The sequence below is a fragment of the Apteryx rowi genome, unplaced genomic scaffold (assembly GCF_003343035.1).
Source record: "Apteryx rowi isolate R43461 unplaced genomic scaffold, aptRow1 scaffold_158, whole genome shotgun sequence".
Taxonomy (NCBI): Eukaryota; Metazoa; Chordata; class Aves; order Apterygiformes; family Apterygidae; genus Apteryx; species Apteryx rowi.
This window is the reverse complement of record NW_020447841.1, coordinates 669,548-741,636: the sequence shown is the minus strand read 5'-3', so window position 1 is coordinate 741,636 and position 72,089 is coordinate 669,548. Positions and strand designations below refer to the sequence as shown.

The following is a 72,089-nucleotide window of genomic DNA, read 5'->3' as shown; positions in this document are numbered from 1 at the left end:
TACCCAGCAGCAGCCAGGATCGTTCCTCTGACTTTTGCCTTCAGTGAACCAGCTCCTCCCTTCAGCTCCAGCAACCTAAGGCAAGGTCCCAAGTAGCTGGATACTAAAAGATCCAGCTCATTTCCCGTCTGAGTGCACCTCTTAGCAGAGAAACGTGCTAGTTTGCAGCTAAAATTGCCGAAAGGGATGGTGTCACCACACCATTGCAGAAGGGACTGTGACGGTGCAATCTTGCTCTCTCTGAGACATGGTATGCAGGCGGGCGCTCGTGACTTTGGCACTGTGTGAGTGTTTCCTACTCGACCATGCCATTCGAATATTGCTAACATAGGGTTAGTGGGATCATTTTTCTTTGTAACTTAACATATTTTTTCTTGTAAGATGTTTCCACCAGATGAATAAATTGACCCTGTGGAAGAAAAAAATGCTCTTCATACATAATTATTTCCTGCCAATTTCAGTACTTTTAATGTATTCATGCCACAGATATTTCAAGCATTATGAAACAATTATTTGTTATATTAATTGGAACCTAGTGTGCCTAGCAAGTTACCAGTTGCAAAGGGTATTTTGGCCTATACTCTTGTAGTTCATGGGAAAAAGCATGAGCGAGTATGCAAGCAGCATGCTTTCAAAGAGGAACAGAGCCAGGAAAAAGGAGTAAATGTAGCCTCAGATGTTTGGATTTATGGGGATTTAAGAAAGCATCCTACTTTTCTTGTGCTTCTTCCATTAAAAATAAACAAAGGTAGTGTGAGAAACTCTATCATCAAGTAATACGCAACTACTATGCCATCAAGTTTATGGACTCACCTTATTTTGTCCACAGTATCATTAATCATCTCTTTCTACAAACTGTTTAATTCCAAATAACCACAGGAGTAACTTTTTCATTCAAGAGCTTCCAGAGAATTCTTAGCATTTATACATGAATCTTTTGGGCAAGTTTCAATAGGGCCTTCTTAAAGAGCCAGACCCTTAGTTTCGTACTTGAATGAGACCAAGCAAAGGGTTTTTGAAGAGCATTTCTTCATAACTAACTGTTGTGGCTGGTCTGGGTTACAAGTGCATTCAGTATAACTCAAGCAGAACATGATTCCTCTGTAGCAACAGCAGAATTAAGTCCTTCAACTGATACTACAAAGTCTTAAAAGTTGGAAATCGAAGCAAACTAAAAACTAGCTAACTTCTCCCCCCCCCCCCCCAATCCCCGCTCTCTCCCACAAGACACACAGGCAATGAACAGTGGTTGCTTTGGGGGCAGAGGGAGGAGGAGGGCTCTCAAGACCCTACTGAACAGAAGCACAACTGAACCCAGACTAAACCTGGAGAATTTCATTGTTCAATCCCCTCCTAGGAGTAACTTGCAGAGAAAAGAAAATACGCTTGACAGCTCCTCTTTGCTTCCATACTAACCACAGTACATTGCTTCTTATCCTCCCTGTGTCGCACAGATGTTTAATAGTCCCTGTGTGTTTAAATGGGAAGAAATAAGCCTTTTTTCTCRTTCTTGTTGGAAGGCACTTTGGATGGCTAAGGTACTCTCAACCTTAAATCATAATCACTTCTTTCCTTGCTAGAAAACCTAGTTGTACTTTGTTAGTAATTTTGACATGATATTCTTACAAGTTAATTAGGAATATTTTTAGTAGCCTATTCAGATCACCACTTCTGTCTTTCTACTGCAGAATGGGGAAAACCAACTCAGATACCTACAATATATTCCTGTCCGGTGTGAAGCCCAGATATTTAGAAGTCCCTCAAACAACGAGGGAAGAGATGAAAAGCACTGCTGCTGCCCAGATACTCCCTTCCACACAGGTGGTCTTACAGACTCTGGCTATCAGGTTTTTCTGGAGTCACCACAGCAACAACATTGWTTTTCTCTCTCTCTCTCTCTCTCTCTCTCTCTCTCTCTCTCTAACCACATCCCTTGGGAGATGTCAAATCCCAGGCAATGATGCCTGAGACAGACTTTGGAACTAAGTAAAAAACACACATAGCCTACTAACCTTTAAAGACCAGTGTTAGAGAAAGTCAAAGTCAACATCACAAAACAAGTAAGTTTGTTTTGTTGCGAGTAGCAGTCACTATAGTATTAAACTGAGTCATGGCTGTCAAACCAGTTTCTTATGATGTATGTTGTCTCCAAAATGAAGAGCAATAGCTCACCGGCAAGAAAGTCCCTACAGGTCCACTGACTGAAGGGCAAAATCCAAAGGTTTACTCAGTGCTCCAGGTCAACAGAATAAAGTGTCAAAACACAGAGGGGGGAAAAAAACCCTGCAGGTCAGTCATCTGAATTTGCAGAACTGCCATTTTCAGATCTGATCCCATTTAAAGCTAATGCAGCAGCTGTGGCGATTTGGCTGATGAAGGTAAGCTAGACCTGCTCGACACACAGACGTGGCAGAACATATGGTTTTGTATACAGCAAAAACAGCAAGTGCTGCAAGCTGTCCTAAAGAAGCAAAAGAGCAGTCGTGAAGTTGCAAAATGGGAAAAAACATTTACCTTACTGAAAAGCTCTCAAGGAGGCAAAGCCCAGCTTTACCGGCATCGCTGACAAAAACATGCAAAAAAAACAGACKGGGAGAGTATCAGCAAGTGTAAAGCAGCCCCTCAGCAGACTCCTGGCTGCAAAAGCCTTTCTGAACCTTATACTGACACCACCCTGCACCACAGCTAGACAGCCAAATTCAGCATGACAGCACCGGGACCACACACTTTCACAGTGTATTTAAGGCAGATGCCAGTCCTGTGTCCAGCTCTCATTGACTTTCAAAGGACACCACAGTCCTTGAAGCAAAAGATCCATTACATTATGTATGACAAGTCAGACATCTTTTTTATAATGCAGTTGCTTACGATATCATAATTAGGTCTGGAAACTAGTATGTTTATAAATTAATCAGTAACAAGCATGCCTGTATTTTGTTGTCCGGTGAGAGAAGCCGGCATATGCTCTCTGCATCTGCAATAACGGGTACTGTTTCAGAAGGATGGAAGTTCAAGGATATAATGATTATCTGGTCAGTATAGGTTAGAGGTGATTTTGTGATCAGTGTAAATGGCATTGTCTGGCAGAGACAATTAGCAAATGAGCCACTGCCTCACAAGCGGATTTGCAGCCTTAGAGCCTCTTCTCCTAGGCTGACAACAAATAGGAATTTGAGATGATATCTCGGGTTTCCAAAACAGGAAGCCGCTAAATCCAGAAAGCAAGCAATGCATTTCCCAATTATAATGATGCTGCTCTTGTCTCTCCTTGGAGGATATTGAAGTGTTTTTAAAAGGGTAACAAGGAAGGCATTTCATCCCCATTTTCATTGCACAGAAAAATCAAGTCTGTCAGGAATTGAGACAAGAGAGGGCTTTTTGTGTGTGTGTGTGTGTGTGTGTGTGTGTGTGTGCGCGTAACCAGTTAAATTGCTATTACTGGATCCTCACTCTTTCCTCCAGTCCCAGGGCAATATTGCCTCTCTCCCTTGCCTACCATGCTCTAGTGGAAAAGTCCTTCAAACCCTACAAGGGGTTTGTGCCCTGCATTTTTCAGGTTTCTTCTGCAGAGGGGAGCTAAGGTAAATTCCCGCTCACTTGTTACATTAATGCAGTATATATGACTTCTTCCCCTGTAAAGCCATCCAGGTAGCCCATGTTAGACTCCTGCTGGTGGAGCTATGTGGGTACAGTTACCCAGCACAAGTAGTCCAGGTCTGGACTTTGAGCACCACTGTATCAAGGGGTTGACTTACCACAACTGAAATTTTTATTTTTTAATTTCTTCTGTTCTCAAATTTCCCATCATCCCCTCTTGTGTACTTGTAAAGAGTTTTCTGTTCAAACAGCTAACTGAAAACTAACAAAAGGAAAAAAAAATTGTTTCCAGTTGCATTCCAAAGGAAAACTTTGGAGATTCTCAATTAAATAAAGAGCTTAAAAAGAAACTTCCAATTAAATAAAATATTGTTCTGTCTGACAGAAGTCCTCAATAGTATCTTCAATAAGATTTGTGTGACCAGAAGTTTTGAGAGAACTGCCAGAAGGGAGAGCATTTTGAAAAAAAATTCAASATGTTTAATCCTGAAACAATCTACACAGAACATTTAAATTTTCCATTTTGTCTTCCTGGCAAGAACTTCTCAAAGTTACCTCAAATTTTTACATKGCTCCAGTTTTCTAGAACTTTGCTTTTCAGCAAATAGCACTACCCTACACGTGTGCACACACACACAAGGATTGTTCCCACCAAAATAAATATCAGACCAATATCAAGTACTTCTGAAAAATCCCACCCGTGTACACTTCTACAGTTGGGGCAGCGGTGATGAAGTCCTGTGACTGGTTCAAACACACACTGGGTAAAAATGAGTTCTTAAATATTTGAATGTTACAGCTGCTACACAAGCAAGCACAATTGGATATACAGCAAAGCACCAGCTAAGTCCTGTGGCAGCGGCACACGCTAYGAGTCCCCAGCACCCGCCGAGCTCTGCCGTGCCGCGGGTGGACTGGAGTGAGCTCAGAGCCAGCCTGAACACCTTGACACAAACTGCAGCTATCRCTTCACACGTAGACACTTCTGTAGACATGGTCCCGCTTTCAGCTCACTACTCCGCCTCATTACCCACTGCTTAACGGCAGCCTATTACAGAGTTTCTCAACTTTTTGTAGGAATTTTCTGGTGGATGTGTGGATCCATAAGAGGTACCTATACAGATTGCTGCATCAGATATGACCTTTCCGGAAAGGACATGTTTAGGGTCCCTTATGAGCCAGCCATAGACACCCAGGGATCTGTAGATCACACTTTGAAGACCAGCGATTTAGACATTTTCTCTTAGATTCTATTAGAGCTTCTTAATTAAAAGTCCTCTTCAGGGACCTAAATTGAATTGGAAACCATGGTGATCACGTAGGTCAATTATGCACGGAGATGACTGTGTTTGAGAGAGTGAGGTGGAAGATGAGAGTGTGCGTGTGTGTGTCGAAGAGCTTTAAGAAAAAAGAAAAAACCCAAACATCTGTAAAAGCAAAGAGCATGCACATTTTGCAAAAGAACAATTATAGGATCTGCTTTATAGGGCCCATCTTCTGCTATTGAATTAGATCCACGTTTCACTGCTGAATTAGGCAAAAACAACTGTCTTAAAGTTGAACAATTTCTTCAACTTCCACCTCACTGAACATTTGATCAATTGGGTTGATAGTTTATCCAATTTCTCAAATCCTTGCGTGCACATTTTCACTCATGTTGATAACTGTACCAAGAATATCAAAATGCTAACTAAGCAGCTATGCTTCCTATCATCCCACATGAAAGAAAGAGGTTGGTACCAACCTAATATAAAAATAGAAAGATTCAATCAACATATAGTTGGCTTCATTACTTTATTGTTCAAAAACTAAGGTCTAAAGAGATGAACAGAAACAGTTCCCCGATACTAAACAAGAACTGAATTCCACTACTATTATTAGGAAATACTCATTTGTGATCTGAGAATGCTGATGAGATATACAGAGTTATGCTTTAATCTCAACTTACAAATCATTGTACTCTAGCTATAGGACAATAAAGTTAGTTTTAAAACCAAAACTGTTTTGGTTTCACTGAAAAGAACAGCTCTAAAAGTCATATTTTTCTTATAGATTATTAAATGCCATATGATGAGGAAGTAGTAAAAGATCACTTAACTCTAATCTACTATACTATAATCATCTTCTCTTTTTTTCCCATAAAAAAAAATCTAAATAGGTACAATATATGTTCTTCCTGTAAGTCTCCACCAGAAATAAATTATCTTGCTTCATTTGTCTTTGCAAATTACAGCTGTTGGACTGGGAGTTTTACAAACTCTACACTTCAGTTGTTCAAGCCCGTGTGTGAAACACTTCATATTGTTCCTGAGAAATTTTATGATCCTGATACGCAGGGTTAACCTGCTACAACCTCCAGCAATAAATAAGAATGTTCACATAATTCATAGGAGACTGGAGTCTGTTGATCCATAACCTCCCTAAATTAGCAGTTTCTTACAAGCTGCATCCTTTTTATATGCTGAAGATGAAACACCAGAGCATGGATGTTACAGGAATTTCAATCTTCTTTCCTCCATCATCTTGATTTCCACTCCCTTCCAGATCTCCTGCTTGCCTCATTGGTAGTACTTGTAACACCTTCCATGCTCAGTCTTGCTTTCCCAAGCCAGCAAGAATGCCATACCAAATTCACAAAACATAGATATCGTAGATAAAACAGTAGATGATGCTGAAGTGCAGAAGCAGGAGAAACTGGGTTTCTCCTTCCCCCCCACCTTCTTTCTCTACAGTTAACTAATTACAAAACTGATATATGCTGATGCCTAGGACATACTAGGCTTCAAGACCAACACAACCCAGATTCCAGCCTTTTCAACCAGCTCCAGTGCTTCAGTGCTGTAAGAAGGCTAAAATTTCAGTCAGGTTAATTTTGCTTGCTGTTTCATTTCAGGATGACAAGGCTTGTGTGTTAGGCTTAATTATTCCAAATAGCCTTTTACTGAAACTTTCCTCTCAAGGGCAAAACTTCATGCCATTTCTATTAATAGCACCTGGAATATATCAGTGGTCAATAGCCTTCACTCCCTACTAACTAGTCATAAATACAGCTAGATAAGATATAAGAATGATATAGAATCAAACCTGGGTAGCAATGGCATCTACTTTTCCAATAAAAGCAGAAACAGCTCAATGCACCAGGAAAGCAGAATCAAACCCCGCAGATCCTGAATACAACAGATGGGGGGGGGGGACACCAGTCTGTTCCAGTGCTTACCAGAATCATTGCCTGCTTTTGTTTTGACTAGTGTGTCCCTGAAGTAAGTCTATGGACTTCAAACCTATTGAAGCAATTTTTTCCATTGCCTTCATTTCACAGTCCAATACCTCCATGCTAAGCAGTCAGCAGCATGATGGCAATTGAATCACAACAGTTTCCACCTGCAATAGCTTCTCCTCAGATACCAAGATCACAGCTCTTCCAACAATCAGTGTAGGCCATCATCTTGCCACAGAATGAGTCAAATCAGGTTAACAAGTTCACTTGAAAATGTTAATGATTAATCACTAGCTTTAGAACTGTTATCGCGAAGAAAAAAAAATATATGTAAGCTTCAGATGCTGTGGCAATGAAGATATCAACCAGTTTAGGTCTATACACACATGACTTCCTGTGGTAGTCCATTTATGTGTGGGCTACTCTGTACTGAGAGTGCTATTCCTGATGCGTCCTGTTTCCACTACTTGCAAAATTACTAGAGCTGCCATACTCCTGCTAGCAGTCTTCCGGACAGGAACATGTGCATACTGAGCACTGGTTTCCTAACCAAAGAAGACCTTTTGCCAGAGAAGTTACTCTTCTCATTTTCCTCATCTCAATTTACTGTTGGAGAAATAGTTTCCATGGCAAAATGTTAGTCCTGTAGGCAAATCTTGATAAAGCCTATTTGTTGAAGCTTTCCACTTGCAATCAACATTTGCCCACTGAAACCAAAGCCCTTCCTTTTCAACAAGAGTTTTGCCCTCCATCATTTGGTTCTGGTTTTGAAAGTCTTTGCACACAGGACACATCCTTACTCTTTTATAGGTAGATGTGTGAGAGCATCAAGAGAGCTCACTTTTTGCCATCTATATAATTAGTACGTTCAGTGGAAACGTAAATGTTGTACATTAATTCTCAGATCTGGAGCATGTTTTTAGATAACACAGAGATATTACTTCCAAACAAAGCAACAGCATTAATAAACACAGTACCAGGAAATCTACAAAGGTTAAGTGATTTTCTACAGAGTAATTCATTCTGCTAATGAGTTTGTTACGACAACGCTCTCTGTGTGCGGTTATTGCGTATGTATCTTTCATTTGTGTGTTCGTATAATTCATGGTGGTGCAAAATAAATTTCTGTGTGAAGTGTCCTAATAGATGAAGTGAGGCTATAATATTCTTCCAGAGCTTGTTCATTACCATATGCACTGGCACGGAGTCCAGAGGGAGAGGAAGACATTAAACATTAAGCAAAACAATTGCTGTCATCCTCCAGAGGGACTAGCTTTGTAAACTCTTGTGTTAACACTATACAAAAGACTTGAGTATTAGGGTAAAATTAGAACGATAAAGGGAGGCAAACATCTCATCCTCAACTTCATGAGATTTGGTTGGATAACTAACAATATGTGGATTTTCATCCTAAAAGGACAGAACTCGTCCTCGCACAGCTGCAGATTGTACACCCCTGAGAACTAATTGTCACTGGCAAACATAAAAGACGACAAAACAAAAAAACGTTTCCAGTGTTTTCTATCCACAAAGCTGAACCACTCCCCTGTGTGTGTTTTCAATTTAACTAAAATAGATCACTGTGTGTAAACAGCCACTCTATCTGCATCATTCATATTTGATGGACTAGTCAGTATAACAGATACTTTTATCCATCCCGTAAGCAATGAGAAACTAGACACTTCAGTGCCTTGTGCTCCTCTCAGTTAACATGAGTGGCAGCAGCTGTTATTCTAGGCTCCTTAGCATGTAATGTTTGATGGAAAGACAGGAAAATTGGAGATGTGTTTAGTGGAATCAGGTATAACAAAAGTAACTTCCATGACCAAACACTCCCAGGAGGGTACATAGGAAAGCTCTTGCCAGGTTTGTTAACAGCAGCCCAAGCATTTTTTTCTTAGGCTTTAGAGGCCATATGATAATAGTACTCCTATCAGGTTAAAAAGTAAATTACAGAAGAGATACCACATGATCTCAAGATGACTTCATTTATTTTGGCAGGGAAGCTCAAAGGTGGCCTAGAGCACTGTGACCAGAGATGATTGTAAAATATGTATTGGGTAGATGGGCTTGTGTTTCAGATTCGGTTTTACATGTATGACCTCACATGCCTATTAAAATAAGAGGTATGTGAGCAGACATTTTAACAGTTTAGAAGCCAAGAGGAGATATTGCCACTTCCTTCTGCTTGGAGGGCAAGAGTAGCTAATTGACATGAGAACAAACGTAGCATTTAAGAAATGGCAGGTGAAGGAAGGCAATCCCTCCTGATCTGTGCATGTACCAAAATAAAGGAACTCCTGGCATGACCTAGTTGAAGGGTTTGCTGGTGGTTGCAGTGCAGTATAAGAAATCCCATTAAACATAAGAAAAGTGTTTTTTTATAGTGAGGGTGGTCAAGCACTGGAACAGGTCACCCAGAGCGGCTGTGAAGTCTTCATCTTTGGAGATATCCAAAACCCAGCTGGGCAATGCCCTGAGCAACCTGTAGCTGCCCCTGCTCTGAGCAGGGGATCAGACTGGACCATCTCCTGCCGTCTCTCCCGACTTCAACTGTTCTGTGAAAGGGAAGTTGGCAAGGCAAGGCCAGAGACAGGAAAGGATATCACTCAAGCGTCACAGGTGTCTGGCAGCAGGCTAGGGAGGGATCATGTAGACAGACCAGGAGAAAAGAGCTTCCTTTCCTTCTTTTGAGTTTCCCCCCTGACCACAGGCACCTTTGGTATTAGAGTTTGGGGATGGAGGGAAAGAGAAAGAGACTCCATGGCCAAAGTTTTGAAGGTCTGAGACGTAGAAGCAGCAGGTGAGAAGGAAGCCGCCTAGCCTGTTTTAGGACATACCCCAGGGAAGCTCACTAGACCTCCCACCAACTGGAGTTTTAGCGTGGCCCACCCTGAAGACTAAGGAGTTAATTCAGTTTCTTCATTTGTGGCCTTGCTAGAGAGGGCAGTTGCAGCCCGATTTTAAGTCTCTGTTCTGAAGCAAGAGCTGACAGAAAGAAAACTGTAACTTTTATCTTCTCCTTTGGGAAGAAACTGGAAAAGGTTTGCACGAAGGTCATTTTAATATTAAGCCAAAGCTCCAAGAGCCACCAGACAAACAGTTCTGTTTTTCCAAATAAAGAATTAGTAACTACATGGATATAAAACTTTCTCCTCTCATTTTAGCTAGCTGGTCCTTCCTTATTCCCAAGGGAATACAGTCATTTCTTGGGCATGTTTTTACACATGCCACTGAGATCGGAACAGCAAACAGCCTGTGCTCGCTTAGAGGTTTTACAGCATGGGGCCTCTGTAAGGACTGAAGGAGCAGAGGATGAAAATACCCAGTGCAGAGTGGGAATGGGCCTCAATTAAATCCACACCTTGAGGTATCCTGAAGCCAGGACTACCTTCAGCTTCTGAAAGTCTCTTTGGTGGGTGTTATAACTTGCTTACAGCTAAGGTGGGAAGATCACTTCTCTCAGTTACTAAAAATACAGTCAGGGAAACATTACCCTCCAAATCACTTTAATATGCATCACGCTGCCACATATACTTCATGACTCCATTTGCATCCTATGGGTCAATTCAGTTCAAATCTACTGCCACTGCCAAGTTCACGCAGCTAGTAGCTTTTCCCTCACACACCCCAGAGAAACAGGGAGAACAGAGGACAAGAAGGTTTTCCGTGAGGCTCCTATTGAAAAGCAAAGATGCAGCTCCTCTTCTGCCCAATATCATTGCTTGCAATCACTGAAGGCAGACCGTAAAGCAGAGAAAATTGCTCGGGAGGCACAATTACAAACTAGTCGACTTAAAGCTGCATTTTTAGATGAAATCAGCCCGATCTTGAGACATGATCCATGAGATGTAAGCAACATGGCACCACGTTGAAGGGTTCCCATTTTCTTGCAAAGTGAATCAGTAACTGATGATCACAAGGCAATATGGATTACAGAAATACCACTGAGGTGACCTCCAGCTATGAAGGCCACATGGAGGACATACACAGAAGCACCATGAGAGATAAGAAACAAGGGGCTCTGGCTCCTTCCCCTTCACCTCCACGTGCAAAAGTCTGCCACAGATAGAGCCACAGGTAGAAGGAGTTGCCCTTTCTCTGTACCTTATCCCCTCCGATGGTAAGTACAGCTGGAAACTCATCCAAGCTGCACATTCTGCTGTGCACTACAGCTGGCTGGATACAGGAGGAGGAGTATACTGCAGATTCTTACAAATATGATGCTGTTCCCAGACTAACAAAGCTTAAAATTCCTTTTGGGTGCTCCAGAAAAAAGCAGGACCTTTCTATTCTATATGTCTCTCCTAAGAGTGTCTAAAGCCCTGAAAATTAAGCCTTCAAGGATTTGTATGTATTCCTTATCTTAAACTATTGCTTAGCAACAGACTTTAACCAAGGACTTGTCTGTGAAACTGCGAGGTATATCCACATATGCTAAGTGCAAAGCCATAAACACACCTTTCCAAATTATCTCTGCTAGGATCACATATGTAGCTGATGATCAAACTGAGCAGAAGGTTATCAGTGGTATATGCTCTCGGTGCTTTTGCAATGCTAATAAAGTGATCTTGACCCGAATGAATCCAAGCCTGTTCACTGCAGAAAAGGTATCTGTGCATACCMAGTAGTCTGCACACAGAACAAGTGCACAGCAGGAGTCAATATGATGCTGTTTTGTGACTACTCCTCCCACATGGAGCAAGGCGATCTACGTGTTTATATAGTAAGCATTAGGTGTTCCACTGATAACATTAGTATGTGCACGCATAGCAAGAAGAACTCGGCTTTAAAAAAAAAAAAAAAAATCTGTCTTAAACATGACTTTAGATATCATCTAGGTAGCTATCAATCCAGCTATTCTATTAATCCATTAGTAGGGCAAAGCTTAATACCATTAGCATATCAGAAACTGGATTCATCAGATAGATAGTCCTGAGTTGTACTTTTCAGCCATGTTACACAGGAACTAATTTTCTCTTCCAGCTACCAGGCCATAATCTACCACTGTAAGCCACAACATAAATATAACCCRCATCTATATGCAAGATTGGGCCTGGAAAGAAATGTGAGCACAGGGGGCCTTCTTACCTCTCTGCTAAAAGTTGTATCAAACTCAAGAGGTTGGCAATGTGCTTAAGCAAGGGTTGTACTGTGGAGAGCTCACAATCACCCCTGTAGTTAAAGGATCCTTTCCTTTGCATAGTTTTTTTTCCTATGACACAGGAAGAGGAGATGAATGTCACTTTATATTTAGGCTCAAGGGAGATGAACCACTTTCCTGCACTGAGCAGGGGTAAGAGGCATTGAATAAAGCAAGTGCAACAGCTGTGAAATAGCCAGTCCAGATATAGGGAGAGAGTCAGGTAGGGAGTCTGCAGCCCTCCTCCCACATGCACTAAGGAAATGCAGGTACAGGTGTGGCCCACCACACACTGTAGAAGCACACACTGCTGTCCTCCTCTCTCCAGTAGGTACCCACTGTCCCCAGTGCACCAGCATCACAGCTGCGTGTGCACATTTCAAAAGGGGAAAAGACATGCAAGGCAGAGTTTCAGAAGTAAAGAGGAAGTTCATCAGACTCTTGAAGTGGTTTTGTTCAGCACTGGCTCTCCCTCTAGTTTCACAGTAATTGCTAAACTACCTTTTACGTGACAATGTTATAACAGCCTACATCGTCAGAGTGCTTGGGGAGGCAGCAGGTAACCCCAGATGATCCTTATCTTTGCTGCCACATGCCTGTAACACCTTTGCCTAAGGCAAAGGCAAAAGCAAAACACACGACACTCCTGTTGGTGCGGTGCAATGTGTTGCTTGGGGTCCAGGGTATTTCTGAAGACACAGAGTAAAATCCTTAATGTCCAGTCAGAGCTACTGCAAAGGAAGAAAAGCCCTTCCAGTTGGAGGAAATGTGAAGCGCTGAACAGTAAAGAGCAGACAGCATATTACAGTAGTCCCCTGTGGGCAGCCCTGTTGTAAACAGTATCATCTCAGAGCTAACTTACAACTGAGCTGCACACTAGATTTGCGGCAGCTTTAGAAATTCCAGATTTTGAATGATTCATCTGAGACCCTTCATAGGCTCTAAGCACTGAGAGCAGAAGCTGCAGAAGTGCAACCCTTCTGCACTCAAGAACATAACAGCTTAAGACATGCCCATGTTCATGGCCATGTTTGCAAGAGTGAAACGGATACTCAGTTCTGAGATGCACTGAACACCCACATCTCATGCTGACGTCAAAATCGTAGGTGCTCCAGCTTTACTCAGTTTCTCACCAATTAAAAGGAGAACTGGGAATAAAGAGAGACAGGAGAAAGAGCAGGATACCCCTTCCATCCCCAAATCAAACCTCAGTGGTTGCAGCTTACAGCCCAGAAAATCAGATTTAGCYACATTTCCAAAACATAGATACTTTCCTGGTAGCCCACCCAATCTGGGAAGGAAGCGTATAGCCCTGCTTGGGATGGAGGGGAAGAAGAGATTGTCCTGTGCCAGCAGGATCAAGCCACTCTTGTCAGTGCTCAGTAAACACAAGAAACAGAGGGGATTAAAATCCTTTCTGAAACTCTGATGACAAAAGGAAACAGCTATCCCATTATCCTTGTGCAGGTAAATATTTGAAAGCACCTATAAAGAAAACTCAGTCATGCGTCCCCTGCTACCTTGAAGGCAGCTGCATGAGTACAGTGGCAGCCACATTTATCCAAACAGCAACACAAGGAGGTTGAATACACCAAGTTTACAGGCAGCGATATCTGTTGATTCCTACTGAGTGCTACCATTTTATATAGATACCTGTTTTTTTAAATCCATGAAAGAATGTATTTTGCACTACAAGATGGGAATGCCAATATCACAGTGTCTGTCTTTTAAAGGGAGAAGAGGGAACAGCAAAGCCACCTACTCAGAGGGCAACCCCAGGGTTACATCAGCAGAAACATAATTAGTGGCAACAAAAATTACAAATGAGATATTGCTGGTTTTTTGAGTTATTCATCAGTCTTTTCCATCCATTCAGGGAAGAAAGAGAAGACAATGTAACTGCTTCTCACAGCAACTCATTAAACCAGGCACCACAGATCCACTTACAGAAAAGGCAATTTGAGAGCAAAGGCCAGCCCTTAAGCTGACAGAAGTCAAGAATTGTCTTCAGCGGACACTAGCTGAAGCGTTAATTGTAGGGCACAAGCACGTAAGCTGCTGACTTCTCCACACTGGAGCAAATGGGGTGGGGGGCAGGAGGGCTCCAGGATCAGGGTCTTGCTTTGAACCTTTCTCAGAGAGCTAAACTAAGCCAACGGACAAATACCAGGAGTGATAGCTGCTTGCTGGGCTGCCTGTCTCCCTTACGTGAGATGACACAACAAGCAGTAGGCAGAAAATGTGCTTTGGGGGCTCCTTTCTGCTCCTACTGGCTTTGCAATGGTAACACTGCTGACCACAGTGAATATGCACCTAATAATTACCACTATGGAAAGCGAGCAAAGGAGCAGGTCTGCTACAGCATTCAGAGAATGATAGTTTTACTTAGGAGTTAATTTCCTTTCCTGAACCAGTATTTCCAAATGCCTCTCAAAACCCCTTCCAGGTCCTTTCTGTGCTGGAAGGGGGGGTGGGGAAAGGTCTTCCCAACAGACCTGTGCTACCAGCAACTCTGTTTGGCAAGTCTGACACGGTCCAGTAAAACAGGCAAGAACCCTTTACACCTTCTCAAACTAGTAAATTGCACGTAATTCATCTGCCCAAAAGGGCACCTACGTATAATCAGACTCCTCAACGTGCACTTTATCACAGTCATTTAGATGGCGTACAGAGCAATCTATTCCTTACAGAGTTCTACAAAAATGTGGTATCAGACAACCTGCACATTATGGAGAGCTCACAACACAGAAACAGATGGCCACTTAAGCTCTCCTCTACCTTAGGATGCAAGTTTCATCCAATCTCTGCAGCAGCAACGACCTTTAGATTATTCAGATCGCAAGGGAGTCCGAAGTCTGATCTGAGATTGGATTTCATCTGTGCCAGGCACTGTAAAACTGCAGGGTCCTTCCCCGCAATGTTTACAGTTTAACTAGGTAATGGCTGGGATTACTAACACAGAATGGGGATGCAGCTTGTCCTTGGATGTGCAACAGGGCACAGAGGGGGACTAAAATAGAAGTTGCACTTCCTTAATATCTCCACAGAACTGCAGGCAAGCTAGGAAGCATGCAGTCCCTAACAGCAGTCTCCTCCCTCACCCCTCAAGAGGCCTGTGCTGCAAAGATTGCAAGCAGGCCACTGGCAAAATTGGTTGATACCCACTAGATCACATTATTGCCAATATTTAAAATGATTCCCATGTGCCTAAGTGCAGTAAATCACTATTTTATCTCAGATCCTTAGCTAGTTACTGATTAGCAGAGCCTACAGCGTCACCACAAAGAGTTTACATGGATGGCGCTCACAAGATGATGCTCACCGCAGGCACAGGTAGCATGGGTACTCGAACGTTTACCAGTCCCACCTAACATGGAGGTCTCCTCCAGGTGGACGCAGCCCTTTGGTGACAGCCTAAAGTCTTCCTGTAGCAAGAAATACCGGAARATATTGCAGCTTTCTGCTCTGATGTGTCTCAATCAAAGGGAGATTTATCATGCCTGACAAGGGTGTCTCTCCCACCCCTGCATTTCCCCATTTGTCTTTACCTCCTTTGAGGCAGCTACACCCATCTGCTCCACCCTCTTTCTGCCGATATCTTTCCATTACAAAAAGAAACAACACAAAATTAGTTTTCCCCTGGGTGTGTAGCAAGGTGGAAAGCACCACATGAGCCATGAGGAACTTCACAGAGAAAAAGACGTAGTTTTCCCCCAGTTTCCTTTGTTTCTCACAGCTCTCCTATTTCTGTTACGCCATATCTTGTTTGCAGGGCTCCTTGCACAGGGTGACTGCCGCAAACCGCTCCGCTCGCAGTGGCAGCTCGTCCTCCAGAAGGCGACCCGAGGGCAAGAGCACACCACAGCCACCACGTGCGCCTGCTTCGGCTCCCCTTCTTTCAGCGTTACCCAGGTACCAGGCCTGGTGCAGGCYCTCTTCTCATCTGCCAAGAAAGCAGCACCACACAAGACAGCTGTAAAGCAACAGCTGAGTCAAGACAGGATTTTCCCTCTCTTAGCAACCAGATGCTGCACTTACGCAGTACATCAGCATAAGCACACGCTTTGGTAAGGCCAGTCAGCAGATGAGACCGTGATGTGCAGGACTCCAAAGCTACCATACATCTTCAACTCAAACTGAGAGGCAGCACATTTATTGCCTTTCAGAGCTAGTTCAGTGTTTCCCAAGCAAGTCTCAGCCACAAAACTTTGTGGAAAGCTTTTCTTGTCTGAGGAGCACCAGGAGCCATATGGATACAACACTACCAGGAAGGTCTCTGCTGATGACAAACAGCATGACATGCCCCCATTCTACCAATCCCTCTCCATTAACACAGCCCCAGATTTTCCACGACTTCTCTTTTTTCTCCTCTATGTCAGGCTGAGCAGTCAAAAAAGCATGTCACTTCCCTAATCTTGCCAAAAAGTTTCTGGTCCCTATAAATAGCCTCAGCAAGCTTTACTACCCAGTTCCTGACATATTTCTTGCAGAAGCTCAGTGCCACYGGACATGCCCAGTCATTGGCATTTGTTTCACAGCACACCTCCACCTGCGAGGTGCCCGAGTCCCACACCGTGCTGGGCAGCTGATGCCGTTTGCTCCAGCATCTCTCYCCTTCCTTCTGCCTTCCCTCTTCTGAACTGCACTACTGGCAGCAGGAAACAGCACAAACAAAACTAAAATACCCCCCACACACACACCAATGCTTCAGACCAGCAACCCAGCAACCATTTGTTAGACTTCAGATCTAATCTTGAGCTTAGTGAAAGTTAGTAACGCTTCCAGAATGGTTACACACATTCAGCAAAGAGCAACAGTGACGAATTTAATACATTGTGGATTTATATACTTCCTTTAAACTTATTCCACACTTTCCTTTGACTGTGCCCTGCTTAACTTGTAGTATTAAGGCCCTATTATTTATTTCACTCATCTAAGCAGAAACATAAAACTTCAGCCCTCTCTGGGAACATACTCCAACATATCTACAGCACACATGCAGCATTTAATGAAGAAACTATCCTGTATTTTTAGAGCTACTTTAAGAAAATCATTAAAACCAAAAAAAGTAAACTTTGCATCCCTGTGAAGTGCTCAGTCTTAGAAGCCTCAGGAAGGAGGGTCCTTGCACCTTGCAAAGCAACTGTGTTGGTTAGAAAGCATTTCTGAAACATTTAAAAACAGAACAAGGAAATAATGGCCACTCCTGATTTAAAATGGCTGAACTGGTTTTCCTTGAGTCTACATGCATGAAGCTGATTTCAAAATGAAACTGTCTGGAAGAGTTCAGCTCAATATGTTGAGTTTCAAAAAGTTGTAAGCAATTGTAAGTGCCAGAGAAGGAGCAAAGATAGAATTAAAAACACTTTAGCAACCTTAACCAGTGCAGAGAGCGCTACTCCCATCAGATCCCCAAATCTAAAAGGTGCTTAACACACACACATAGTGCTCGCTACTTTACATTATTCATTGACCTAAGTACAATACTGAATTAGTGACATATAATACATTTCCATAGCTTGTTCCTTCTTTTATTGCTGTTAAATTAGGGTTTTCCTTTAGTTTTTAGAGCCTTCTTTTCAGATGAACATTTAGCTAATCATTGTTTGTTTGTTAATCAAGTTTGTTTCTACTTGCCCTGCCACAAGGTTGTTCAGCTTTGGGGTTTTTTTTTTTTAGAGCAATTCTTCAACCTCTCCCCCTCCCCAGTTCCTAAATGCTTGCCCTTCCCCTGAGCCTCCTGGCCTGTAACTCTCACTTCACTTTCCATTTCTCCCCAACTTCCTCTCAGATTTCCCCCCTTTCTAGTCCCTCCCCAGCTCCCTTATTTCCCTTCAACCCTCAATGCCGAGCAGCACAAACACTGGCAGAGCACTGGCCCGGGCTGCCCGCACCAGGACAGCCTCTCCAGGCAAACACCTGAAGCTGGCTGCCTCCCTGCTGCAGAGACAGCTCCTCTGACACATTATCACCACACAGGCCCTCTGCTTCATCCCTTGTGCACGGCACACACTGCCCAACCTCACAGCTACTCACCTTCTAACCACACACCTTGCTCTGAGCCATGACTCTTTACAGCCTCCTCTTGCCTTCAGGAAGGAGCTACCCACCAGAGCCTCACAATAAGAGCAAGCCCTCCCCCAGCCAGCTGAGAAAAACAGGCTTTTTTTCTTCTCCACTTGCTCCAGGCAGAAGGAGTCTCCCTTCATTAGGCTGAGCAGACCCCCCCCCCCCAGGTGCCTGGCTCCTGGCGAAGGCTGGATCTGGCCTGTTATGAACAGGAGGGTCTCCTACTGTCAATGTGTTATGTGGCACCACTTCTCACAGTATCCTTGCACCAAGTGTACTGTCCATTAAAAAGTCAGTTTTTGTCAACAATGGCCCCATTTTTCTCTGGATGGAGAGCAGGAAATAAATATGCTCTTTTGGGTATTCCTTGATTTTTTGGCAAAGGTAGATGGTATACAGCAAGTCCAACGTGATCAGAAAACGTGTCTGGAGAGAGGGGACATTGCCTTCCCTCAGAATCAGTAGTTTATAAATTGGCACACTGATGTTTTATTCTAAAACCCAGCTGTAGTGCTGAAGATGATGCTGTGCTCCTTACCCAAGCTAGCAATAGTTTGTGGCTGCTTTGGAAACTTTGTGGGCTCATAGGCTCCAGGTCCTGGTGTATCCTGTACAGATGGAAAAAACAAGAAACATCAAATAAATGAGGGAGGAACAAACAGCAAACTCCCAAATTAGGACTCTTAGAAAAGGACCTCATTTTTGAGTATTGTGTTGCAGAAGTGCCTGAAACCTCCAGAGAAGAACTGAGCCTCCATGCCATGTATCTTTGAATAGCCATTTTCACCCAGAAATCTCAAAAGTAGTCTTCAAAGGATGACAGTATCATTATTTCTACATATGAGCGGGGAAAATGAATTGCAGAAAGATGAAATGACTTGCCCGTGGTCAACACACCGTTTCCATTCGAGCGCACTACTGAGCCATGCTGCCTCCAGAGCCCAGAAACGATGTCCAGGAAGATCTCCAGAGCTCGCATATTTACAAGCATTTACAATCCAACTGATTCAGTTCAGTGATTCATGCACTTAGAAGGAAGCACGGGCATAAATCTCTGAAAAATCAAAGTTACGTATAAGAGACAGGGTGAGAGTGAAGTGACCGTGGCCACTGATACACCCAGTGAGAGAAGAAAGAAGGTAGATGGGTTGAGAAGTCCAGAGAAACCAGAGAGACCCTTAACATCGTGGACCTCACTCCCCAATACTATCCCATCCAATTATCTGCTTTATCCCCTCTCGTTCCAGCCTGTTTCAGTCCCTTGCAACTGCCTTGGCCCAAATTTAGGTTTTAATAAACTTAAGGAGTGAGGAGAGAGGCCTCCAGAGAGAGGAAAAGGAAGGGAATGGCTGCAGACTGAGGAGGAGAAGGCTACTATGTCGTTTGCCCTGGGGCCTGAAAGAGCATTCGGCACGCCTGGTCACAGCACAGCTGCCTACTCATTGCCAGCATTTTATACAATGTTGCATGTATGTTATTGAAAATACAAGGCCCTGCTATTGATGGTATGTTAACCCAGAAAGAGAAATGGTGGAAAGGTGCAAAATCTGTTCCAGAAGTTAGTTAGTTAGTTAGTTAGTTAGTTTGTTTGTTTAAAAAGACCCACTATTTTCTTTCTTGTTCCTAACAGTTTCATTACATCAAGATTGCTATCCTGATATGCCTCTTCAAGCATCCAGTGCTTTTCACTGTCTCCCATAGGCTATCATGGTTTTTCTCAGCCCCTCCTGTTCCTGAAAAGCAACAAAACTGAGTTGCCTTCCTAAAAAGATAAATTTGTCTGCATGCCTCTCTCCTCCCCCTTTCTCACATATACCCAGACCAGAAAAATCTCTCAAGCTCAACTGTCACAGCCAACCTATTGCTATATACCATGCTGATAACCGTGACTAGGATGATTCGAGTGGTTGCCAGCCTCAGCTGGATTTACATAAATGGCTGAAATGCTTGCACCAATGCTCAAAAACCTCAGTGCCAAAAGCCCATTGTTTCTGCCCAGGTAACCTTCTTTAAAAGTATTTTCTTTCCACAGCCAAAGTCTCACCTTTCTCAGCCTCAGGAAATGTTTCCGAAACTGATTCTTCGTAATTGTTTCTTTTAGAGATGACCCTGAGTGATTAATTTCAGGCTGTTGAGACACACTATTTATCGGATAATATTTCAGATTACTCACTGAGTGTACTGGCAGCATCCTGGGTACTTTCAACTGGAAACATGAGCACACAGCGCGAGATGGTTCTTTCTTTATTTCATAGTGACCTGGTCCTGGGCCTTCTTTCTACAATAACAAATAAAGACAGATTTCTTAAGCGGTAAATTCCTATTATGTCCCTTTCTCAAGTAACTCACAAAAATTTCTAGGTGGTCTCAAATTAGGGTGAAACATTTTGCTTAAAAATTTACCCAGTTATAGTAATGAGTGGTGCTGCATTACAGATACATACGCATCATCTATTCCACATCCTGATCCCTGCCACTGCTCACAAGGAGCCAGCCAGCACGAGGCAGGAGCAAGCCCCGCACTCGGCCGCACACGCAGCACTGAATGGCTCCTTGGGTACTTCTGCCCCAGGTCTCATCCAAGCTGTGTCAGCCACTGACTGGCCTCTCTTTGGTCAGCCAGTGAGTCAGGGGCAGAAATGGCACAAGTCCTCATTCCCAGCCCTGCAGACCACTGCAGTTTTGAAAAGAGGTCATGAATCACTATTTTGTAATTTTACAATATAATGAGTTCTGAGACAACAAACTGCAACCCCATGATCTGCACTCTGCTCTTAGTATCACTTTCTTCTTCTTCTAGTAGCTAGCAACAGAAACAAGAGTAATACAATTGATTTTTATTTCCCACTTTTTTCAGGAATACTACTCTAAAAAAAAAGAGCAACCATCAGTCATCTCTTTTGCAGTGATGGTGACCAGAGTATGGAGCAGTGCGTGACTGAGGCCACACAGCAAGTCACTTTCTGTCCATGACTTACRCACCAGATGGGGCAGGATTTTGGTCATTCAGCAAGGCCAAATTCTCATTTCAGTTACTTATATTTTCTAACTTATTTTCTTTTACTCATTCCTCGCTCTTGGCAGTCAGCAGGGCCAGGATTTCATTCTTTGATATTGAAAGGGATTCCAAGCCAGAGCAGCAGTTTGCCCAGGCATCTATTACAATATCAGGGCCTACATGTTAATGGGTCTGTGATAAAGGCTAGGATCTATCAGCAGGCATGAGCAATTTAAACAAATTTCAAAAGAAACCCTGTCTTCCAAAAAAAAAAAAAACTTTCTCCCTACAGGATTTGCAACCACTCAACCATTGAAGAGGTATGCTAGTGCAGAGGGAGCCTGGAGTGAAATTCAATATGAAGTAATCATAAACCATTTAATTGATATTATCCAAGCTGAAAAGTAATGCAAGTAAGCAAGTACAAATAAGTGACAGTGGATTTCTTTTTAAACTGTTTAGCTTTAAATGTGCAAAGTATTACCTATAAAACTTCCGTATCTATATAGGTATATAAGCGTTTTTCATGTTATTTTGAATTTTATAGGATTGTAAAACAGAATGTTTTAGGAATAGGATATTGAAATAAGATAATGATCTCCCGCAGCTATAGAAATTAAGAAAAAAAACAGAGATGTGTATACATATTCTTCTCCAAGGAACAGATAAATGTAGTGTGGTCATTGCTGTCTTCAGAGAAAGAATCATTGTGTTGCATTCTGTGGTTTTCTAAGTAACATTCATCAAATGGAGGGGATATGGACAGAGATGGAGTCAAGCATGTGCTAATTGGCCCCAGGGCTGGCTTGAATGTCCAGACACCTGTGACAATTTAAGTAATAGCTGATAAGGAACTCTTCATAGTACTTATTCTTAGGGAAACTGAAAACAGTCTCCCTTCTCATACATATTTCCTTTTCACCACTGTCTAAATAGACTGAAGACAATGGTCAGCAAGGTTTATTTTTGCTGGATGTAGATCATTATGATTATCATGTTAATCGGGTTGCTTGCATTTAAGATATTTTATATAGAAGATAAATTACATCAGACGAGTGATAATGAGTAGAAAGCAGAGGGAATAAAAATCTTTTTTCTCCAGATCTAGGCAGATGGGAATGACAGGTTAAATGAATGACAGGTGCCAACAGAGACACATACAGCTCTGGAATAGAAATTCCATGATCTTAGTGGGGAATTCTTGGTCAACTAAAGGCAATAAATTGACACCCTTGCATTTGTCAGAAAGACCCTACTTTCCTCACAGACAGAAATTTCAAGCTACCATTTCAAGTTTTTGTGATTTTTATAACCTAAGCCTATGAGATCCTTCCCTCATGAAATGAAGGTTGACGCATGCTTTGCCTTTGCAGCCTATGATAGGGATCATTTCCCATTTTATCTCCCATAACTGCATGCTGGCTGTTTGCATCTTCTCATCTCTCCAGCCCTCTAGCTGYGTGTCTTCCACAATTTAGTTGTAGACCTGGAATATTACAATGATTTTGTTTCTACTCACTAATATATTATCAGGATAAAAACAGACCCATTTTAGAGAGCTATTATCTCCATTTAAGAGGCAACAAAACTGAAGCACCTAGATATTAAGCAATATACTCACCTTTACACATTTAGCCAAGAGGAAGAACAAAAGCCATTACTCAAATGAAGGAGCATATTTCCTACCCTCTCTATTCTGATGCCAACTGACCTTGACAACACAGAACAACATTTTCTCATATGTGGTTTTGCTCTTTACATTTCTTTTTTGTTTTGCTTACTACCATAATTGTTTACTTGAAGTGTTTGGTGTTAATTACAGTAAACATTTTTCCATTTCTGTGCAGATGGGAAATGCACTAGAATATAACTGCATGGTTCAAGTTTATCATCTGCTCATCTCTTGACAGAGATCAATATAGATTAGAGGTAAGTCTGTTTATCCATATTTATTTTCAAAAACCAAAATGATATGCAACAGATTTATAATTAAGCAGAAGTGATGATGTTTTTGTATAGCTTAGTTAAATGGATTTGCCACCATGCATTAGAGTAGAAGCTATAAAAGCAGACCAGATGTTGCACTTTTTTTTTCCCCTTCTGTGCTGCAGTTTGCGTGAGAATCCTACATCCTAAACAAAGCTTGAGGTCAAAGTTTTCAAACCTGGGGATCTAATATTAGTCTTCTAAAGTTAGGTGGCTTGATTTAGAAAAGGAATGAACAGCCCCAGCTAGCATTAAAATCTGAATTTACTCAGCGATTATGTGCCCAAACACAGTGGTATCTTTAAGTTCCCAAGCCTGTTGCACTCAAAGTTTCTCATGTAGCTTTTGACTTGTTGCTCAGACATTTACATTTAGCCATGAGTAAAATGAGCAGAGCTGTAATACTGTTAGGCCTATTTTACAGGTGAGCTGCAGCAGGACTCCTGCACAGTATGTTGCTCTACCAAACTAATGTAAGCCCTCCCAAGAATCCTCAGTATACACAGCCTCCCTTGCTACACACAGAAAAGTCAGCAAGGCACAGCTTGGCACTTGCACATACCTCAGTGCCGTGGCCTGCAAGCTGTAAGATATGCTTTCATATCCCCATACTGCCTGGTTTGAAGGAGGGACTGGAGCTCCCTAGCTACTTGCAGTGTGTACTAATGCTGCCTCCAAAATCATTTTCTCTTTCTTCTCTGTCACTCTCCCTCTCTCTGTCCTTAGAAACAAGCAAGCAACCAAGCAACCCCCAAAACCCAACAGCGCATTGGTAGCATCTTCAGGGGATCTCAACAGAATGGTCCCAGAGGTGGCTGGGAATGCTTTAAAGCTTTCCAGCTTGCTGAGATAATCTACCTCACCAGTTCCACTTGGAGATCGTGGCCTAAGCACAAAGATCAAGCAGGACACTTTTTACATCAGATGTCATAGGTCCAAACAGCTGAAGGCTGCTTTACTTCCTTGCATGGCAGCTAACGCTGACAGGATAAAAGCCCTACAGGCTCAGAAAATTCAGGAGATGATACTCAGAAAGTTTTGTAAGAAGTATCTCCTATATTCTTCCTTATTCTCTCCAGTATCAGCTCAGGGAAGGTCCCGCTGACTTTGCTGGAAATATTTTGGTGAAAGCAGGAGTCAGCCTGAGGTATAAAAAAGATAGATTGCATAAGACAATACAAAGCACCTGAGACTCAAAGACATAAACAAGTATCTTTGTGTTCAAGACTCTGGTATCAGCTGGTTTGGCAAGCATTTTACCCTGTTCACTTACTGAGGACATAAGAGTACACTGGGCCCATGATTCTCATCTTCTCACTTGCTAGAGTTGGACAGAGCTAGACTTTGCAGGTAAAATTTTGTCCTCACTGAACAGAAAGGGTGTTTTACCATTGTCTTTGGTGGAGTCAGGATTTCACAAAATTTCATATTCCATGCACAATGAAATCACTCTGGTTAGTCATGAGACAGAGACGCCAGGAGTGTAGTCCTCACATCATGGAAAAAAATAGACTTGGGCAAGGACGTATTAAAATCAAATTACACAATTGCTTCCACGCAGAGCTGTTTTCTCCAATTGCTAGCCACAGTCATTATGTGCCCTGGGTGACTCATGGACCTTACGTTGCCCATCAACAGCAAAAGCCATTTGGAGTTAGATAAAAGCCCTTAAAACGTATTCCTTAAAACGTATAGCTCACAATATTTTGAGCATCAGTAACTGTGATGTGAATCATCTGATGCATTGAAAGTTTGTTTATTGCTACTTCAGTTTTTAAACAAACAGTATGCCTAATAGCTCTTAGAAACTGCAAGATGGACCCAATCAAGCAATAAAGAATCTGCACTGATGTTGATTGAGAGTGTTTTTGCTCAGTGCATTCAGTCTATAGCAGCCTGGCTTTGCAATATGCCACACATCCAGCACTTCCTCAGTTCAGCCAATAGAATGAGCATGTAACAAAGGAAAATGTTCTGCAGTGTTCATGTCAAATTATTATTTTTAGAATTAAAAGGAGATTATTTCTCAGTTCTGGAGTTTCTTTAATTTCAATTGGCTCTTTAAAACAATGACTTACATTTTGAGCTTCCATACTACTCATACTATTTTTGCTCATGCAAGCACTTTTAGGGAAGTTAATACACAACAAAGGAACTTCTTATGAGTAATGGTTTCAGAATAAGCAGGGATTTTTAAAGAAATGTAGTTGCTTGCTCTACACTAGGATTTTTTAAATTGCCTAAGGACATCATTAGCATCTTTAGGCAGTTATATATATATATTTTAAAACTGTCCTTTAGTCTCTTGGACTGATGAATGGAACATTTCTTATGGTGAATAATTCAATGCCTTGGAACAGTATTCCAATCACAGCTGATTATAAATTAACACTCATTTTAACTGATGCAGATAATCATGCCAATGTCACAGCAAATACATTGTCAAGCATTATGTATGGATAGTATAATGTAAACAAGAAGCTGAGAACTCCATTATCTGCTGGTGCGTCACTATCAGTGATTTCTAAATATATCATCATTGTTTAGACCGCATTCAGACTGCCTAGAATAATGTGCTACTTATAAACAGCAGATGCAATTGTTTTCTTAGGTGGTGTAATTAGCAACAAAAAGTAGTAAGGTCTTCTTTACTACCAGTCTAAATGCTTGCTCAGGATATTGGAAAACAAAGTATCTTCCTTGGACTCCCATGATAGGCCATACTTCCCTTCCAACAAATAAAGAAATTTGATTAAGAGGAAAGAAACAGCACAAAACTAATAAATAAATTTGCATTTTTATACAGAATCAAAATAAAACATGAATTCTTGTAGCACTGTGGACCTTAGTTTTCCCTCCCTGCTGTTGTGAATGACCAGTAGAGATACAGGCCTTTTTGCACCACTTCCTTTCTTTTCCCCCTCCAAGGATTCACATCCATATTTTGTGAGATAACAAAGTCCCAGAGTAAGCAAATGCATGCTTGCATGTTCTTTTCCAGTCTTCAGAGCAAAATGTTGCCTGTCATCTTTTTTTACCATAGTCCCCCTGTCTTTGTTCATAAATAGAGCTGCTGTGGGGCTCTGTGAGATTCTTCTTCTCATTTCTTTATAGCTTTTTAACTAGTAGCCTTTCAGCATACAAATGAGTTTAGACTTTTCAGAGCAGAATTACAAATGGATATTTCATTCCTGAGATACTCTGATTCCTGCTCTTCATTCATAGAAACAGATGCAAGGTAGTATTTTACTTGCTATGTATAAAATAAATACAGACTCACACTGCTGAGCTAAAGTACTGTAGTATATATAACATATAGTGGCCCCATTTTTTTTGTCAATGTCACATTAAAGGCTTATTTCTGATTAGACTTGTTAGAGACTCATGTAAGGCTCTTACATTATTTCAGGATCTCTGTTATTTCCAGGTGACAGGAGAGCTAACTAGGAGCACTAATTAGGAAATTCCCTTCTGATACGAAGCTCAAGTCCTATTTATTTCACTTGTTTGCAGGACATAGACCTCGCAGTGGACTATTCCGTGACTCAAGTTTTCCTCTACATATTCACATTTCACTTTAAGCCCAAACAACCAAAACCCTCACCACAATCAAAGCAATTCAGAAAAGACATTTCTAGTTATATTTGGATGCTGATCTCAGCCATTAAGAAAATATATAGCAAYTCTGTGGAGAGGAAAAACGCTGATGTTAAAATAGCCCTAGCATATTATGTAATGCATTTTCTTTGTATTTATATGTTTGTTTCTAATAGCCATTTTATTTTTACCAGGAAATGAGCTGGAGTCTATATTTTTGGACAGATTATTCGATCCTCAATTCTGTTCCAAACCAAAAATAAATAATATTTTTAGCCACATCAAATTCGGGTAATGTTGATTAATTATGACAGCTTTGCCTGCTTCTCCAGAAGTTTCAGGTTACAGGTCACATCTAGAATGAAAATGTACATTTTCCTGTACAAACCAAATGGATCTTGGAATACCCAAGTAAAAAAAACAACTTCCACTAGTCAATTTTGAATTATAATTTTCCATAAAAGCATCTCATATGTGTCTCCAGAAGTAAAACCATCGTCTTTAAAAGCTGTGGTCCTAAGTCTGTTTATAACCATGAGGTAGGTTAATGTATATCTATTTATTACTCTCACCCTCCCCCCAACCTTATTTTTGTTTGTTCTGTTTAGTCAGGCATAGAATGACATTTCTGTGCATTCAGAACATCTCAGGCTTTTTCATGTAGTACTTCTAACAGGTCATTTCACTCAGCGATCATATTTTGACATTTGATAAGTAATTAAGTAAAGGAAAGAACAGCTGTTAAGAAAATGCTTGGTGACAGTCTGTAGATGATTTAAGGCCAATTCATGAATCACATAATCCCCATTTAAATCTAAAATGTCATGAGATGAACAGCAAAAAATTGCATGATGCTTTTGTAGTCTAACAAAGAATTAGTCTTCATCAGCTTCAATATCTGAATGTGCCATCAAATACTCATGTGATCCTCTATGAGAAGCTTAGACTCCCATATCCTACAGAACACATAATAACCTTACGACAAACAGTAAATACAATAAACAATTACAAAAGAAGGAAGTTTACTGGATTTCTTTCTTAAACTCCAGCAGCGTTCTTCCTTAGCTTTCATGCTATTTATTTTTGCATGTCAATAACTTAGAACAAGAAATCAGATAGATCAAAGCTGGTATATTTGAGATAAAAATGATTGGTAAGCTAAGAATAATACTATGGTCAAGATAGAGAAGAGGAAAAAAGAATAAGCAACATGGAAAAAGCATGACAAAAGTGGCAGAAGACAAAGGAAAGCAGGTTTATGAATGAAAAGCATTCTGAAAAGTCAGCTGACCAGAGTTTTGGCAGATCTCATGTACACAGTAACTGTTACTTGCACAGCAGCTAAACCTTGCTGATACTGACCCAGTGATGATATAATGACCACCAATAAAGTGGATTTTTGGTTTTCATAATATGGAAGGGAAATATACAATTTTACTCCTCTAAACATACCTTTTTGAAGATTTTCTTAACCGGGTCTTAGCCACAGTATTTAGAATGATATTAATAGATATCTCTTAGCTCTTCAAGAATTTTGACCTCAAATGGCTGTGGTAGTAGGTGGAATATGTGCCAACCCACATAATAGCCAGCACATGCCATACTGTCAGTACAAATACTGCCCTTCTACTGCTACAACTACTTCATTGAAGACTGATTATTCCAGGAGAAGGATTCAATTTGTGATAATTAATAATGGCTATAACATATGAGCCAAAAGAGAAATAAGAAACAAGGTACAAGCACCTAATACCATACCCAATAGACACTGACTGAAACAGAGTTGTAGCAGTCTCCCAGAGAAGTGGAAAGGCTTGCCATGTGTCTTCTGTGCTTGCAGATGCATTCCTGCCTACATTTGGCAAATTCAAATATCCTGGTCAGAGGAAGATATGAACAAGTCCATTTGGCTGGATGCTGTTACGTCACATGGGAATGCTTTTTAAATTATTGAGATGTTTTCCCCTTCCAAGCTTCCAAAAGGAAGCTTGCCATTGGGCAGGCATGGGCAAAAATTACATTATGCTTTTAGAACCAGGAAGAGTAGCATGGTTTTCCAGCACTGAGTACATGGACCATGTGGGGAAGTACCAAGAGACCTGCTAAATACAGGGTCCTGGTGCACAGGGGAAAGAAAACAAGGGAACTAGTGAGGGAAGACAGACATGGGCATAATCCCACTCAGGCAAGCACATCGCTGAAGTGGTAGAACAAATGCTACAGTGTCAGAGCACTAGAAAAAGAAGTGTCAAAACTTCACTGAAGAGGACTGGAGTGCTCAAGGCAGAAGCCGCATAATGTCCATGTCATTATGACAACCACAACTGGATTACAGGGAAGGGCAGATGGGGACTTCATGCAAGGGACCATGTCTGCAGCCTGCTCGAGTGATGGAGAGGTTTCTCTGGGGCAGTGCCAGGTCTTACCCTCATCAGCAATTCCTCAGCTTTCCTGAAACTGTAATGCCGCTTCAGAGACCAAGTTAGGCTTTCAGTGTTAGCAGCAGAGAAGGGGAAAAGCATAACCAGACTATGTTTGGAGGCCTGTGCTTCCTCCCACTGTGCTAAAACAAAAAGTGTTGATACTTCCTTAAATAAGAGTTGGACTAATAAAAGACTGGGCCCCTAAATTATAAGCCTTAGCAAATTTGACTTGGGAGTGATTAGTTAAGCAAAGATGATTAATGGGGAAAGGCATTTCCCGGCATGTTCAGGAGATCTGAGGACACCAGGTAAAACCTGGAGCCCTTAATCCTGACAGTCATGAACCATCAAGATCACTGTTAAAGACTGTTTCTTTTTTTAGTGAAATGAATGTTGGAAATATGAAATGCAGAAGGTGACATACAGCAATAGACTGTTAATAGCAGCCTTCTCCTGGCAGTTAATACCAGGATTAAAAAATTAACTGGAAAGTAGGACTTGTGTATATTGTTATGTTTATAATTCAGAATTAATGCAGAACTCAGAGACATTGCTTTTACAAAATCCTTTTCCTGACCATAACTGTATTTCAAGCCATTCACAGGATGCTGATATGCATTTATGAAATTGAAAAGCTAGCCCCCATAGATAGTTTGTGTTGTTATTATTATGATGAGATTTAGAAGGAGAGCAATCGCTTTTGAGATTACATAGGGTATCTGGTATAAATATCAGCATGGACACCATTTATAACTATGTGTTAGCTTGAGGTTAAATGAGAAGGGTTTCTGGCACAGGACAATTATACAGTAAAATAAACAGGAAGTGTAAAGCCATTCTCCAAACCAGCAGCCAAACAGATCTAATCTGTCAATAAAACATACCAGATTTGGGCTGAAATTCCAAGGCTGGAAGTGCAATTTTAAAGGATGCTACAGCTCATTTGTTGCAAAATATTGTAAAGTGGCAGTATCAATAACTCATTTAAGAAGTTGCTGTTTACACAGAATGACTCTCCTATCAAAATAGGCTTCCTGGCATTGAGCAGCTAATGAGATCCTAGAGGATTTTCAAATAAAAGGTTAGCATTTATTTAACTGAGAAAGTCTGTCCCTTGATAATTTGTACTAACACAATCCTTTGCTATACTTTCAAATAAACACTGAGGAACTGTACTGATGTTTATTTTATTTCTTAAAGGTACTGTTCTTTCTAGAACTATGAATGTGACAGATACAACACAGATAATTTCTTTCACAGGATAAAGTCCTCCTCTCATTTCCATCAGACATCTAGAAATTAATGGTATCTTCAGATTGTTGATTGGCAAATAGATTCTCAAAGGAAAAAGGGTCTATCTACTGCGACAAATACAGCCAGGACCATGGCTGAGTTGAGCATGAATTCCTGACAGGGGAAGGACAAAATGTACACAAGCATTATCGCTGATAATTCTGGTTTTTAAAAAGTGAATTAGCAGCTATAATAAATTGCCTTTTCCAGTAGGAGCTTCTGTATATATATTTGTGTATATATTTCCAGATTCATTGCCAAGTATACATCAAATGATCCCAGGAGACATGTTATTAACTACTCTGCTTATAAACTGATGAGAGGGGCTTTAGCTGGAGCTCACCCCATCTCCAGCTGCTGCAAACTTCTCCTAATCAAAGATGACAAATCCTCGGACCTCATAAAAAGCCTTGCAAGGAGCATGTTGTCCTTGAAATGCACCTGGTTATGCCAAACTTGAAGGTGGAGGGTGGGGGGGGCAAAAATGCAGAAGTGTTGAGGGAAGTACCACCCACATTTTCATATTTCAGATGACATCCAGCGGAGTACTCTCAGCAGTGTTGTTTTCACTTTTCAGTTGTGCTGGGGGAAGAGCAATCTGCCAGGGCTCAGCCTACTCACTGCCTTCTTTCTGCCAAGTGTGCTCCATGGGGAATATGTGGGCAGCAGCCCCTGAGCTCCCCAGAGCAGCAGGGCTGCACTTCAGCCCTCCTTTACATGCCCTGTACTCAATGAGTGGCTGCCTAAGGGGCAGTGCTGCTATGGTTCAGGCAATAATAAATATAAATGATCAGTTCTTATTGGGCCATACTGATGTTTGAAACACAGTATGTGTTTCCAGTTTAAGAGTGAAGACTGTTGGTTCGGGCTGCCTGATTATAAAGTTAATCATGAGTAGATGTCCAGTAAGTTTTGACATTTCATCTGACTGTGAATTATCACCTTGCTTTGTTTCAAGCAGCCTGCCGGAATTGCTTGCTCTGAGACTGAAGGTTTTCCTTTTATGGCTTACAGATTTTGTGGCTAATTGTGAAGAAAGCCGTTTTTGGAATGCCTGGGCAATACATGCGTGAATCACAGCAGTAAGCCATTGCTTCTGTCTCCTAACATGTATCATGGAACTATTTTCTTCCATTCCTTTTGTAGTACAGTACATTCCACACTGTGAATCATTTTCATGCAAAAATAGAAGCCAGTGATGACTCTATGTTCACTTCATAACAGAAAATCAAGAAATGGCATCCCATAATTAAAGTGCCAGGTTTAGTGGAGTTGAAATGAACTGCTGTGCAGACGGGTTTGAGTGTCAGCTGCAGAGAGATTAATAGAGGCCTAAGCAAATGTTTCCTAATAAAATGTGATTTAAAAAAAAATCAAGTTCTGGTCCTTGAGCAAGATCTAAAATACCACATAAATGCTTAGTGCCAGGTCCAAAAAGGGGCTTGGATATTGTAACACTTAATAATGACATACCTAAAAGTAAAATGAAGTGCTGTCATTTACAATGCAGAGTTAGGTGCTTATGTTCCCTGTGCAGTGAAAGAGGGGAGCTAAACAGCTAAGAATTGGATATACAATCTAAAACATGCTGGGGTGGGGGAAGTGAAATGCTTAGGCCAGGCAATATTTTGGCTGTCTCTTCCACAGACCCTGTCTATTTTGCAAACTGGTTCTGCTGAGCTTTGCCTCCTGAACATGAGCCACTCTGAGTGTAGTCCTCAACAGTGGAGTGCCAAGCCTGAACTAGTAATCCTCCTGGGAGTCTGAGTATATTAACTCAGGCTCATTGCCACCCTAATATGGCTAGTCAGCTTCTGGTCAGCCTGGAGCTTGCACCTGCTTGGGATGAGAGCAGAGAAAGTCTACGCCTTCCTGCAAAAGATCATGTAGACATTCCCTTAGGTACCTAACTCAGGCCATGACAGATGATCATTTTGTAAAGACTGGCACTGACTGGAGACTTTACTGTTTTCCAGCTGCTCAGTGCGGGCCATTATTTAGTTCTGCTGGAGGAAGGGACTGCATTAATGCTTCCTTTTCCAATTCAGCAATTCAGTCAGGTCAACTTAGATACCGACTGTTTAAGCTCAGTGACTTTGTCCAAAGTAGTTGCCCCTGAGGTAATACTCTAGTGGTAGAATAACTTGGGTATTCTTCAGTGAAAATTCATCCAACTGGCTTTTTTTACAGGAAGTTCTGTAACTGGAGGGTTATTAAGTGAGGCACAGGTGTGAAATATAGCTAGCTCAGAGTTACACAGGTTGTCATTGTTACCATAGGTCTAGCTGGCAATTTAATAAACAGCATACTGAATATTTTGAGTGAAATGCTAAAATGGAGCTGCAGTGGCCTTGATTCTGATCTCTTGCACTAAAACAGGAATTGTATTACAGAAGCCAGAGAAGTCATGTGATAGAGTGCTATTACTGATGATCAGCCTCAATACTGCAAAGGCTGAAGGCATTTTAAGTTTTATGGAATTGCAATTTAAGCAAGAAAGGAATTTTAGCCAATCATTTTCCTGCCACATGGATATGACATGCATCTAGTCTACTCACTCCTGTCTTAAGCTGAAGAAATATTCATACTTTGAGTCATCTTTGATCTCAATTCATCTTAACCATATCTCCAAAATATACCTCCTCCTAAATCTGGTAGATGCTTAGATGCTGCTCAGTTCTTTTAAAACCTTACAAGGGAAGAAAAAAAACATTGTTTATCTTGTCTATTTTTTATAGGATGTTTAACAATAGCAACAACATACATTGCTTTTCAGTATGCACACCACAAAGGGCCTTCAAGATTGAATAGTCACAACAAGAAAGCTGAGGAGCTTTAATAGCTTTCCTGAGAGATTTTGGCCAAAATCCTGTAAACATAAGCCCATGTGTCACTCTTCTTCCATGAGCAGTCTCATTAACACTACAAAAACAATCACACAACACAGTTCTTCACAAGCTTTGCTTAAAGGATCAATGCCCTAGTGTACTACAGAATACAAATTGTATATGCTGCAGGCATATGAACAAACTGTCATGAGGGTAACAGGATATCATGCATCAGCTGAGATGAAGTTACTATTGATTGTTATGGCATTAACAGATAAGCTTATTACATTTTTCTGTAATATTTTAAACAGTTACTAATGCCATATTTGTGGTTGTCACTCACACTGAAGTCAAAAGAAGGGAACATCATCAGTGCTTGAACAGCTTCTAAGTCCATCAGCTTAATTTAAACTCAGCTTCTCCTGCAGTTGAAATTAAGGAACTAGCTTTGGCAATGAAGCAGCTGCAGTGTGGGCACAGATTCTGTTCTGCTAGCCTTGCTGCAGGAAGGGGCAACCTCTGGGATAGGATTAGAATCAGTACCTGGGGCAGGTAGCTTCTTCAGCCACCACAGCTAGATTGACTCGTTGAGCTGATGTGGGGGCTAAGCTGATGTGAATTACTTTGCCTGTGCTCACACCATACATACAAAGTTCCTACACCTCAGCTGACACATGGCAATTTATGTACGTGACTTAAATGTAAGGTATTATTTTTGCATTTCAGATATCTGTGCATATTTTATTAGTAGGAATATTAATTTGCATAGTACTTACTGGAGTGAAGTAATTATTTGAGAACTTCTGGACAGCAGAATGAAACATAAACTGCCTAGGTTTTAAAAAAGAAGCAAGTATGGTCATTTGAGTAACCACTGTCACTGTCACTCTCAGTTCTTGCAATGGTTTCTACCATTTTTATATAACTATACAAAGTTATATGCATATGTATATATATACTATATATATAACAAAATGACTTTGTTTTTCATTCTGGATGCTGTCAGGCAATACAACAGAATTTACTGCAAACTGCCCACTCATGTACACAGACAAGCCTGAGGTTTTTTACCTTCAAAATGGATTTTAGCCAGCTCCGGTCTGAAAGYTGTGATCACTGTGATATCTACCTGAGCTATGTGCTCTGCAGAAGCAGAAGCCCTATTTTTTCATGGTGTTGATTGGAGACAGCCTCAAATGGAAACTACTATTTGAGTCCCAGTTCAGCAAAGCTCATGCTTGACTTTCAGCACAGGCTTCAACCTCTTACTTGAGTTAATCACACACTTAATTGTTTTATTGAATGAGTATGGACTTAAGCATGTGCTTAAAAATATGCTGAATCAGGACCTATCCCAGAGATGATCAAGATACTGGCTTAGGGCTTAATCCAGATACCACTGAAGTTAATGGGGGACTTCAGTGGGCTTTGGTTGAAGTGTACAAATGAGAGTCACAGGTGYGCTCTAATGTAGAAGTACACAAATCAGTTTTCCTGTCATGTAATTTGAATCTGATTTACTTACTTGGAAGCAAATGTGGAAACTGGAGGAGAGCTGATGTCATACTGTCCTGGTGCAGTGTTGATATCCTGGAAGAAAAAGTCAGTATAGAAAAGAAAATGATAGGACATGGAAGTCTGACTTTAAGCTACTGATTTCTTCCCCAAGTTCAGACTCACAAAGAAGGCCCATCATTTTGCACAGATATCTTTCAAAGTTCTGATCTTGCTTAAGCACAGTTCCCAATAAAGCTGAGATTCTAACACTTCCCTAAAATGTGTTAACACTAACTGAATAATTTTACAAAACTTTTCTGAACAGTGGAATAATGTTTATATTTATTTACCATAAGCATCCTTTATAGGACCAAGCTGGGSAAAAAGAACTTAGACAGAAAGTAGGTAACAGTCTTCTAAGGGTCACTGAGAAGAAGAAAAATAAGAACAAAACAAGGTGAATGAAGCAGCAGCAGCAGCTATGCTTTACACAGAAGGAAGTGCAGAAGTTGCACATGCATGAGTGTTTTGGGATTGCCTGTACGCACAAAGGGGAGGCTGGTGGTAAGGCCTGGTGAAATAGGGCAAGTAGACAACAAATGGGCCTTTGACTATGCCACCCAAAGCTCTACCTGGGGTGAATAAAAAATAATTTTATATAAAAAAAAAAGTTAAAACATAGAAGCAAAATGTTGTAAGGAACACATTTTAAAACTCAGGTGTAGTAGACAATACAGGCCCTGTATTGTCTACTGAATAGTGATCCCTACAGCCCTCACCCACTTACACTCTGAAACATATAAACATATACATCTATTTGTGTATATATCATATACATAAATATTTACCTTGTCTTTAAAACATAAGGTGCTGGGACATCTTCTTGGTAAGTTTTTAAATGAATATGTTGCTAGCTTTTTCCCTGCCAAATCTATAAAAGTAGGAGGAGTGTATGCAGAAACACTTGGTAGTGAGTTATCAGCTGTTCGTTCGTAGATGGGTATTCACCTTCTGCCTTCTCCTTTAAAACTGTATGTGGGCTTCATTGGGTTGAGCTGGGCTTCTCGAAGAAAATCTCGTACTGCATAAGTACCTTGTATTGGTGTTGGCTGGTTAGGACAAAAAGTAGGGGAGATTTTTGTGCAGCTTATTCTCCAAAGACATTGTAAATGTAAACTCTCATTTAAATTTTGTGTTTTAATTAAAACATTACTCAAAGACTGATGAAAACACATACTGATATTGGATCCTAATTGTTTCACTGGCGAATTTTTGAAAATGGAGGGGTGTGTCTTCTAATGAAAGTTACTGAAATAGCTAATCAGTCCAGAGCTATGGTGTGACATGTTTACAAGCTAAGAGAAGCCTCTTACCTGGAAAGACCTGAGCCTCTTCCCCAGAGCTGTATCAGGTCAACAATGAAATGTTGCCGTTCAGTGTCACTGGCCAGAGAAGGTCTGCCTCTCCGCTTTGCGGAAACAAAGTGCAATTAAAGCGGAGGACACTATCTGAACGACTCCTTTCATCCTACTTTGTTAATAGTGAATGAAACTATTGGGATTTTCAGYGAAAACTTCCTACTTTGATTAGGTACAGAAGAGAAGGCTGGGTAAGGGCTGAAGAAAATAAACAAGAGAGTTGAATATTGGATGCATTTTCCCCCTGCTTCTGATATAAAATGTAATTGTGCCAGATGTTCTCTGAAAACTACCAGTTTGCTTAAGACTACTCAGCAAATTACCTCAGCAGCTGCTTGCCTACACTCCACAGACACAGATTGCAAGGAGGCGCTGTTCTCTGAGTCAGCTGCAGCATGGGGGCTTTGGATAGACACTTCCAAGGTGTTTTGTTAGCCAACAAGTAAAAAAAAAAAAAAAAAATTTAACTGCTAATATAGGAGACAGCCTGATCTGTATGACGAGTAAGAACCACAGATATGAAACCTTCCCCTCAGACAATATACCCTAATTTCCCTGCTTTTGTAGCAAAGATTACTTTTCAACAAGGACATTTAATAATCATTTTATACCTCTCTTCAGTAGCCAAATAGAATTTATCAAAACCTTGTCAAAAAAACCCCCATCCTTAAGTGTAATTTATGTCACATAAATGTTAAGTCTACAGCATGGTAATTTGGGCCATTCTGTGGTGGACCTCCACCCTAGATCACATCGAGATTTCTTCAGAGTACATGGGTATGTTTCTCCTTACCTAAACCTTCYGTAGAGAGGGGGACGACACAGGCAAGTTCAAGGGAAAGGTGAGGGGAGGAAGCTACCAGAGGGAAAAGGAGATAGCAGTACATCAAGTCCTGCCTGTTCCCATCTTCAGAGTTTATAATACAATGCCACATTTCTGCAGCGTCTCTTCCAAAGCCCAGTCAAGAACCACAAAAGGGTTTTTAAAGGTTTTAGGGGAAGCCATTGTCTGCAGAAACCCCTCACAGCATCAGTGCAATTATGCTGAAGTTATGCTGCTATAGCATGAGTGTTCAAAGGGGATGGAAGAACTAGCACAAAGGCATAACTTTGCCTTGGCATTACATTCCATTTCAAAAATTAAGAAAATGTTTCCTGCTGCTGGAATAATGAATGATTAAAAGAACAGGGAGACTCACTTAAGGTGTTTGTTTGCCACTGCTTTCAGATGAACTTGCAAACTGGCCTGTAAATCTGGCTGGCAGGGATAGCTTCCTCATGGCAAAAGTCACCAGAAGACACCTTTAATTTTGGGTAGCTTTTTAAAATATAATGCATATATATCAACATTAATTCCAGGAAAATGCCTAGAATTCCCAGACTTGAAGAGGCAAATCAGTTATGCAGTTCATCTCAGTTCTACCACATTAAAAAAAGAAACTTCAAAAAATTCTTATGACGTAGGAATGCTTTGTGAATCAATCCCAAATATTATTGGAAATTTTCATACACCCTAACCCATTAAGAAGCTTTATTTTTAAGCATATTTGAGGACTTTTGAATCAATGGGAATACTTCACTGAATTTAGCACTTCAGGTTAGACTTTGAATGAGTGCCTAAATTATAATTTCCCTATTCTATGTGAATGATTATTGGTAACAGAAGCCTTTCCACTATGAATACAGAAAGCTTCAAAGGAATTTTTCCAAAGGAATCTTTCAAAGGCTTCAAGTTTGATTAATGCTAGAAAAACTAACAGTGCCTTTTTTTTCTTTTTTAAGAGAAATGAACTTACTTGTAGTAGTTAGAGGTTTAAATAACTTAGAAATAGGAGAAAAACAAAAAAAACCCTGCAGCCTTCCTGGGTTTGCTAATGATCTAATGCTTCACACAGGGGAAAAGAAGATCTTAACAATTCTTTTTGCCTTATTTATTTCAGTTTACTGTAGCTGAGTGTGAAGAAGGCTTATTTTTTTATTATATAGTAGGAAAATAAAGGTCTCATTCCAGAAACAGCCTTTTCTTATAGAGTCCTACCCAAGGAGAAAGCTAGCAGAAATGCCTTCCCTTGAAGGCTGGTTAGTTGCATTTTTCTGATTGCTGAAAAGCAGCATATGACTTTTAAGATGGTACTATGGGACCAGGCATGTATTGTTGTAAAGACACGGCAAATTGGTGATCTGCACTYGGAGCTTCTCAGACAGGGAAGAGGAACACTTGGCTGAATGATGACCATGAGGTTGTCTATCATGCAAGTAACCAACCAGCACCATAAGAAGATGGCCAACTTAATGACTAAAGGGAATGAGGCTGTAGGTCATGCTGGGATTGTTTACTGATCAAGACGTCTGTTACTACTGACAAAAGTAGCAGTTACTGATAGAAAAGTTAATGTAATTTCTGAGTAAGTACTTGCCTACTCCAAGTCTCCAGCTCTTAGCTGCAACATGAGGATTGCACAATTGGAGCAATCGATATAAAGAGCAGATTCTATCCCAAATGCAGGGGGTACTAGAAATGTAATAACAAGCTTAACYAGCATCCTTTCAGTTTGAGACCATTAGGACTTCCACAGCAGGCAACCTTCAGGAACCAGCCAGGGACTCAGCGAGTAAGACTTCCATTAAAGATGGAAGTCTCAGTAATATTCAGAGAATGGTGTTGGATTTTGACTTGTAATGGTTATTAGATGTTTGCATCATTTTCTTTTCCTCCCAGATTCTTCTCCGAGCTTTATTTTATATTCATTCATCCTCCCTTTTCCCTGTCCCCTTTTCTTTCATTCTTATTTCCAGCTCAGCTCCTCCTAAGAAAAGCCAAACCACCATGTGCTGTCATTACATGATACTGCATGATATCCTGTGTCTGTTTGTATTATTTTATAGCAGGAACTATCTGCTACCACTAAACTGGAGACCCATTCTTGATTAGCCTATTCAAACTATGGCTAGTGCTTATTAATAACGTAGAAATTGTCTCTTCTTTAGGCTATTAGTGTTACAGCTGTTTTTACCAAATCTTTTAGGTCTTTCAAAAATCTGATCTTAAGGTATTCCCTTTGGACTAGATCTTTGTGCAATTTCCTTAAGTGTTATCTCAGGGCTCTCTCCAGTTCAAGGCACCAATATAAGTGTTCTGTTCTGCATAATTCATATTCAGAAAGCAATAGGAGGGTTTTTTTCTGTTTTTTTTTAAAGGAACAGCCAGAAAGGAAGCCTCGATTTCAAAATAAAAACAGCAATTTATATCACCTGAAGGTGATACTGTCTGCCATTAAAATTGCACTTAACGGAAACTGGAAATTCAGGGTTCCTCGATATCTCCTTGTGAATCTTAGTTCGCAAGTTTATTACAAGTCCTTAAAAATGCATTTATTTTAGTGTAGACATACCTATTTGAGACTCAGTTCTTCAAAAATACAGGGTAAATAACCTGACAAAGTGTGACTATTGTTGTGAATAATGATTAAGAACTTTTTTCAAAATCAGGAAATGAAGTAGTTGTGCGATGGTTGTTCTCATTCCAGTCACAAGTCTGTATTCATGATAAAATGATAGGTAAAAGTAGAAAAAGATAGCTGAAGAGATACATATGAGCTAAAAATTTACATACTTTGAGGTAAACTCTCCACCATCTCTCTCTCTGCCCCAAAGTTGATTTTCTCTCCTTTTCAGTGTTCTGTTAAGAAGCACAGATTTATTATGCAGCACTTGCATTATTTCAACCACTATCCCTTTYGGCTGACAATTTCTTACTTAGACTGCACATCCCAGTGTATTTGTACCTCACTTGTCATGTCAAATATCTACTTTTCTCATTTGAAAAAGAGTATGCTTACTTTTAAAGATTCACTTTACAGAAGTTCTTTGGTAAACTGAACACTTAATTAAAAGTTTCTGTATTACTAAAATAATTTCACAGACTAACTTGGAATTAGAATTAAGCTTCCTTAAGTATCTATTAAGACATGAAGACTCTGATGAGAGAAAAAAAAATGCAGTATTTAAAGGAGAAATTTGACAGTATCCCTAGTCATTTTTTCCATCTTATACTGTCAATGCCTGGCAACGATGACTAATTCTGAGCCAAGGAAACTCTTAGTTATACAACAGATACTGTTTTAGTAACAGTTCACTATAGCTTGTCTCTTAATTGGACAGGATTACCTGAGAGACACAGTACAGCTATATCATAAAAGTATTACACATATCAGGGCAGTCACTTTGCTACTCCTTACATCCAACTTATTAACTAGCAACTCCTGAAAGGGACCACTGTGATGTAGCACAGATTTATCTACGTTACCCCTGCAGAGCCAAATCCTTAGAGATCAACAACTCTGAGACTAAACACCCAGTCAGCATTACTTCACACGGGTCCAAGCAGCTGTGCTCCTGTATTATGCTCTGCTACTTCCCAAGCTATGGTCTCCCTCAAATGGTTTGCCTTACCCTTACCTCATTGGTATGCTCTTAGCCTTCAACTTGCTTCTTCCCTGACCCATTGGCTGTCCCTAGTTTACTAGCTACATCTCAACAGGCTACCACAAGCTCATGAACTACTATTCCTCATACAGTAAAATATTTCCCACAGGAAATTCCACATAACCACAACTGATTAGGAAAGTACCTTTTCAAGAAAGCTCACAGACTCTGCTGCTGAAATAGACCTCAAGCTGAAACTTGGCTTGAGGTCCATAGTGTCCCAGCATCTCCTCTCATTGCTTCTTTACTATCTATAGTCCTGTTTGATGATTCCTATCACTACTTAGAGCAAGTTACAGGATCCTTGTTAAGACTTGTCAGGCTGAAGCAGCAGCTGCTTAGCTGCTTTTGCTGGAAAGGACAACCATATATAAGCACCCTACCACAGTCATCCTTCTATTACACTAGTAGGGGCATTGTGACTTAGCACACATCACACCATCACTTAAGGACAGTCCTTAGCCACAACATCTCACACAGCCTCACCCTCCAATTCAGAAAACAAGCTTAAACACCGCTGGGGGTTTTACCACAATGTTGTACAGGCACACCTCGTTTTATTGCGCTTCACTTTATTGCGCTTCGCAGATATGGCATTTTTTTTTTTTACAAACTGAAGGTTTGTGGCAACTCTGCATTGAGCAAGTCTATCAGTGCCATTTTTCCAACAGCAGGTGCTCACTTCATGTCTCTGTGTCATATTTTTGTAATTCTCACACTATTTTAAATTTTTTCATTATATCTGTTATGGTGATCTGTGATCAATGATCTTAGATGTTACTGTTGTAATTGTTTTGGGGTGCCATGAACCCACCCATATAAGACAGCAAACTTAATTAATAAACATTGCGTGTGTTCTGACTGTTCCACCAACTGGCCGTTCCCCTGTCTCTCTCCCTCTCCTCRGGCCTCCCTATTCCCTGAGACACAACAGTATTGAATTTAGGCCAATTAATAACCTTACAATGGCCTCTAAGTGTTCAAGTGAAAGGAAGAGTTGCATGTCTCACGTGAAATCAAAAGCTAGAAGTGATTCAGCTTAGGGAGGAAGGCATGCCAAAAGCCAAGACAGGCTGAAAGCTGGGCCTCTTGCGCCAAGCAGGTAAGTTGTGAAGGCAAAGCAAAAGATCTTRAAGGAAATTCAAAGTGCTACTCCAGTGAACACACACATGATAAGAAAGCAAAACGGCCTTACTGCTGATATGGAGAAAGTTTTAGCGGTCTGGATAGAAGATCAGACCAGCCACAACATTCCCCTAAGCCAAAGCCTCATCCAGAGCAAGGCCCTAACTCTCTTCAGTTCTGGGAAGGCTGAGAGAGGGGAGGAAGCTGCAGAAGAAAAGTGTGAAGCTAGCAGAGGTTGGTTCATGAGGTTTCAGGAAAGAAGCCGTCTCCATAACATCAAAGGGCAAGGTGAAGCAGCAAGTGCTGATGCARAAGCTGCAGCAAGTTATCCAGAAGATCTAGCTAGGAGAACTGATGAAGGTGACTATGCTAAACAACAGATTTTCAAGGTAGACAAAACAGCCTTCTGWTGGAAGAAGATGCCACCTAGGACTTTCATAGCTAGAGAGGAGAAGTCAAYGCCTGGCTTCAAAGCTTCAAAGGACAGGCTGACTCTCTTGTTTGGGGCTAATGCAGCTGGTGACTTTAAGCTGAAGTCAATGCTCATTTACCAATCTGAAAATCCTAGGGCCCTTAAGAATTGTGCTCAATCTACTCTGCCTGTGCTCTATAAATGGAACAACAAAGCCTGGATGACAACACATCTGTTTACAACATGGTTTACTGAATATTTTAAGCCCACTGTTGAGACCTACTGCTCAGAAAAAAGATTCCTTTCAAAACATTACTGCTCATTGACAAGGCACCTGGTCACCCAAGAGCTCTGATGGAGATGTATGAGATTCATGTTGTTTTCGTGCCTGCTAACACAACATCCATTCTGCAGCCCATGGATCAAGGAGTCATTTTGACTTTCAAGTCTTACTATTTAAGAAATACATTTTGTAAGGCTAGAGCTGCCATAGATAGCRATTCCTCTGATGGATCCGGGCAAAGTAAATAGAAAACCTTCTGGAAAGGATTTGCCATTCTAGATGCCATTAAGAACATTTGTGATTCATGGGAGGAGGTCAAAATATCAACATTCACAGGAGTCTGGAAGAAGTTGATTCCAGCCCTCATGGAGGACTTTGAGGGCTTCAAGACTTCAGTGGAGGAAGTAACTGCAGATGTGGTGGAAGTAGCAAGAGAACTAGAATGGGGAGTGGAGCCTGAAGATGGGACTGAATTGCTGCAATCTCCTGATAAAACCGATGAGGAGTTGCTTCTTAGGGAAGAGCAAAGAAAGTGGTTTCTTAAGATGGAATCTACTCCTGGTGAAGATGCTATGAACATTGTTGAAATGACAACAAAGAATTTAGAATATTACATACACTGAGTTGACAAAGCAGCGGCAGGGTTTGAGAGGACTGACTCCAATTTTGAAAGAAGTTTTCTTGTGGGTAAAAATGCTTTCAAACAGCATTGCATGCTACAGAGAAATCTTTCCTGAAAGGAAGAGTCAATCAATGGGGCAAACTTCATTGCTGTCTTATTTTAAGAAATTGCCACAGCCCCCCCAACCTTCAGCAACCACCACCCTGATCAGTCAGCAGCCATCAACATCAAGGCAAGACCTTCCATCAGCAAAAAGATTATGACTGGCTGAAGGCTCAGATGATTGTTATCATTTAAGCAATAAATTTTAATTAAGGTATGTACATTTTTAGACAATGCTATTGCACACTTAGACTACAGTATAAACAACTTTTATATGCACTGGGATACCAAAAAATTAGTGTGACTCACTTTGTTATACCTGCTTTATTGTGGTGGTCTGGAACTGAACCTGCAGTATCTGAGGTATGCCTATACTACACAAGTTTGTTCTTGCTGTTGTAGTAGGGAGCGTAAGAAGCTTCACCATGTTTAACAGAACTAGATCAGGGTTAGTATTTTAGCAAGCTGTCAGGAGCTGAATTTGCAATTTTAGAGCATTCCTACGCATCTAGAAGTTTGCCTAGAATGACTTAAGGACTGTAATACCTACACTGTTTCACAGTATTGAAAACATCTTCAGATGTGCCTCCAAAGTATTCAAATATGAGGTCAATGCCATTAGCTGCCACCATTTTACTAATGTATGCCTCAAGAGATATATTATTCTATTAACAGGAAGCACCAAAAAGTATTACCCCCATTCTGCAGTTAAAGTACTATGTAAAATAGGGCTAGAAGACTTCAATATTGACCCCCCCCAAAAAAATCAGCCATTGCATTATATCAGCAACACAGACATTAAACAAAGATAGCAACTTTGATTCTTGTGACCAAACACTGAATAGGGTGCAGCTAAAATGGGACAGTAAATAAAAGGTGCCYTCCTTCAAATAAGCTTCATTTATTCATCATGTGAAAGGCATCCGTCTTAGCCAAGGCAGTCTCTAACAGAACCCTCTCCCTCTCAACCCGTCAGACACTTTCAAATCATGCTGAATTGAAGGCAAGCAAATGCACCCTCTTGTCAGATCTTAGTTTGCATTACTTACCTCTAAAAAGGTAACATTCAGTACTCCCAAAATTTAGAATCTGAAGCGTTGGTTCTTGTACCCTGTCAAATCCTTCTCATCCTACGCTAGTTTAAAAGCAGATGTCATATGTCCAGCCTGCTAGGTTACAGGAGGAAGACTGGATAAGAAACAATTGGTCACTTGTTTGGTCACTCATTTTATAGGAGGCAAACCCTAACCGGTATTGTATTTAGATTACATGAACTTTCCGAATCCAACTGCCAATATGCAAGGTACTATTCTAAGAAACTGATGCTAGCAAATGAAATACTTTCAGCATGCATCCCCTGGAAGATCAGTAGATCTACTTATAGATGTTATAGAGCAGGGCTTTTCAGGCTCAGTGACCATAAATTCATTTTATCTAGTATCTCTGAAATCAGGGTTATCAGCTGCCCAATTTCACTATTAAGACCCCACAGATGTTATAAAAGCTGTAAAACATTAGCAAACTGCTCTGCTGGGACCAGTGAGGGCTACCAGAAAGCAGGGGCCAGTGCTTTGTTTAAAGGCAGCCAGAAGCCCCAATTAAAATAAYAATATCATGTAAGATTAGCCAATTCTTGCACAGAGTAAAGAGAAGTGGCACAAGTCATATCTGGCATGCTGTTGAGGTCTTTGATTTGTCCTTGGTCAAAATAGGTTTGATTAAAAAAAAAAGTTTTGAAAGCTTWGACCACAAACTAGTGCTACAGGCACTAGCAGATSAGTAAGAGAAGGTTTTTCTAACATACTTTGAGCTGATCGCATCCTGAAAGGCAAAGCACTGACATAGTTTCAGAAGAGTCTAGATGTGATACTAAGTTACCCCAATGTACCAGATGATAGGGAATAAACTCCAAATAATTAAAAGAAAGCAAACAGGTTTAGTTGTCTGAACAAGGAATTTTAATTTTAGGTCAACTATTGAACTAGGTCAACATCCAGTTCACAATGTCTACAAATAGTGGGCATAACCAGTCACTACGGTAAGTTTATTGAAGCACCAAGCTCCACACAAGACTGTAAAATACATTTTAAACTACTAGTAAGAAAGCTTCTCCAAGTCAACAATACTATTAAGGGCCAGAGTTTAAGGTCTAAGTTTTCACCTTCCAAGCTATTTTAAGACAGCCAATCCATTGCATAAGCAAACCAAACTGCTACATACTGAAATATTAGAGCAGCAACTGTATTGAACAAATTCTGTAAATAATTCAAGGATACATTGAAACAGTATGGGTAAATTGTAATTTTTTATTGGAAAACAAATATACAACTTGGAATGGATCTGAGGCAAATCGTGCCATAAGCAGATTTTTGAAAATAAGTGGCTAAACAAAGTTTAAAAAGCATAGTAACAAGAGGAGAAAATGTTCTCTGGTATAGGACCAGCAGTACAAAAAAATTGTGTACGAGTACCTGGATAACACACCCGTTTTGCATTAGTGCAACTTTTAAGTTTCATATTGTTGACTGTCAATCGTCCACAAAGTTAAGACTCCACATTTCAACAACATGTTACAGGTATGGCCACAAACAAGTTACCATGAAGCAAGTTAGGAGAGATTTTTTTACAGTGCATTAGCTGTTTCACTATGTACTGTTCACATGGTTTTATCCTGCAGATGAGTGCAAGAGTCCTCATCCTCCATCACAGAAAGCAGAATAAACTATCTTGTATGTATGGGAGAACTAGAGCCAGCACGGTGCTTTAACTAAGGAATAGCTAATGCACAGTAAACCCTAACTTACTTTATGTAACTTGTTACATTAGTCATACCTAAGTCTCCTAAAGAAAGCTTTTTTTTTTTAAACAGACAACCCAGATGTTCCCTCATTTAACCAACTCCATCTAACTTTAGATGTGCAGAAGGGCTTAAATATCCAGAGTAAGCCACATGCAACATTTGTTACTTTGATCAATTTTCCAAAAATCAGAACAATGACAGTAAGATAAAGGAGAAAAACATGGAGGAATGGCCTTCTAATTACTATACATGCATATTCTTTTGACAGTAAGGGAAAAACCTTTTACAGATAAGTTACAAACAGAGAAAAGGCAAATAAACAATTTTGTACAAGAAATTTAACACATTCTGTACATCTTCACTTCGCTGTCATCATTTGTACAAACTCTGTAAAAGGAAAGAGTTGCAAAAGAGTTATTCAAAGAAAAATCTGAATTGCAAGATTTAAGTGATCTGTCTCACCAATTTTGAGACAGTGTTTAGCACTATATTATCAGTTATATTCAAAAAAGCATCTTGAAGACATTCCCTTTTTCTACCAGCCATGCCTAAAAACCTTTAATTTTTTTTAAATGGTGAAAGGCCTCTACTTTTATCAGTAAAGTTGGTCCCCACTGAACTGGGGAATGGCCTTAGTGCCGAAACAAGTAAGACATTTGTGTCCTCTCCTGTTTCTCAATGAGCTACAAATAAACACTTCTGGTTGCCTTGCCTATAAGGGATCATGCTGACATCACCATCCATTAAATAAATGTTCAAGCAAGGCATTACCTTGGCTTGAATCTCTTCAAAGCAAAATAGTTTAATTATTACTATTTTGCTTAACTGGCTTTAAGTTTTTGAACCATCCCTATTTCACAGTACATGGGAAGTTAGTAAGTGAAGACTCATAGCTTGTGGGAACTGTGCCCAATATACTTAATCTATGGCTCAGCAAGTTAACATCCTTTCAGATTCCCAGATTCCTTTTAACTGGCTTGTTCACAAGCTCCAGAAGAGCTATTTGAAACAAGGGTTGCCTGCCCTCTTTAATGTCAGCTTCCTCACCTGTGTGTTTGTAAGTACAATTATGTAGAGGTGGTCTCATTTACAAAAATGCCTTTTTMTCCTCAAATGAGGGGTCATCCTGAGGTCATAACCAAAAAGTTCTTAAATGAAGCTAGACTTACAGCCTGGGAACAGTAAGGGGATTATCTGAAAACACCCTAGCTCATGTTTCTACTCAAGTGTTTGGAAAGCTAAAATGAAAGCCAGCTTCATGCTTGAACTGCAAACAAATGTCTAACAGAAGCCCTTCTGCTTCCATGACTTAAGTTTTCAGTATCAGAAGAACAAAGCAAGTAAAAAATAAGTTATTGCTACAACTGACTGCAGCCAAATTCTCCATTTTAAAAAGGTCTTCTGAAGTTCTTGAAATTGCTAGGTATTTTAGAGGCTTCCTCCCCCTTTTACTGGTAAGTTTCATAGTATTCAAATTAAAGACTTGCTAGAGGTCAGTTGATTTCCTTTCCTAGTTTGCTTTCTGATCAACATTTCAGTGCAGTATGTGAACAGAATACACACATCATCTTAACTTCCTTATTCTAACAATCTTTACCACAGTTAGATTTAGAGAACTATTTCTTACATTACACAGTTCAATAGCCATTTTTGCCTTATGCACAAGGTAGCAATAACTCAATCTTATGTAGATGTACACAATGTATGCACTAAAAAAGTAAAATATTAGCTTAAAGGAACACTAACTGCTGAGAAAACCTCCCATCTGAACATTGCCCTATTTAAACTTGATATAAGTACCAAATACCATTACTGTGGTGTGGAAACTGCTACACAAAGAATCAGTTCATGGCTCCTTACCTTCATAGTTTACTTGACCATCACCATCAATGTCTGCTTCCCTAATCATTTCATCAACTTCTTCATCTGTTAGCTTCTCCCCAAGATTTGTCATCACATGGCGAAGTTCTGCAGCACTAATATAACCATTACCATCCTGGGAGGGAGGGAAAAAAGGAAGTCTGGAATAGACTTGTCTAAGGCCAAATGATTTGCATAAACTTGCTCAGAAATATTCTTAAGCTGTAACATTAAGAGATTAGCATASTTTTATCCACAAACATTTGCACAAGGCAAGTGAGAGCTGTAAGGCTATCTTCAGTATTGTCAGGTTCTTAGTCTTAAGACTAGACATTAAAAACAACTTATCCAATATAGTCCACTTTTGCTGTCCTATCCCAGGATGCATTTCTATTGCTGACAAAGCAATCYGCATTTTTTACAGCTTCTCAGGTGATGGATGCCACCAACCATGTGACAATCTGCTTCAATTGTCTATTCCTTAGATCAGAAGCTGCTTTATTTCACCTGCTTCATAAGTACAGCAAACAACTGAAAGGCCTTCACAGGCCACTGTTACATATTCTATTCTAGTTGATATGCTGGATACCAAAGTACTAGTGCGTACAGACCCAAAATTGACAGCCCCCCTGCAAGCTACTTAAAGCTACATATTCCGTTTAAAAAATGCATCTAGCTTAAGAAGCTGACTAACTGTAGACTCAACTAGCATTTTACATAGTAAACACTAAGACTTAAAGGATTACCATTTTTAAATATTTAAGCAGTTCCCCTGCTAACCTTGTATCAGAGTTTTAGTACCATAGCAGCGAGGCGATGTAAGAGCTTACTATTACCGAGGAGACTTAAGTGCTCATTTGACTTTCAGTTAGTCCCACAGTAGACTGAATTTTATGCTGACTAGTTAACCTAGAAATTCTAGATGGAAGGACTGCAAATATCCCTCAGTTCAGTGAGAAAGTTTATCAGAAGTCAGTTTGAGTTTTTGTAACATGAAGATTTGTTAAGGTAAGCATTTTAGTACCTTATCAAACACACGGAAGGCTTCTCTAATTTCTTCTTCACTATCTGTATCTTTCATTTTTCTCGCCATCATTGTCAGAAACTCTGGAAAGTCAATTGTGCCATTGCCTGCAAGATACTCAATTTGTTAGAAAATAAACATGGTTTTAGGTATTCTACCAAGTAATTACCCATTAGCAAAGTCTTACCATCAGCATCTACTTCGTTGATCATATCCTGCAGCTCTGCTTCTGTGGGGTTTTGACCAAGCGATCTCATCACCGTCCCCAACTCCTTTGTAGTTATAGTACCATCACCATCCTTGTCAAATAGTGAAAAAGCTTCTTTGAATTCTGTACAACAGTAAAAAGGAGTCAGTACCTTCAGCTCTGAAACATCAAGTTTACTTAACCTTATAAAAATCCAATGTGGTTTATAGTTCTAAATTACAAAACTTTTCCTACTCTTAAGAAAACTTCAATATGGAATTCAGTTTGCTACAATTGCAATGCCAGCATGCAAGCACCGGCATTTGGACAAACACCTGCCAGCCTACCAATAACAACATTTAGACCTAAAAAAAAAACAAAACAAAAACACACACAGAAGGATCATCCACTTCAGAACTGCTTAGATGTCTGCAAGGTCTATCTAGAACCAGAATCCCTAGTAGAGAGCTGAAACGACTAGCTATCTGCAACTAGAATTACCCATATCATTGGTAGAAATCACTTCCTAAAGGCATTTCGCACTGGAAGAACATTACTGCACAGAATCAAGACCCAAATATTTCTGCGAATTTGAACATGATAGTGTTCATGCACTTAGGTTTATGCATCTTCAGTTCTCTAGTTTACTAGCAGCATATTCTGTACTCAAATTGAGTGTGCCCATTCTTGGTAACCTTCGTTTTAATACTGTTTCTGCTAAGCAAGTAGTTGAAGTGCTTGGAGGGAACACACTTTCATTTGTAAAGGAGAACCAAGTTCAGATTTTATGAGCAGCAGTCCTACAACCACAAAAATAGTGGTTCTTACTCAAGTTGCTCGTATGGATGCTTTTCTTATGAGAAAGCAGTAAGAAATTACTGTAAGAAAAAGCTGAAAAATGGTACCCAAATGCTACAGCTTAATAGCGCTTCCATTGCTAAGAGCTCCTAACWTTTGACCATACTAGCTAAAAAAGAACTTCTCCGTGTTCTTCCATCGGACTTCAGTCTAGGTATATACACAACACTTCAGTAATCATCCTTCAAGGGGGAATCATTGCCATCATACCCATTTCTGAAAAGCTGCTCAGAAAGTTGCTTCAGCCTTACTACATCCTGAAGCAGCCTTCACTAAAACTAGTCAAACACAGCTGTGGTAAGACTGCATGTTTCCATGTTACCTCTTAGTCCCCTACAATGGCTATATTGTCCCCAGCAGTATTAATACAAGCACAACATGTTTAATTGTGCAGTCCAAAAATGAAGATGATTTTAATCCATACCATCTGTTTGTCTTTGGCCACAGACACCCAAACCTAGTTGACTGACTGAAACAGTTCATGCAAAAAACACAGGTAATCATAAGTTTTTAAAACAAGAAATATATTTCATTGCATAGTTCAGATCCCTTTACAGCTTCCAGGACATCTGAGTTCACGCCTTTGGAGGATTAATTAGCTGAAGAGTACTTCTACATCAGTAACTCTTTCCACAAATTAAATCCTCAACAGTTCCAAGCAGCCAGCTTTCCAGATGGTGGGTTTCCCAGCTCAGAATTAGTCATAGTAAAAGTTTTATTATTGTCACATGAACAGCTTCAAGTCTTACTTCATCCATTTCATACTCTAACACACTTGAGGTGAGTACAAGCTATCAAGTGTTAAAAACGCAACCACAAAAATTGTTTTTTTTKTTCATGGACATAGCTATAATAGCAGATCCATAGCTATAATAGCAGATCCACAGTTGAGTCTCATCAAAACAGAGGGGAAAAACCACACTTTTGTACCTAACATGCTTAGTGTCCTGAAAGACAACTCCTGCTCTTTAGTGCCTAAGAATTAGAACAAGGCTAAAGGACGAAAGGAAACAGTTTCAAGCCAGTGCAGTTTCCACACTATGCAGAAACAGGCCTAGCCAAACAGGCAGTCAAATCTTGTACCCAACATAACTTTTAAACATTCTTCAGAGCCAGTTTCAGTTAGCTTAGAGGCAAATAGGCTTGAAGGAAAGTTATTCACCAGAAAAAAGGCTTTTGGGTCAAGGCTACTAGAGATGATCATAGCCTGTTACGGAAGGACCTCAGAACAGGCAAACACTTGACTACTTGACTCTTGACAAGCACTTATTACAACCAATTGTCTGTTAACATTCAAGCTAAGGCTGAAGCTGTTAGCTGTCAGTAACCCCACCATAAAGCAGTACTGCAGCAACTCCACTTAAACATAGCACTTCTACCTTCACACAACTCAGACTTGCTTTCTAGAAAGCAGAACCATTGAGTAGCATATTCTGGATACTTGAAATGGATCATTCGGGGACAACTCTATCTTTGAATGAAAGATATCACAGGCTAAGAACGGACTGAAGTTAAGATGGGGATCAGCAGCATGTTCACATTTGAAATGCTGAACTCAGGGATATGATTAAAACACAATCAGTTAGCTCTTCAACCACTTCTAGTAACCACCTCCAGTAATTAAGAGCATAGGAATCATAACCTAAGCAGGTATAGTTTACCTCAGAACAAGAATATCCTAGCATAGCTCTGGAAGACTTGTGGTAACAACTAGCAGAGTAAAGGCATCTATGAAATGCTGAAATTTAAAGTGAGAAATTCAATTCTTGTTTAATAAACTTAATGTTGCAGAAACCATCTCCCATGCCTTGGAAACACCTTTGACTCCATGTTATGGACAAAGCAAATCCTCCTAGCTACTCAACACCCCATATCAAACTGCTAAAACTCTCTCCTGAATCCTAGATATGGCTAGTCTGTCAGAGGCATCTAAGGATGTAGTGCCAAGAACAGCCTCTTCAGGCCCACCTACAGTGGTTGAGCTTTTCCTTTCTTCATAAGGGAAGCAGTACATCAAGGGGAAAGTTTACTTCCAGGCTGCACAGGAGGGAGAAAGTAGCCCAACAGAACATTAATTCTGAAATACCCCAGCTCAAAATAAATCTAGTAACAATTGGTTCTGAGACATCTCAGCATCACATCTTACTAGATGAAGTGTCAGTCTTAAGTGACTTCATGTTCCGAGCTAGAACTACTATTCCTGCTCACAAGCAGTTTAGTCAACTACATCTAACTTTAGGAGAAGGTCAATTGTTCTCTTCACAGTCATCAGGAGCTTAAGATCTAAACACAACTACTTCTACTATGAAATAAATTCTAAGTAACTGCTGTGGTCAGATCCCCAGAGAACTACAATACACTAAGTGACAAGGCATAACAAAACACCCTGCACAAGCCTGCTAGTTCAGAAAGTTGCTTTAGTTTAGAGGCTTCTATTTGAAGTCTAGGGGAAGCTCACCAGACTAGTAGTTTTGAGATAAAAACACCCTTCAAATTTTCTTACCACCCACATTTACTAGTCCTGACCTATTTACCTTTTTAAATGGAAAGCTTAACCAAAGGGGCATCTATTTGTCTTGGTAACTTCAATCCTTACAGAATGTGAACATTAGTTGCAGCTTCATTCAGTACCTATCCAACTTTCAAAAGCAACATTTTCTATGAAAAAGAATAATCCTGGGAAGTCTTTCACCCTGACCTATAAAAACAAAAAACTTCAGTCTCATGACTAGTGAGTTCCAAAGTTAGCCTATGCAGCAGGAAATAAGAACAAACTTACTGGAATCTACCTGTATTCTGGTGCCTCAGAACAAAGGTAGAAGTAAAGGTGGTTCTTTTTTAAACCCAGGAGAAGCAGCAGCTTTAAATACTTAAGGAAGTGAATGTTGTCTCTACCTTATAGGTTGTTGGTTTTTTTTTTTTTTTTTAAAACTTAAGCCCACCTTCAAGTCAAAAGCTAAACTGCTTCAAAGAAGCTGCAATGGATTAGCAGGAGCTCAAGTCTTTACCACACAGCTAGGATCTGTGTCATACATCCAAACTACACCACTGACAGTTTGGATCTTTTTCCACATGAGACTCGGGCCTACAATAGCAAAACTAAGCAGAATGCTTAGACAGTTGCACCCATTCCTAAACAATACTGAGGAGTTCCCTAATAAACCTGCAGTGGGTTTACATCTTCACAACAGAGGTATGTGGTTGGCTTGCACACACACATTTGCTTAATGAAACTCTGTAGTTGAACTGAAAGTGGCAGACTATGCTACACCAGAGACTGACACTAAGTTATAATTCTTTTCACACAGATGAAAATTCTCTATTCAAGTATGAGAAGCTGATTTGTATTCACTGTCAGCTCTGAGAATTAACACTACTTCAGGGTTAGTCCAAACGTTAGCTAATCAATAATGACAGTATAAGCTTCCTGTTTATTATTCCATAATCAGCTACATTAATAAAGCTTCTACAGTTGAGAACTGAAACAATGAACTATCACTGAAAAGACAGCAGTGACAATCAATAAAGCCTGTTTCAACTAAACCGATCACAAAATCTGTAAGATATGTAAGGCACTTACAGAAAAATCTCAAATTGAACTAGATTTGGCTTGTGCTTACTCATAAGGCAGTACCATGGCAACAAGTAAATAGACTAAGGACTTTCCACACAACCATAATTAGTCTCTTATGAGTTAAAGCTACCTTCTAAAGTCCAAAAGCTAGAGAAGAATGTTCTTACACTTCAAATTTGGCTMTTATGATAAAAACAAACCAGGTCATTATGACACATTATGACAGTGTTTAATACAGTGTTTAAGAGTTATACCATCATTAAATAGCAATATCTCTTAAAGTCTGTGATTTGTATACCTGGCTGGATAGTATTAGATTAGCTGAATCCTAACACCCTCTAAAGTCATTTCACATGACATTTATGCACACTAAGATTTGCCTGTATAACTACACACTTGTCAGATCAAAATCCACTGAAATGTATATATCAATCACAAGGCTGAGTTCTGCATCACCAATGTACTGCAGCTTTAAGTCACACCAATTATTGAAGTTGAAATCGACCTTTGAAAAGCAGTGACAGATACTAGTTTGTGCAGCCTGCATGGGCAGATGTGATAACCAGGTTTGAGCCACTAGTATTACAGTTCTCTGTACACTAAAACCACTGTTTGGGGGGCAGGGGGAACAATACTAGAACTTGGGAGTTGCCTATTTCAGTAAGCATTTCAGAGCAGTATCAGGCCCTCAGAAGAATGTACAGGACATTTATGGCCAAGTACACAACACTTCTGATTATGGCCTATCAGCTCTTGGCCATCATGAAGCCAGTGTCTTTACTATCAGAAACAGCCAGAAGAGTCTGACACACCTCCATGGACAGGAGAGTGCAAAGCAAATTAGTTCCAGGGTTTTTGCCTTCTGCTAGAAAGAAGGCAGAGTACTTCAGATTCCAAATCTTCAACACAGATTTCCACCCTCCCACACACACTTAGTTATCACTTTAGCAAACTTTAGACCATTTTGTAGTTATGAAAAGAAAGAATCCCAAGAGTCCATAATCTATTGAAGCATTAGATATCCTTTACTAGAACAGTTCAAAAAGCAGTTTCATTAGATAAACTGCAATGTTAATAGCACCATCCAGTATAATCTTCACAGGAAAAAAAATTGTCTTCTCATGGCTGATAATAGCTAGCTATGAGGACCATCTAATTATTCTGGAGGACAAAACATCAGATTCACTGCATCCAAGGTTGTTTGATGAAGGCAAGCCTTTAAGATTTAGCTGATGAATTAAAACATTCTACACTAGTTCTTTAATTCTAAGAAAGCTAAATATCTTACAAACATGCACTGTCACTGGATTAAAAGATGTGCCAGGTCAAGCAGGACTATCAACACAGCATGTAAAAGCCTTACCTGCAATCTGCTCTTCTGTCAGTTGATCAGCCTGCAATAAGAAGAGAATATTATTATAGATGTGCAAAAGTTTGAGCCAAGACCAGATACAGATTTGTAGAGGCTTCCGAATAAGGTAGCTGCTCTTCAGACTTAATCTTTAACATTCAAAAATAGTCCTAACCAACAAAGCTCAAAAGTCATCAGGATTGCTTGCTAGGAACTGGCAACCTGTCCTCATTTACTGATCCTGTAAATATCAGGTACACCCAAATACTGAATTACCAAGAATATAAACAATTGCCCAACCAACACTACCAACTCCAAGGCATGCAAGTCCCTCTAGATAAGTTAAAAAACCCCAACAGAAAACATACTCCTCATCAACACATCAGACTAATACTTCAGTAAATAGTCTCAGCTTTAATATTAAACACTTCAGGTTTAAGCCCTTTGGCAGCAACCCCCAAAGCTGAGGGGGACTCTAGTCTACTCTGCCAAATTATAGAGCCATAATTATAAAAATATACTCTTCTCTAGAATGAGGTGATCCCTTGATTGACATGAAGCTTCCTGTTCAAGACCCAGCAGTAAGAACAGAGTCCATATAATCAGTGCCAACAGCTTCAGAACAAWCTGGTAATTTTAATGCATTTTAGTTGTCTATACTACTTTTTTTTCATACCATCATAGACCTGACTAGTGTAAGGGAGTTTACAAAGCCACTGAGAGAGATTGAGTGGTATCAGATTTATCATTTTTGCATCAGTAATTGGGTAAGCACCAGCTCATACTGAAGACTTGAATCAACTGCATTTGTCAGCAATTAAAAAAAATTTTTTTTGAGACCAAATCCAAACCAACTCTTAGAGTATAAAACTGCTTGAGGAGAGTAGAAATATTTCTGTTTTCAAGTCAGATTTTCCAAGTCAGTTGATTCTTCAAGCAAATTCTAGATAGCCTCAGTTGAGTTACAATAAAGGTCACATGTTTCTTCAAGGAGGCACCTTTGAGCTTTCTACCCCACAGAACCCCACTGAAAGGTTAAAAGACTAAGGTGTAGAAAACACAAATGCACTCACTCAAACACTGGTATTTTAGTTGTTCTTATGACAACCACCTTACAGCAAGCTTTCAGTTATAATTACTGCAATATTGACAGTTGGCATTATTTTCAGTCATTAGTTTTGCCTATGGAAAGGTTTATCTACACATACCTTTTCTCAGTATTTCTTTAGCAGATGGCATAACTCATATGCTCCATCTGTCAATTTTAACTTGACTAATTTCAATTTGGATTACATTTCTATATTGAATACAATCTTGGAAGTTACTAGCTTCTGGTCATTCTGCTCAACAGGAATGAGGTTAACACCTCAGGCAACCATAGAGGGCTAAACTGCTTAAAAAAAGCTATGCATACAATACAGTGACAACCCAAGATTAAGGCAATAATCAGCCATTTCTCAGACTGCCTATGGCTCACCTACTCTATAAGAATCCAGGCCATACTAGTGAGCAACTTCTAAGAGAGCAGTGAATGGTTATACCACAGCTATATACTCCACTCATTTTAATCTTTGCACCTGTAAGAAGTATTCACATACAGGTCCAACATCTTTTAAAGAGATATTCAAGAGTATCAGCAAGACTAGTCAGAATCAGTCATCAAATCAATATTAAGCTTTGAGATACAAGCATACAGCTGGTCACTCAAGAGAGGACTCGCRTGTTGTTTGTCTGGAGTTATCATTAACACAGGCTCATACCTTTACATGCTATTTCATTTTTATTGCTCAAGTGAGGAGAATGGTGTACTACATTTCTATAGGATATTTATATCCACAGAAAGCTGTCAATCAGATTTAAGTAGCAAGAACCCAGTTTGTTCAGGTCAATACTTATGGGTTATCAAGCTGAGCCACATACTGCTTAATATAAACATTATATACAGAGACATGACATTATGCATTATTTAATCTGTTAAGGGTCCCCAAACTCTTCCTCTCTAACTCTTCCAGTGACTTAAAGCATCCTGTAGCCACTAACCATAAAAATGGATAAGCTTTGTCAGTACCTGTAAGGGGTACAGTGTTAGAGAAGAGCATGAAGACTCACTAGAAGCCACCGGTAAATGGCAGTTGAAAGATAAGCTAGGAGGTGGGGCAAGGTTGAACAAACACCATCTGTACTCTGCAGTGCTAGGCTCTGCAGGGACTGCTGCGCAACAGCAGTAAAAGGCGGAGCTAACAAGTCTGCTAGATAGCTGCCTTATCCATCCACCTGCATGGCATGCATCAGCCCTGATCCATGCATGGAAGTCACAGGCCTCTGTAGTCATTACAGGGGCCTTTACAACCTCCTTTTCCTGATTTTAACCTAGTTACTCATGCAACATATGTGATAATATACAGACATTCAATAATTCAACATAACTTAGAAACATACATTTAAACATCTAAGTTATAACCATAACCTATGCTGCCTTATTATAACCTTGCCTATGCTGCAAAAGCTTTGATAAGCACCTTCCTTTTGTCAAGATCCACCTGAAAACCTTCTCCTTTGACATCTTCTGAAGAGTCAAGTTGTAACTATTATTGCCAAAGTTTAAGTGTCCAAAAGGGTTTTTTCCCCCCCTCTTGATCTGGAATCAAGGAACCCATCACAGCTTTGACAAGACATTTTCTCACCTACTTTGCTGCAGTTTCGTTTTTACTAGAATAGCCCCMATTCCCTACACAGATTATGCTGAGTGCCTGACAAAGCTTCCTAGAAAAGGGAAGCTGTTACATGTGCAGCAATTTCAGCAGCATATGCAGCCTCTAGAGGAAGTGTTGCATTTAAGTCAAAACTGCTATGCAGTAGTCAGTTCAGAAGATCCTCAACAGACCCAAGTCCAACACTGCCCAATAGAGAACTACCAGCAAAGCACAGAACAGATGACACTGTTCTTTCCCCAAACTTGGGGTTTTGCTATATTTCACAGGTACTAAGATCTGAATGGACAGTTCTGTTCTGGCAAGATTAACTGAAGAACAGGAACTAGACAGACTAGCATATACAAACTAAAAATTATGCTTATGATATGCTGGCTTATTTTGAGTGCAAAGCTTTCTGCTCTGACTAGCATATGCAGCATTAGACAACATATATTCACAGGTTTAGCCAGTCTCATCTGTCAGGACTAACTAAAACCACATTCAAAATGCCACTCTGGCTTTGGACACACCCATTTCTATATAGATCTTGCTTGAAGATACTCCATTTTGGTTCTGTATAGATGACTAGATGACGACTAAAAGCAAAATGAAAGTCTTCTGCTGCTAGATTCACTGCTTTCTTTATAGATGGTTTGCTGTATAGGTTCATAATTCAAGATCAAATTCATGCTTCTGTTCACCTCTCCTCCTTACCCATCAAGGGGGATAGTTCAAAAAGAGCTTAAAATTTAAGGGCCCATCTTTCACATTAGACATTTTGAGTTCATGGTGATTTGATTCCTTAAAAAGAATGTAATGAATGAAAAGGCAATTCCACTATACTGCATCTTCCCTTATTGCTGGGATAGTACCAAGTGGTCACTAGTGTTGCTTTAGTTACAGAATTGCTCCTTTTTGTACGTTTCAATGTCCACTTGTTTTAATCAAAAAAGCTAAACCCACATCCTTTAGACCAAACAAAAAAAAATCCTCCAATTCCACTCAATGTGTTCTAATTCGACAGAGTTGATTAAAATCCTAAACAAACATATTGCTATGAAAAATAAATCGGGCTTGATCAAGAAAATGCAGTACTGTCCATCGCAAAGGCCGAAACAGGAGACAAAAAAAAAGTTCAAAAGTCCCTTGTTCAATAGAACCACCGACAGCGAGGCAGTATCATGAAATCGGCAGGGGAGAGCGGCTCCAACGTGAGCTGACAACAGGTCTAGCAGGGAGGGAGATGGTGCAGTGAGGCAGCCAGCCCATCATCATGCTGCTTAGAAGCTGCAGGGCTCCGCACTGCATTATTACCAGGCGCAACACACCTCGCTAGCGAGCCAGACATCTGAAGCGCTCGCAGCACCAGTTGCCGCGACGCCGACTCCCCGGCCCCATTCAGCCGCACGCTCCGGCTCAGGGGAGCGGGGGGAAGGAAGCGATAAGAAAGTGGAGCTGGTGCCATCGTGGCAGGCTTCCTTCCCCCTCCCGGCACCCCCCACGCGGGTCCCCTCCCAGGAGGAACCGTTATCTGCCGCTCCCCACCCCCCCCCGACACACACCCCGACAAAGCGTCATGGCGCTCCAACCGAGTGGCAGTTTGAATTTTGAATCCGCACCAACGCCCCAGGGCGGGAAAGGGACCCGGGCGGGACTCGTCCACCACCATCTCCTCCCACGCACACGGCGCCGCAGAGCGGGACCCCCCGCCCCAGCCTGCCCGCGCCGCCGGACTGAGCCCACCAGCCGCACAAGGGGGGCTTTCTCCCCTGCCCCTACCCCCACCCCGCCGCAGGCGACCTCGCCCCGCACCCGCTCAACGACATGCGCCTCTCCCCCCCTCCCGCAGCTCACCACAAGCGACCCCCGCCGCCACGCACCCGGCGGTGGCGGCACCCGCAGAGCCCTGCTGCTGCCTCATCCCCACACACTCACCATGGTGGCTCGGCCTGGCTGTGGGGTGTGGTGGAAGCTAACGGCTGCACAGACCACAGCAGCTACCTTCCCGCTCTACGGCTCGCCTCACACTGAGCCCTACCCGGCCGCCAGCAGTGCCTCATAAACCTCCTCACAGCCCGCCCGGATCGCTCCGCGGCGCTCCCTCCCCCTCCCCTTTCCCCCTCAGTGAACGGAGGTGCGAAAGAAGTCCCGGCTCGCCGCGCTCTCCACGGCAGAGCCTCCCGCCCCCCGACTGTGCCCCCTTCCCGTCTCCAGGCCCCCGGGCCTCAGCAGAGGAGAGGGTGAGATGCGGGAAAGGGGCGGTTTTCACCCGCAAGGCGGCGCGGAGCGGGGGGGCAGAGGGCCGGTTGGGGGACTATTTCTCTGGGCGGAGGAGGATTTTAGAAAAATGCCGAGGAGTGCAGAGACTCCAGAAGGAGGGCGCTGATTGGCGGGTTCGTACCTGCAATGCGTCACTTGGACATGCACAGTCTGGGCTGGGAAGCGGTTACCCCTCCCCCCGCCCGCAGTGCGCGAGGTCCGGCGCGGCAAGGCCGGGCCGGGCCAGGCCGGCGCCGTGCGGCGGCCCGGGGGTGCTCACAGACGGGGGATGGTCCGGGCCAGAAATCCGCCCGTCCGCACCGGAAAGGCAGGCGTTGCAGCAGGGAGTGCCGGGGTGGGTAGAGCCCACAGTGCTCTGCTGCTGTTGACACACGTGTGATGAGCGGGAGTGGCGGCGGCCTTTGCAGAGTTGCGGGGCGGGGGACAGGGGCCTCGGCGGCGGCGCTGCCCAGGGCTTTCTGGAGCGTGACTGCCACACGAGGACGAGGACGAGGAGCCCTCCTGAGCCGCAGCGAATATAAACGCTGCGGCTGACGAAACGTGCGGGCTGCGCTCCAGCACGTCGCTCGAGGCGGCAGCGGCGAGTGTTGCCGCCGCTGTGGTGCGGTCCCACCGCTACCAAAGCGAGGAGAGGGGCTGAGCTTGGAGCAGACCCCCAGCGCAGGCCCTGCCAGCGCACCGTCCGGAGCCGCCCGCCCTGACGGAGCCGTCCCAAGGCCTTGGCCCGCCCCGACGGGCAGAGGGACGAGGACCCAAAATTGGCTCGCGTCTCCCTTCGTGCTTTACCTTGAGACTTCACCAGAGTATATCTGAGAAATGTACCCCTGAGAGCACATTATCATAAAAAATTTCAAGTCTTACCTCACCATGCTCCAGAAAGCCTCACCCACAGAGTTACTAAATGAGACTCCCTCTGTATCCAGCATAGTCCAGAAAAATTCTCACCTCGCTCTCTAAGACAGAGATGCTTCATCACTAGTAGCATTGTTTAAAATAACAGATTCCCATATTACAGACCAGAGAGTCTCTTTGCACACGCACCGTGGTCTTGTGCCTGGGAACGACAGATGGCCAGCTACTTTCTCAGCTAAGATCTCGGGTCTTTGTAAGGGATTTCTCTAAGATATTTACTTACTTTTACTTACTTCAGCCAAAATTTCCAAACTGGCAAATAAATTTTCAAATGCATATAATGCAGCTAAAATCAACAGATAAGTCAACAAATAGCTGTCACTTTTGCTGAATTCAGTAAAACTAGGGCTACCCAGCATCTCTGAAGATCACAACACTTATTTTGGAATCATAAAATTTAAGTTTGAGGGCCCAAATCTGAATTTTATGAATTGTTGAGAACAAATTACCAATCACAGTATGATAAAAATGATCCCTTTCCATTCTATGGCTATTGCCATAGAATTGTCTAGCTGACATTTGTACAATACTTACAGATTTATTCTATACCTATCCATGCGTTATTACAAAAAACGAGCAATTGCTCTCACTTTATAAACTAAAGATGTTTCATTCATCACTGCTCTTTGTAGTCTTTATGGTTTATAGGCCATATAAATAGGATGCACTTGGGAGAGGACTAGCACAAACAAGCTCTTTGCAAAAAATTCTATGAGTTGTTCCTTCTGAATATTAACTGAAATTCTCAGGCCTGCTCTCTATTCAGAATTAATCTCATGTTCACTGAATTCAGGAACAAAGGAGAAAAACAGGACAAGGCCTTGTTTCTCAAAGTATTCAGAGACCCCTTGTTCAGTGTCAGAACCTCTCATCCTCACCATCCTACATTGTGATCACAGGGAACAGAGAAAACAACACAGTAAATTTTAAATTTGGCTTTCAGTCTTGAAATCTAAACTTACCATTTTGTGATACTTTTGCTTCTTAGCCCTCCTTTCCACTTAAACATATTTAGAGCTGTCCAAAAAACAAACACATCTAACTATTGTCTTTTCAGACTCTGATAACATTTTTAAATGTAAAATGTATGACTAGATAAAAAAATACTTTCTAGAGAAAGCAATAAATGCTAAAGTTAGTTACGTATGCCTCCTTATACATCTGCAATATAAAACAGTAGTAATTCCTTACCTATGGTCAGACTATTCTCAATGCAGCTAGATTAGGCATAAAGATAGTTTAAAGCTATTTTACTCCTCCCCATCCCCCCTTTTGTACAGCTTTACGGATTGCTCTGGTGTTCCCAACTTCCCTACAATCCCAGAGGCGTGAATCACTGCTGGCAAATTCTTGACCAAAAATTCATCACCCGCTCTAACTTTGGAGTAGGACTCAGGGGGCCTGTAAGCCACACAATCAAATCTAGAGCAGAACTTGCGCTAGCACGAGCCCAGAGAGTGCTGCTCTGTCTACGTGGAGCAGAACAATCCTGTGTGGAGACACTAGCTTGGGTCCGAGGAGCAATACAACCACATTTGCATAGTGCTGTGCCTGACTTATTAAGGTCTGCCTGGGTAAACCTAATTAGCCCCGCTGCAGCATTGCACTGACATAGCGGCAGTGGTTCCCATTCCAGAGCTACCCTTTGTTGTCTTTGTGCTTACAAGTTGTTCAGTATGGACATGTCTGCAGCCATTAGCACTCCACACTGAACACCTATTTATAAGCACGGTCCATAAGGCAGTGCGTGCACATAGCAGCACATAGGTTAATCTTAATATTTGGGGATAATTGTAAGTATCTTGGCAATAGAAAATCTCTCCCTTTATGGTACTCATTTGCTTTCCATTACTGTGTTAAATAACTGCCTTATTCTTATGTGCATTTATCCTCACAATATCTCAGAGTGACAAGATATTGTAGCACCCAGCTTTACAGGTGGGTTATTCAGGTACCACGACTCAACTCAGTGAATCAATAGAAATCAGGTATACACATATTTCTGCAGAGCAGGTCCTAAGACATTTGTCCAAAAGTAGATAGAAGGGCTGTACTGAGACCATATGTTCTGTCTAAGTCCTGTGCCTGGAATTTCCTATTGGCTGCCTCTGTGTCATCAGAAACACTGAGGCAATAGGAGACATGAGGCCTAAGGTTTAAATAAAATTTCTGCTCTCTAATTATGGCCTGGAGAGTCTGCAACAGAGCAAGGACTTGAGTACAAGTATTTCAGGTCTCAAAACCTGACCACCATACCTTTTTTTTCTGTCCATTAAACTATTGGATATGAGTCATTTATGAAATAATTCATACTTTTTTAGTTATATTCAGTTTGCTTTACAGGTTGAAGAAGTGGTCATTAAGATAATCCTCTTTCTGCCTTGTATTTCCTATGCCCTCTTCTTCCTTGATGTATTTCTTTCCCCTTTCCCTGTTCTTATGTGTCTCTTTTTTTCCATCTGCATTTTCCTTGAGCAGTACCCATTTCCTGTGGGTTTCATTACCACCCCCATCCTGATTCCATCTGTTGAAGAGATCAGCAGTGAAGTTAACTTGCAATTACACTAACAGTGATTTACACCAAGAGTTAAAGTGGCATCACTCGGTATTAACATGAACATCCCCATGAAATTAATGGGAGAGAGGAGAGCTTGTCCCTCTCACAAACAGGTTGTCACCAGTCTCAGGTAGATAAAGCAGCAGCTTCTCAGATATTGAAGGCCGTGTCCTTTCTCTGTAGCCACAAGCAGTTGAATTCCTTTAAAACAGCCTGGCTGACGTTCTGTAGAATCTGCATGTGCCATGTGAGGCACAGAAATACATCAAATGCCTGGATGCAGCTGCAGGCTAGAAGTTTGACACCTCTGACAGAGCAATAATGAGAACTGACTGTAATTTCTCTGTCACAATGGTCCAGTATAGCTCTACTGACTTGGACATTTTAATGTGATCATTTCTCTCTCAGGTACGTAATTTAATAGATTTGTCAATGCTTGTGTGGTGTACATTTTTTTCATGCAGAAATACAGTCTTATATAAGTCCAGTTCCAGGACTGTGGCAACAAATTAGAAAAGCAGGTTGAGGTACAAGGTTAGGTGAGCTGTATATGCCAGCAATTTTCGCAGTTACTTTATATGGTATATTTAATATTGTGTAAATTCAGTTTATTCTATAGTTTTAAAAATACTTTAATGGGTTATGTTTAATGACGTATATGGAGCACTGTGCAACAGTATAAAATGCTATATTTGCCTCCTCAAGTTTTGCTATGTCATTTTTATATAGATTATAGTAATAATCTGAACAACCTAATTAGAAATTATTTGCAAATTGTATATGTGAATTTCTCTGATAAGGAAAAAAAGGGTTCTTTACTTAGAGTGAGTGCTAAAACTTAACATTTAACTAACTTCTACATATAGAAGGAAAATAGCTCATGACTGATTTTGCATAATCAGTCTAATTTTTTTCAGCTTTGTCTATAATAGAGCTAGAGAACCTGCCACCCTGAGAAAGGGCTTTATCTCCCATTCCACTTTAAATCATACAGCCAATGCCTTATTTGCGTAAAACTAGGCTGTAAATCAATATATAACCACTCAGATGTACTTGGAAGGCCCGTTCAGTCTTCAACAAGGAAAAAGGTCTTTGCTATATTCAAAATTTTAAGGCACTAAACGAGAAGTTCTTATTTCCAGTATTCTGATAGCACATATTGATCATACACGATCCAGATTCTGAGAATTTGAAGGAATTGGGGCAACTGCTCGTCCAGCTAACCTTGCCTCACCTGGATGGTAGCAGCTATTCAGATAAAATACAGGTTTGTTGACTGTATTAAGTGGAAGACACCTCCTCTAATACAAACATGGTTGTGAGAATAGCTACACTTCCCGTATGTGTTTTAACACCTGGCTTTATCCATTGTGTATGATGAATGAACCATTCATACCTAGACTGCATAGTTTCTTCAAGCCACTGGGAATGCAGTCTTTTTAATATGCAATAGTGCAGAGGATTCCTCGCAACACTTTGACTTCAATAGGAAGCACATAGATAAGAGCACTGCATTTAATCTCAGGATGGTATGAGTCCCAAACAGAAGGGAATTCATCAAATGCCTTCAGAATATCATGGTGTATAGCTATGTCAATGCTGAAGGCAATGCAGACGTCCGAATTAGCATTTAACTAACTCAGGCATAGATAGCAAGGTAGCTCTAGCAATGTGCGGCTTAACGTGAACCCTCAGACCCACTCGAGAAGCCCTTCAGCTTTGCACTTGGTGAGTTCAGAGCCCTACTGTGGTGATTACATGGCTCCTCTACTCAAGGCTAGGTATTGTGAAGCTGATTTAGGAGGGTCTATAAGACTGAAGCTGTCCTTAACTATGAAGAAACCATTTGCTAACATGATACAGATACCAGCGTCCAAAAACATAGACAGGCGCACTTACACAAAACTGAGGGAGACTAAAGGGAGGTATGAGGAAAACGGCTAGTTGACTCCAGACTATGATTAAGAGTAGAAAGCTAGGGGGACTCAGACCCCCACCCCCGTCTTTTTTTTGAATGAGGATAAAAAACTGCTTCCATTTTATGAAGATTTCTGGTGGAACATGGTCCATTAGCCTACAGTATTCTATGGATTTCTGCAGGGAAAACATAACTCCAGGTTTTCATCTCACCAACATATAATTCTGGAAGCTGGTCCTCAGAGATGCAGAACGTGGGAAAGCAGGCTGGGCGGAGACCATAGGAGATCCCCTTTCAAAACCATGCCCTGAAGTGCAAAAATTGATGGCCGTCAACACAACTTATGAGCAGCATCTTGCCTTTCTCTTGTTTCAGACTGTAAAATACCTTAATAAGAGGGAAAGCATAAAAATTATATGTGCTCCAAGGTAACAGAAATGTGCCTACTAGAGATCCCACAGTTGTTATTTATGGGACAGTCCTGATTTCAGGGACTGAATAGCATAACAGTTACAAGAGGTAGTATAAAATGCAGCATATTCCAATTTCTTCAGTTTCTGCCAAGGCTTATTTTTCTTTTGTTTGAAGACATCTGAGAGAAAGTCTTCAAGTGCCACCTGCACTGCCACATGTGGGCCAGAAGCCTTCGTCCTTGGCAACTGCTACACGGTTCCTATTGCCACAGAGCTTACAGCTGCGCTGACTGGGTCGTAAGCTGTCTGAATTGTGTGCTGCATGTCCGCCGGCACAGTGACCAACCTTAGTATACAACGGACACTCTCTTCACTTTGGGGAATACAACTCACAAAGTACTTGCAAATGAGCAGTGGCTAGAATTTTGCCATTTTCTGGGGGAAAATGCATAAAATATGCTTATTCACTAGACAGACTATGCCATTGTTACAGATTGGTTTCAGTTTGCCTAAAGCTGAGCCCACAAAATACAGAATGAAGAAAGAATACAGTGGAATTAACGAACTTGACAAAATGCTTCCAAGTAAGTAGTGCTAAAAGTCTTACTTAAAACTTCCCACAGTGTGGAGAACTAGGAAGACAATGATTAAGGAAGAATGTGGTAATTCTCCATTTTGAAGGCAAGCAATAGCAGGAGAAAAAAAATGCTTTTCCAGGTCTGAAGACAGTTAGTTTTGGTTATTTTCTACATGGGAGTTTTTCATTCTACCATTTTTTTTCTTTACTAGCAAACAAAAAAAACAAAATAATAGCTCACTCCTGTTAAAAAACTACTGGGGGAGGCAAAGCAGTGCTTATAAGAGAATTATTGCTATAACCTGAATTAGGCCATAGTGCCAAATACCTCTGTGATGAAAACCAATATAATAAATTAAATATGTAAAATATTATAAACATATATATAATATTTAAATACAACAAATCAATATAATAATGTTTTCTCATCACTTTTTGTTGGGGAAATGAAAACTCACAAAATATTTTGCACACTTCATATTAGAGACACATGACAGATTTACAGTAGAACATAAAAAAAATTTGCTTAAAACTGGTACAGCTATACAGACACTTGCTGGAACTGAAGGTTAGAAAATGTTTTCATTTCCTAACGACAACAATGAATGAAGCATTAATGCTTAGTGACTATGCACGTTTCAAATATAATAGAGTCTGACTAGACTAAACACAGTATATCTGCTTCCATTTTTCACCTAAATAGTCATTCTGTTTCACTAAACTGAAACTGCTCTAAAAATTCAAAACATGTCTTTTATTCTTGTGCTGTAACATCCTGCACTTTGGAAGTGATTTCTTCCAAGCGGTAACAGTTGTAGAACCCTACCTCTCTTGAAGTCGGTAGGAGTTTTGCCGGTTTTCTTTCAGTGGGTCACATCTTGAGCATCTTACTCAGTTTTTCCTTTATCTGTAATCAGGCATGCTTTCATAGGAGTTTATCCATTTAAGGACTGACTAAATGCTGAACAAACAGTTCAGAATTTGGCTGTCTTTTACGAATAATGATTCAAAGGTTTGGTTTAGCTACAGATGAGCCTGAGCCACAAAATCTGAATCAGGATCCTGCCTTTGGCAACTTTACATGGCAGAGATTTGTTTCCAACATCTTTTATTTCAGCCAAAGCTTGGCCTGAAAGTTCTTGCATAAGACAAACTGTGGAGCAGAAGCATATATCACTGCTCAGGATGAAGTGCGTACCAAGATAGTCTGCAGCCATATGCCAGCTTGCCATTGACCTTTATCTGCATAAATAGTCGTGACCTTTGGGCTGCTCAAATTAGTGCTAGCTGCTCTAGCAGTCAAGTATCACAGCCCTGCAGTGTTCAGACCACATCTCTTTCTCTCTAACCACTCACACTATTTCCTTCACTAGGAGATGGAGGTAGACAGGGGCACAAGGCAGCTTTCTTACTTCTGTGGACATCCTCTGTATCAAAGGAAGTCCACAAATGGCTGTCTAAGACCATGCTAAAGCCTCTGCATTGACTGAACAACATGGAGAAAACAGAGTGAAGGATCTGCCAAACAGCATTTAGACTCTCACTTTCCTGTAAAGCACAATAAGAGTTCACCCTCATTCTTGCTTAAAGTACTCATTTATCATGTCCTTTCATTATCTTATATTACTTCTAAAATAAGTCCTAAAAGAGTTTTAAAATCAAAAGAAATATAATAGTTTGCTTTAAAACTGTAATAGTTCACTGAAACACAGATCTCTATAACATTTAAAATCTACTTTTTATTCAGTGGACTGTGAGTTGTATATGTCTGATGCGCATTATTTACTCAGTAGACCAAAGCTAGAATGCTCTCTCACGTAAATAAACATTTAGTTCCATTTCAAAATACATCATTTGTATCCCTGAAACCATGGCAGTTTTAGTAATTCTTTTTTGAAATAAGTATTTGCACAGCTTTACAAGCACATTTTTTCACAGTGTTTAAAAGAGACCCTCTGGCTGCATAAATGACAACATTGACTAGGCCTGAAAAAAAAAAGAATGTGATACTTTTAAAGGTATGAAGCAGGAAAAAATACAAACACTTTCATGGCTCTTTAAAAAGAAGACTGCACAGACATTTCAAGGGGAGTTTTCTATGCCTAAAATTTGCTCCAAAGCTATTGTTTTCTGATTTCTTAACTAAAGATTTTTTTCTTTTTGGCTATTTTAGTCATGGGACAGCAGATTCGAAGCATATTTTTCAACATGATGTAAATTTTACTTGCATGATGCTGTAATAATTCAATCTGACTCATATTAAACATTCTAGAGACTTTTTTAATTGCACCAAGGAAAACTGCTAGGCAAGCACCAAGATAACGTATACGTAATCCCCCTGTTTCTGAAATTACATTTAAGGAAGCCATCCTGCAAATATGAGTGGGAGATGTGTGCTTAAGCACATGCTTGCATTCTTTGGCAAATGTGTTGAAAATTAACCACCAGTTTTGCTGCATCACGTCCTTCAACTCTGCATGAATGTCTAAACTAGAGTGGTGATTTGGGATGAACTGAATTTCAGTCCAGGTTTTAGGAATATCTTTCAGGAAGGGCTGTTATGCCATCTGCATGGTCCTTGGTCAGCCATCCAAAAAGCAAGTGTTCAGCCACTCTCCCAAGAGGATGATGTGGATGAAGGCCATTGAGACCTGGGGGGATGCAAGACCTGCAGTTATGTCTCTGTGCTGTGCGTTTGGAGTGGGCACAAGAGAGCATAAAGGCTTCTTGCTCCTACTCCTGTGAGCAGTTGCATGGAAACAACTTTCAAAGTCTGTCTGCCAAATTAAGGTGTCTCCCTCTTTACTTATGCCTAAGATAGGGCATTTATGTTTCAACAAGGGAGCAAATCAGTAGAGGCCTGGTCTACAACCTTCTCCTCTACAGCCACAGAACCCTTTACCCACAAGCCGTGTTACAGCTGCAGAGAGGAAGAAACGTGGGCTACCCTGGTTGAAACACTGGCAGTACATCACTGCTTACAGCTGGAATTCTTGGTGCCAGCTTTCACCAATGACAATTTGGGACAGGAACAGGAAACCTCACATGATTATGAGATCAACTTTTTTTTTGCTTGTTTGGTGCCCCCAGACTAGCACAAAGCTGCTGAAGTTAAGATTTATGATTGCTTGCAAAAATTGAACTTGAGCCATGACTTTTAGCTGGTTCTTTTGTGTTATCTTTTATAGCAATTCCAATACCACATTCATTTGAATTTTTTTTAAAAGCAATTTGGTTTGCTTTCATTTGTTCTTCATTTCTTTCAGCTATCCCAGCTTGATTATCTGTGACTGTACCAGGAGCAATTTTAACTTGAGCCATTTTTGAGTAAATGAGAAGTCAATACATGTGTTTGCAAAGCAGGTTTAACATGTGTCTTTCATCTGTGATTAATATGAAATCTATTGAGCTACATAAATAAGTAATTCACTTACAAACTGTCAAACCAGTAGTAATTTCTTCCCCTCAGAATTTAGAGCACTGAGGTATCCATTTTTATTGTTTTATTTCCTTTTGTTTACTTGGAGATAAAAACAGACTGCTAAACAACTTTCTCTCATAGACAAGGAAGGGCTGCTTGGTTACTGTTCTCCTTTGTCCATAGGCCACTACGTACAATGTACATCTGCGCTGGATCTGCATAAAAATGTAGAGTGGGAATAAAAGAACCACTTTGCCTGTTACTTCTGTTGTGGTGGTTTATGCATGTGAAGTAGACTCCTGCTCGGCCTTCTGGTTTGGATCAGAGCCCTGTGAAATGTGCATCATTTCTACCGAGAGACTATGAATCTGTTTCTGCTCTCATGCAAATGAAATTAGCAGAGTTATATGAGCGTAAAATCAGGGGCAAATGAGAGGAAACTTGTTCACTCTTTTGTGCTTTTATGGAGTTGTGCTCCTTAAATACTAACAAGGCAACGCTCTCATAAGAGATTGAAAGCATGTCATCAGGCACCTGGCCTTGAGAGAACTATCCACAGCACTTAAGACTTGTAAGCTTTCTGTGCAATGCACATGGATTGCTAGGTCTCAAAAGGATGGTTTAGAAGAAAATAAACTCCCCAAATTGGAAAGCCCCTTAGAGCTAAGAAAAAGCAAGCATTAAGCACAGGGGGTCTAGATGAAATCCCATCCCCTCTTCAGCTCACCCCAGGGGCCTAGATCAGTGCTGTAGGAAAGAGTCTCCTTATGACCAGGGATCCTTCCCTAAAAGTAATTACTCAGGACTTCTCTTTGGAAGAAATGATCAGAGTGCTTTTCCTCACAACCCACCCAGGCATCATTTTCAGGCTGTGTGCTATAGGTGGAGATGCTGGTACTGGGCTAAAGCTCTTTACCTGTGGGAATTTGCCTCCCTCCACCGTATGTAAAGCCCTGCAGAAGCCATTGTAGTCTCTGGGAACTGGGGGTGGAGAGAGAAATGGAAAAAATCTTGTAGCAGAATATATTTAGCTTCCATCTCTTCCAGAATGATCCTTCACACCTCTCAGTTAAGCTTATCCAGCCCTGTTTTGAGCAGTGGAAGTGTAGAAAGCTCTGCCGGGTTTGGTGCATTGGTGAAGGGGCCTGGATTTATATTTCAATAAAGCAGCCTCAATACTGAAAACATAAAAGGGACTCCCCAGTTATTTGATAAAAGACATTGTAAAAACAATCCATGTGAGAGAGGCTAAGTTAATTCCTAATATTATTTAGCTATACTGAAAGGAGAGTAAAATTTTATGGCTGTGCAGAAATCAAAAATGGGATCAAGATCACTGGCTAAAAGGGCAGAAATCACATTCACTAAGTGGCCTTTTGCCTGTGATGTTTGTTCTTTACTGTTTTTCACTTAACAAGACTGCAAAACACATTACTTAAAGAGTGCTGTTGTATGCAGAGAGTAACCAGATCGTGGTTATCTGCTGTAACCAAAATGCTGACATTTCTAAATGGACATTATTTATTTCAGCTACTTTGACTAAGGCCATTTCATATGGAAATAATTAAGAGGCAGAATGTATATCATAACAAAGGAATGAGAAGAAAGATCAGGAAATACAAGCAGATTCAATAATTCTCTAAAAGTGGGTACAGTATTTACTGTTAGTGATTTTAACAAATCTAAGACCTAAATTACCACAGGAAAGCAGACATGACTCTGAATAGCAAATAATCTTATGCAATCTAAGAGGAAACAGTTTACATTAATGTTTAATTTAAAATTTAGGTCCAGGATGAAAAAAAGATGCATCTTATTTCATATGCATACAAAATGGTAGGAATCTGAAAACAAAGAGTTTAAAAAGTGGCCAAAACTGAAAATTACAGAGAAATAAAACGCCAATAGGAAATCAAAACCATGTAGTCTGTATGGATTCCCTTAAAAGCAAGGGGAAAATATAAATGTGCATAGGAGAACTTTCACAGAGATTTTCACATTCTTCTTGAGATCAATTTAAATGCAATTGGAATATAAAAAAAGGGTAATGAACAAAATCTATTTCTAAAGCAGTCTTGCGTACAAGAAATATCGGAGTGGGGGAGGAAATTTTTGTCACTACTACCAGAGAATGAGTAAGGTAATTATCAGAATGCATATATTGTAATAAAGAATTCTGAAACACCATTTAATACTTTTTTCTGGTGAAGTAATTAAATGAATAGAATATCAGCACTAAACTATATGAGATAGACAAGACACTGCATCCATCATTACAGCTGAGGAGCCAAGATGTCCATGTCATTCAGTTCCTAAAATAGCTATCTGTATTTGCAAGAAAGCTTGGAAATCACTTTTAGTAGCTAACACTAGGTCTCTCAGCAGCATAACCACTATACATCAGTGCTCTATACATACGCACACACAGAATTTCAGTATGTCCCAAGACATGAGAAAATTTAACTTGAGCTTGTACCATTAAGTGACAGCAAACTGCCCTTAACTTCTCCCATTTGACCCCTGCCTAGGAGACTAAATTAGTCTATTGCCACTGAAGTCAGTTTGAGTT

At 40.7% G+C, this 72,089-nt stretch overlaps 3 protein-coding genes across 9 annotated transcripts in view; 1 reads left to right on the top strand and 2 right to left on the bottom strand.

Annotated features, from left to right (window-relative positions):
- Positions 1-417, top strand: part of TTC7A (tetratricopeptide repeat domain 7A) — a 192,874-nt gene extending 192,457 nt beyond the window's left edge. For all 7 annotated transcript variants that reach the window (XM_026059482.1, XM_026059485.1, XM_026059481.1 and 4 more), the window contains one exon: positions 1-417. This exon is cut by the window's left edge and continues 4,669 nt beyond it. The gene's annotated coding sequence lies outside the window, so the exon portion shown is untranslated.
- A 32,560-nt stretch (positions 418-32,977) lies between these two features.
- On the bottom strand, positions 32,978-43,727 carry STPG4 (sperm-tail PG-rich repeat containing 4). Its single transcript, XM_026059496.1, is given in 6 exon segments — positions 32,978-33,012; positions 33,928-33,982; positions 34,677-34,741; positions 35,497-35,757; positions 36,390-36,454; positions 43,646-43,727. Coding segments are annotated over 6 exon segments (555 nt in total). The 3' UTR covers positions 32,978-32,985.
- A 1,307-nt stretch (positions 43,728-45,034) lies between these two features.
- Positions 45,035-59,525, bottom strand: CALM2 (calmodulin 2). The gene is made up of 6 exons (XM_026059452.1): positions 59,378-59,525; positions 54,762-54,792; positions 48,967-49,110; positions 48,780-48,886; positions 47,756-47,891; positions 45,035-46,282 (listed from the first exon to the last, which is right to left on the bottom strand). Exons 1-6 carry the CDS (start codon positions 59,378-59,380, stop codon positions 46,254-46,256), a joined length of 450 nt encoding a protein of 149 aa, XP_025915237.1. The 5' UTR covers positions 59,381-59,525; the 3' UTR covers positions 45,035-46,253.
- Between the last annotated feature and the right edge of the window lie 12,564 nt (positions 59,526-72,089).

Coding starts and splice junctions, on each gene's coding strand:
- CALM2 (XM_026059452.1), bottom strand. Junction 49,111..54,761: donor GACAGAAGAGCAGATTGCAG/GTAAGGCTTTTA, acceptor ACTGTTGTACAG/AATTCAAAGAAGCTTTTTCA. Junction 46,283..47,755: donor TGGTCAAGTAAACTATGAAG/GTAAGGAGCCAT, acceptor TTCCTTTTACAG/AGTTTGTACAAATGATGACA.